Consider the following 71,896-nt stretch of genomic DNA (forward strand, 5'->3'; position numbering starts at 1 on the left):
CACTGACATTATCCTCAGCACCATTTCTTAAATTAGCCTGTTAAGTCAATTGCCAGGGATGGGAAGGTGCTGGTGCTATGACGAGCTGTGTGGGGAGCCCCACCGTGCCCCAGGGAGGTGGTGGATCACCCGCTTCTGGGGCACCCGTGCCAGGATGCTGCCCTCACATCCCTCCTGGTGCTCTGCCCACCAGTGCGTGGATAAGTCATGGGAGCAGCTGTTTCCAATGAGGAGGTGGTGCCGTAAACAAAGCAAACAGCTCTGAAAGTTTCTGGTATTAAGGAAGGTTGAGCGCTGATTTCGTTTTATGGGAAGGATTTTGAAGAGGGTCCTGATTGGTAATAATCAGCCACTAAAAACTGACGCGGTAGGGAAGAGGTGGATAAAGAAAAGGGTAATGGCAATGCAATAATTCCACGTGGACTAAGGAGAAACCCACATCCAATATAGCACAAAAGCAAATTTGTCAGGATTTGCTTTGGCTAACGCAGGCTTTATAAACAGGAATACAGCTCACTAGAGACAGGTCTAGCAGATGAAACCAGGCGCAGGAGTTTCTTTTTTATGGCTGAGCGAAAGGGCTGCACCACATAAGGCAAATGCTGCCTTGCCTTGCCTTTTCATGCCGTGCTGTGCCTGGCTGTGCCATAGATTCTTGTGTGACTGTCTCTGGCAGCATGTACCAGAGGGAGAAGGAAAGTCAGCACAGGCACAGGAGCCCGTAGTACTGCCAAGTATTTTCTTGGAGCCATGAATGTCTGGCTGCTCTTCCCTGCCCTTCCCACTTACGCTTTGTGAACCTTTTTGTTGTACCTGAGCCCAGCACCAGCTGAGCCTGCTCTCCACCCGGGGGTGTCCAGCCTGCCTCTCTCCCACTGGAGGTGGCAGGTCTTTAAGGTTGGCACTGACCAAGCACTGCTTGCCATAGAGTGACCACCTGCCGTTGATCTGTGCCTCTGGGACCACCGTGCTCCTCAGCACTGTGGCCACTGTGGGTGTGACAGGCATAAGGAAGGTGTAGCAGAGCAGACTGAGGTCTGGATTTTCATTTTGGTTTTTATTGGGAAGGATCTTGGATGGAAAGGGGACTGGAGCTTCTGGGGTGAGAGAGCCAGAAGCAGATTCATTGCCTCCATGGAGATGTTGCCAGCAGCAAGAGCAGGTTTGGGGCAACGCAAGAAAATGTTTACAATGTGAAGAGGGACAGGAGATGTGGAGAAGGTTAGGGGATCAGTGGGGATTGACATCATATTCTGTGAGAAGAAATTATGTTTCTTGGGTGTCTTATGGACAACCAGTGCACTGGGCTCCCACAGGATCTCACACGGGGATTGTGTGGAGCAGTGTCAGAGAGCACCTTCACTTGCCAGACACTCTGCTCACAAGCACATCTCCCAGAAGATACCGTCCTGAGCCTTGTTTCCAACTCAGGAAATGATTGCTTCAGTATTCGTTGTTGATAAAGAATAGTAATGCTTCTATTTCCTTTTCTTCCTTTTCTTTTTCTTGTTGTGAGAAAAGATGTCAGTAGGAGAAACTTGTTTTCCAGAGAGCTCACTTCCAAAACTTTTTTCTCAGAGTGGTTCAGCCTGTAATTTAAGAGTTTTTGTTTAATTACATTTTTAAACTTCCCTCTCTTAATTACTTTTATTTTTTTTATTAACACCTAAATATGCTGCTATTTGGAGCACAAACTGACAGAGAATACAATTAACAGAATAATTACACTCTTTTTGTCAGTGTAACCTCATGGTACAGAAAGTATTACAAATCCATTTTAAAACATATTAAATGTTCATATTAATGAGGATAATAGAGAACAAGTACCAGCAAACTAAATATTGTTAATGATTTTGAGCTATTAAATTCATTACCATTTCCTTTCATAATAAAGTGGTTACTTGCTAATTAGACCTTTTTTAACTCATCATTATTGAATTCATTACATTGTGTGCAGTTAACCCTCAAAGATCTGCCTGGGTATACAGATGCAATTAAAAAATAATTTCAACAGCATATGAAGCCAATATGCTGTTTGCAATCCTGCTTGTATTTTTGACAGTAGCTCCATGTACTTTTCTTCTGGTACATTTTCTTGACACATCATGCCTAGCAGCTTCTTAGCTGTCACAGCAGCTTCAGCAACATGTACGATGGAAACATGCTGTATTCATTTCATTTAATAGTGTTTAATGTGAAAACTAAAGTAGAATCCACTTGTTTGGCCAGGGAAAAAAATGTCCATCAGCACACTAAATGGTTGGTGTCAACGAGGCACTCTTCTCCGAGTTAAATCTGTTGAGAGTTGGGATAATTTACCTATGGAGACAGATATACTTGTGCCTACCTGGTTATCTGGCCTTTCTCTGCAACCCTAGATGGAAATGCTGTCCCTGCTGAAGTTCATGTCAAAGTTTCTCTTGATTTCAAGGTACCCCTGAACTCATCTCCCAGCAGCTCTGAGGGTTTGCCCCCATCTTGGGGCAGGGGGGTGCATGCCACTGTGCCTGTATCTTGTCCCACGTATCCTGTTGACAGAGAGGGCGCCCCTGGGGACTGAATCAAAGTGCTTCTTTGCTTCTTCCTTCTCCTTCCAGTTCTTCCTCCTTCGAAGGAATAAGAGAATGGAGCCTCCATCTCTCAACTTCTTTATTTTTTCTCTGTGCACACTTTTTTTCTTCTCACCCCCAAACCAACACCCCACCGCACACACTTTCAAGTTATAGGTATTTAAATAGCACAAAGATACTTATTCTGCGTATCGTTGGGACCTAACGGATAGCACTCGATGCCGTGCCTGCTTCTGGCACAGCAACGTGGAAGGAAAGGGGTGATAATCTCTGAATGGAAAATGCCATTTCTGGAGCAACTCTGCCGTCACAGCACTGGCTGGCGCAGCGCCGGCCACATCGGCAGCCGGGCGTGCGCCGCTCAGGTCGTTCGCTGTCAGCAACACCACCGAGGAATAATTTTACTTGGGTAGGAAAGGCTTCGTGACACTTATTGCTAGTGTACTTGATGGCTGGAAGCTGGGCTGATGGATACCCTGCAACTCCAATAGATAACAGATTAGATATGCACGTACTGTACGGCTCTGGAGAAATGCCGCTGTGCCGTTATTCAGATCAGGCCGTCCTCCTCCTGCCAATCCCAAGCCGTGTCTTTGCATACGTGAGATATGAGGGTACAGCTGTGGGCCCGCCAGTGGGGCAGCCGCAGCCCGGCGCTCTGCCTGGCTCCGGCGCTGCAGCTGCACTGCAATATATAATGACAATAACACTACATATTTGTAACCTCTGTTTTATTTAAAACCAGGTCCCTTTCACCTGTAAATAGCTAGGGTATAAATGTGCCTCACCAATCACATCGGACTATTGTATTATACAGTCTATTGAATGTTTTTGGCAGGCATGAGCCCCTATGCTACTGTGTCCTTATTTTATTATTGTTTTGAGGGTAGAGCTGTGTGATTATCCATTCTTGCTTCAGGCATAGCAAGCCATCTGGAATGCTTATTAAACCCACAGGCAGATCAGAAGGATATAACTCTGATGATGTACATGTACATGGGCTGTACTACATCATCAGAGCATTGCTCCTCTGATGATGTAGTACACATTAGTGGGCCTAGATAATGGATTAGAACTAGCAGAGTGAAAGTTAGACTTTTTGAAGGATGGATATGGTGTGTTGTGGGTTTTTTTTTTTCCCTCTGGGTAACTGCTGGCATAAGATGTGGAAAGGAAAATTTAAAGTAAGCCAAGGAGGCTTCAAAACTTGTAAGTGCTCAGCTTGTCAATGGGGAGGGACAAGTGGTGATCAAGAGGCTTAAGGAGACAGCTTTGAAACCCTGAATCATTGCAAAGAGGTCATATGTACTTGTCTGCTCTAGTGAAAAGGGACATGGAATGTGTCCAGAAATAATGCCACTTCTCCAATCCTGCTTTGTTCGGTCACCACTGAGTGGATTTTTGGTAGGACTTTGGCTTTTCGTCATACTTCAGTACCACATCAAAAACCCAACACCCTGTGTTATGACACATAAAACTAGTTTTTCAGCAGTTTCCAAATTTATGCTCATCACATATTTGCAAGTACTATTTAGAAATAAGCTTTTCAAATGAACGAGGGATCTGATCAGCTTTCAAACTAGCCATGTGTCTTCTCTTCTGACTAAGTATGAAAAAAAAAAATCAACATCAGTAAAAAAGAAAAACAATCTGGGCTCTATGTATGGGGTGTAGGTGAATGAAGGAATAACTATTTGCATGTCTGTGGAGTTATAAGTATAATTTCTATTTCTCTTTGCTCATAACCCTTCTTGCAGTGGTTTTCAGAGATAGCTGATATTTGTCTAATCATGGAAAGGTGTTTCGTGTCTAAACAAAACCTTTTCCTGTGGAAGCTGGAAAGGTTTATAAAAGTTAGGTCATTCAGTCGAGAAACTGAATGTGTGCTATGCAATTTAGATAACAAATTGCACACTTTAAATATCAGACTGTAAATATCAAGTACTCAAAAGAATATTGAAATTTTTGAGCAATTCCAAAGAGTAACAGAACTTTCCAAGAAGAGCCGTACATAGTGAACATATGCTCTAGAAATCATAGCTGTAAAGTAAGGCAAATGCCTGTTTTAACAATGGCAAATAGCAAGTACATAAAGGTATGGGTCACAGTTTATTAATGCTTGGCTTGTCTCAGGTTTAGCCACTTTAGTCAACATTCTAAATGTGGGCTGCGTGTATCTGCATGTATGAGCAAAGTCTGCAGTGTGGGGGGGTACGTGCACATTTGCCAAAGCAATAATTAATTATTTGGGGTGCAGAATAGCAGTACAGTAGCAGCAATTACTTTGCCAAAATCTTTACTTGAGGGCGGCCGTATGGCTTTCTAGTTTGATGGTGAGCAGGTTATCCTGGAGGTTGTAAAGGAGGGCTAATAAAAATTTGCAGCTGGAAGAGTGGAGTTCATCATTTGCATGACGGTAAAAAGGAAAATGGTCAGTTTACAGATTTTTAGGTTTTTCTTGGTACACGTAGTAAACCCCACTTGTGACTGTTTTGTGTTCCTCTTTACCCGAGCTTTATGACCACTAGGAGAGTTTGCTCTCTCTTTCTTAGCAAGTATCTGGAGAAGTTTCCATTTCATGCCTGTGCAGAATAGAAACTTGGAAAACTCTTCCCCCTCACTGCAAATTAGACTGCTCCTTTTTGGATAATCTGTGTTAGCACAGCTCCTAGGCAGCAATTTTGGCAGGAGGGGGGGTGGATGTATGCATGCAGTGGTACGCGTGTGTGTTGATTTCCAGATTTGCACCCCTCTTAGTGAAACATCCAGCTTTTGCCCTTTTTCCAGCTTTCCTTCTTTTCTTTCCCTTAGTGCCTTGCTGTGTTTCTGCTCACAGGCTTCCTTCTCTCCCCCATGAATTGCCCTCTGTCTTCTGGAGTTTGCTTTCTTGCAACCCACTGCAGGGCTGTTGCTTTCCTCAGGCGAAGCCTGCTGCGTCCCCCACTAACCTGCCCGTACCAGTTTGCTTCTTTTCCTATTACCACTTGGTCCCCAGCTCCAGCTCGCTAGGGAAGGAGATGACAAACTGTCACTTTCTCAAACACCCTCTCCTCCACTGACTACTCTTAAAGAGGCAGTGGGATAAATGAAACTCAGTATTCGAAAGTCTCAACTCCTCCATAAAATATTCCACCCACAAGTGGGGAGCTTCAAAATCCATTCCTAGCAGTTAATGCTCCATCCTAAATGACATAGCTTTTCAGTAGTGACATGTGCATTGATCTGCATTACAAAAATAAGAGAAATAGCACTTCTTTTCAGCAGCAGATAATTACCAGCATACATCAGGTTCCCTCCTGCTGATACTCACAGGGTGGAGGGGATGGGAGTGGGCATTAGGTGGAGGGGATGCGGCCAGCTTGCACATTCAGCCAGATAAATAATATTGATTAGGATTTGTGTAGAGCCCTGGCAACACCCCTCCTTGCTGGTTTGATTAACCACAGGGGTACATTCGCTACAGTTACAGGATTTCACCCCAATCATGTCTTCCACACAAAGGTGCTAGTTAGGCTACAAGCAGAAGCAAGCTGGGAGCTGAGAGGTTCTTCAGCACTTAACAGAAAAGCTCATAGCCAGGTGGCTGTGGCCCTGGTGGAAGAGCTGCTTGAATTATGGGACAGACACGTTTAAGAAACCCACCCACCCTCCATCTGGGGGTCACAGGCACCCTAGCATAAGTGCAAAACTCCCCTCTTTCCCTTCCCTGCCACCCCTCTGCACACAAGTAGTTTGGAGACTTAGGAGCTGGGGGAGGTAATTCCCGATGGCTAATTGATCATTTTTGTACTGTAAATTGGGAGGCTACGTGCACCACAGGGGCAGGAGTCTGCCTTAGGTGCTTGAAGGGTCCCCCTCTCCGGGGTTTGGCTCTGGGTCCCCTGTGAGCAGCCAACACCCTGTGCGGGTGAATTAAGCTTTGCAGAAACTTCTGAGCTCCTGTGCAATGAATCCCCCTTGGGCAAGAGACACGTCAAATTTTTGCGAGGGAAGGGGTGCCGCTCACCAGCTGCCAAATGCTTGCACTGCCCTCCGGCAGGACAAGGGCATTTACTTGACTCACTTCTCTTTGGGGCAGATGTCTAAAAAATTCACTGCTGTCACTTTCTGCCTGAACCATCAGAACACAAAAAACCCTTCATTTTCACAGGAGTGCTGGAAAAACTGCAGCTAGCAGGGAAAAGGTCTACTGCTGCCTACGTGGGACTTTCCCATTTCTCACTTCATAGTCTGTTGTTCTTTAGAGGCAAATAAAGCCCATTGGCAATGGGACTGAAAGTGCTCTCTGGGTCTAAGCACGCTTCACTGTGTTAGATCGACTGAATTTCTCCTCATCAGTGAATGCAATCTGCCGTGAGAAAGTTTTACTGTCTGAGTCCTTATGAAAACATTCTTAGATAATTGAGACATTCCCAAACAATTAAGATAACCAGATGTGTCTGTTATTTGTAATTACCTGAACATGAATTCTTTCTTCAAGAACAGTTCTGGTTTTTGTGCTTTTTGAATTACTCTAGATAATGGATAGCAAGATTAACTCCTCTGAAAAGTAATCTGTGGTTTGTACCTAGTATGTCTCATTCTGATGCAAAATCACCTCCTCCCGAATTAAGTACTGGGGCTGAAACAATATGTGAAATGAACTTTCCAGTTCTGCTGTACTTGTGATCCACAGCCTGCAGTGCCCTTTCAGGTGACACCATGGGGTGAACTCTGAGACTTAAAGTCTATGAACAACTCATGAAGAAGATGCTAAAATGATCTCTTCAAGCAGGGAAAATTGCTGAAGGCTCGAAAATGGTTTCACAAACCACTTCGTTAAGTAGCACAGTTTGAATAAAAGGGCTTTTGCACATGCTGCATTTGCACCTAGAGCTTCTGCAACATTTTTATTTTACAGAGCGCCTGGCTTTTGCTGCATCACAGCACACGAGGCGAAGGAAGCCAAGGCATCCCTGACAAATTCACGGTGTAGGAAAGACACCCTTATATCTGGCCACTCTTTCTTCTAGTGCTTCGCTATCAAGTGGGACTTAGCTTACACCTCAAAACTGTTATTTTCAGGGTGGTAGTCATGACTTTTTGTTTTAAAACACATGTCTTTGAAATCTTCCCCGTTCATCAAACAAAGTTTGAATCAGAACTGGCCTTTCACACCCACCGCTGGGGTATGCATTTGCCCATCCCCTTTCAGAGAAGCCTCCTTCTGGACTGCTTGCTGCCTGATGGGTTTCCCTCCTGCTGTGCCTGCAGGCCGTGCTTCAGACGAGTGTTTCACCTGGATGTTCAGTCCCATGTATTGCAGGCTTTTTGTTGGCAGCTCCCTAAATTCAGCTTCTTGGTCCCACAGGGGTCTGTATATCAGTGGTCCTTTCTGTGCCAAGGGCTGTAGCTTGCTTCTCTGTGCTAATTATTCCTGAGTCGGTATCATTACCCCTTGCAGTCCTCCACTGAGCTTTGCACTGCTGACTTCTTCCAAATCCCTTCTTCTGGTCCTTGTCCCGGTGTTGTCTCTAACTCTAGGCAAAGGGGAGCACTGTTGCAGCTCAGGACAGTTAAGCTCACTGCCTCCCCCTTCTCTGCAGCACTGTGTACCCACCATGCTGTTTGTCCAGCCATGCAGTAAGCTCGTACAACTCACTAGTCCAGCAGAAAATATAGACCCGTATTCTTCTCCATGGTACATTTCTGCTGGGCTGATGAGTTGCGTCGGCCTCCCATATGGTTAAGGAGGTCCCCGGGCTGGCACAAGGGAGCAGGACCAAGGGCCAGGAGATGCTAATGAGGATGAAGATGCATCAGTAGGGTTAAGGGAAAGCAGCCATGCCAGTAGATCTCCTTAAGTGTGTTGTGTAATTTTGCTCTTTGTCTCCAAAACAGAACTTCTCCTTATGTGTTTCGTTTTTTTTTTTTTTTTTTTTTTTAACAGCTGACAGCTCTACCAGTGTGCTCAATGTATTTTCTGGCTGGCTTTCAATTTTTCAATAGACTGAGGAAGTTCTATATCCTATTACTGATCACAGCTATTATCCTCATCTTTGGTACATATCTTACTGCTCATGCTTTCATCATCTGATACCTGGGCACTGTAAATAGGAAGGTGGGGAGCGTCCAAGTACCACGGTTCTTGTTTACTTTTTCTCTCCTGTTTATTCCACCTTTCCTATATGAATCAATAGCTTCATCTTTGTCTTCTCCCCTGACAAATTCCTCCCATTCTGTATGTTTACATGTGCTTATTAAGAGTGGTAAGACCAGTGGTGATGATGTCACCTTCAGTCGTTCCAAGAAAAGTGGTTTTTTTCAGTAAAAAAAGTAGCAGTGATTGTATGGTGCTATATGAATACTTGGTTACTGGTGAGTTCAGTATAGAGTTTTTTTTCTTGAAGCTCATTCAAACCTTCCCTCTTTCTCTTGACAGTTTTGCCCTGGGCACTGTTATCTTTGTTGTCCCAAAGGAATATCCTTGAATCTGTTAGTCATGTACATATCAACTGAGACTTCTGTCACCACTTTCCAGCCTGCTGAGGACTTAAAGATCACACTGTTGACTTGGTGCTGAAAATAAATGGGCCTTAGAGATGGTTTGGAAGACTAGTGAGAAATGCTTGTTTTCACTCCTGCTAACTGGTTAGGTCTACTCAATATGAGCTAAGCTTCATCCTCTCTACTGCATACAGTGAGTTATGACAACTTTGCCCAGGTATGAAGCATACGTGGTAGAGTACCTAGCTGTTAAACTGCCACCTCCCTCTCCTTCAAAAGTGGAAGGCATCATTTAGTTGGTACTTGGGAGCCAATGATGTTTTCAGGAAGCTCTGAGTATTTTTCATCCTTGGTAAATGTAAAGGAGGATTTTTGGTGGGGGGAGGCAGTGTACGACTGATTTCTTCACCAGGTTCCTTTATGCCTGGTTCTCCTCAATCAGACAGGTCCTTTTTAGGTCCATGGGAGCATTTGACATCTTCAGGATGGCCAAAAATACATTGGTAGCAGTGGGGAGCAGGGAATTAGGTACCTTTTCCAAGAGACATGTGTTTTATTGCTTCCTTGTCTCCTCACTTCCAGTAGCCTTCCCAGGTCTGTTTGACTCCTGCCTCTCCAAGCTCCATCTGTCCTTTAATGGCATGGTTTCTCCTATTGAAACATTTCTCAGAGGCCCCATTTACCACAAGCTGCTTGTGTCGTGACTACCTGTTAGTTAGGTAGCTAGGCCTAAATTTCTTGTGGCAGTGTATATATTGTATGTATTATGTGTTACAAGAAAGGAACACGCACCTTTCTTTTGTATGGTCATTTTGTGGGTAGTCTATAGCTTCATGTGGCAATTTTCTGAGCTGAACTATGTACTGGTGGGATAAGAAGGAGTCTTATCTGAAGCAAACCATGTGCTGAAGCTTGTCTTCATGTGAACTAAGACTTTACAAAGACTGGCTAGTAATTTCGGGAGTGGCTTCAAGACCTATAATGAAATAGAGTTACACAAAAGGGTTTAATTTTAATAGCGTTGTGTGTGAGAGCGAGAGAGAGAAGTCTGGAGTCTAGTCATATCGAGCCAAAATATAAGGGAAGGGAGGCAGAGGAAGATGAAAAAGGTCAAAAAGATTGCAAAAAAATATAATGAAGGAAAAAAAAAAGCGTGAAGCATAAAGCAGGCTAGTAGAAGTGTTTGTTCAGTTTGCAGATATTTGGTTCAGGGGCAAGAGTTAGACGAGAAGGGGAAGGAAAGGAAATAGAGCCTAAAACTATTGATCTAGCTACTGAAGAGTTAGTTTTCTTCCCTTTTCTTGAGGAAAGAGTTAGTTTTCTTCCCTTTTCATTAAAATGTGTGAATGCCCTTTTTTCCCAAGGGTTTCTAAGCGTCTCTTGGTACTAACAGTAAAGCGGACGCCGTGGTGGTATGGTGGGCAATGCAGAAGGTGTGGCTGAACGTGCCTAGAAAAAACACATCCAAGGAATTTGCTTCTTTATCAACATCCAAATGCTTTGTCAGATGCAAGTTGGTCTCAGGGAAATGCATTCCTCCCAGGAATGCTTCTAGGGAAGCACTTGGGAGTTTGGCAGGGCCATGAAAATGGTACAAGGTCGGGATTTCCCATTTCTGGGTCACTCTAGCCCTGCAGACTGCTTGCACAGCTCCTTCTCTTTCTCTGTCCAACAGTCCCCACAGATATAAAATGGTAGTTTACAGCCCCTGCCTCAAAAATGCACTGAGCAATTCATTGCCTGTTATTTCCCATCATGTAGAGGCACAAGGTGGAGAAGCATGACAGGGCTAAGCCAAGGATGGCTGAGGACAGCGCTGGCCTTGCCGGGTACTGCTGAGACCCCTGCACAAACAGTATTCAGACCTGTTTACCCAGCCTGCCCTCATCACAAATCTTGTATTTCCAAATGAATATTTTAAGGGAAGGGAATTGCGTAGATTGTTAGTGTAGCTTATTAGGTTTTAAAAATTCATGTTTCTAAATTCCCAGTATTATTTTCCCCTTGCTTTAAAGAGAAAAATAAGGGGGAAAAAAAAAATCTCTTTTCAATAACAGCTTAATTGTCTGTTTCATCTGGAAAGCCCTCTGAATTGAAACTCCCTTCTCCACAGTGCTACCTGAGTACTTTGCGATTTTCTTATTTTGAACTGTCTATTGTGCAGTTTGTCTCATTTTCAAGCTTTTATTTAGAACTGGACATTTGCAGAGGAATTTAAACCAAGTAGCACGATATAGAGTTGTCAGGCTCCAGTATTCATTAGGGGCTGTGCTGGTACCAAACACTCCTGACAATCAACATGAACCTAAGGGTGAGGTTGACCTCATGCCACTTCAGCCATCTAAAAGCTAAGGTTCTTTCATCACTTCGACATTGCCAAAGGGAGATCTATCAAAGGTGAAATCTATCTATCTCACCTATCTCGGGCATTTTTGGACAGGAAGAATCTCCCTGTGGGTTTGCTCAGCCCACTGTATTAATGGTGGACTGGATACTTCCCTTTGCACGCCTCAAGCCATGTGAGATGGAGCTTCAGCTGTTGGAGTAGCATGTTACTTTGACCAGCCTGGACTCTTATTTTGAAAAACAGTATCTGGAAGAAAGTTGGAAGCCAAATGAATGGAGGCTGTGCCAAGGTACCCAAAGTGAAGGTTAGCAACACTTGCTCTGAACTGATAAGCTCATTCAAAAAGCTATGTAATTGGAATATAAAAGGTCTGTGCTGAGACAGACATGCTGACTCTGCGAGGGGCAGCAGTTGAACCAGGCAGTCATATTTTTAATGTACTTTGTGTTTTAGCATACAAATTTCTGACTGTTTAAAAAAAATTTGCAACAAAAGTACTCTTTTTTTTAATTTTTAAAAGAAGGGCCCACTTCAGGTGAGTCTGCTTGTAGTATATCACTCTGATACTCTACCAGCTAAAGCAAAGGGCATGAATACCAGCCTACTGAATGTAGACGTGCAACTCAGATGAGAGAACTTCACTGAATTTCCCACTGCATCCTTCTAATGACCTTATCCTCGTGTTTCAGAGATGCCTGGACTATGGTCTAAGAGCAATCTTTTATCTTTTTTTTTTTTTTTTTTTTTTTTAAAAGTTCCTGGAGGAACATGTTTATCTATCAGGAAACTGTTAGGCATTGGAATGGGCTGCCCAGGGCAGGGGGGGGAGTCCCCATCCCTGGAGGGGTTGAAGAGTCGGGTTGACCCAGCGCTGAGGGATCTGGTGGAGTTGAGAACTGTCAGTGTGAGGTTCATGGTTGGACTGGATGATCTTCAAGGTCTTTTCCAACCTAGATGATTCTGTGATGCTGTGAAATGATATGCTTTACCTGGAGTACCTCGGGATATGGAAATTTTGTCTTCTGTCTCATTTCATTACCAGACTTGGAGCTTAAGTTTGCAAATGGCATACACTTAGTGGTGTTAATGGTATGCAGGTGGGGCTGCTTTGTAATATGTGGTACGGACAGACACGAGACTCTGGCAGAGTTTTGCAATAGGGCACAACAGTGACTATGAGTGGTAATTCAGTTAAATGACAGATAAATCACCTGCTCACCAAAAACTGAGAGCGCCACTGGGTAGGAGCTGCCATAGGTCTGTGAAAGAGTAGATGCCCCAGAAGCACCCTGTTGTGCTGGCAGACAGGAGTACCAGCATTAGAAGATAATTTAGGACATAAAACCCCTCTGGTGTTACTGTCAGTACTCAGGTACATTGCAGGAATGCCCCTTCCAATACTGCTTAGAAACTGTCCAGAAGGCATAAAATATGCTAAGCAGCTGTTAAAGGCAAAAAAATAACATGTGGCAGAGAAAGATGAAGGGTATGCATAAAAATATATTGAAGACACTTCTGATCGAAATGTGAAATATGACATTTTTCTATTTGGGATGCTGCAGAGCGCGGTAGCTGTGTTGGTGGCAGGGCTCTGGAAGGGTTGTTTTTCTATTAAGGGCAAACAAAATGAGGGTAAAATTTTAAGTTGAGGAATTTTTTGCTGCTAGAAGGCAAATTACTACACGCACCACTACAAAAGAGCAGGGGTAAACAATACAATATGCTGCGAATTGCAGATGCGTGTGCAGTAATGCCGTGAATACATTAACTTCCCGTGTTGTCAAGGCAAGTGACAGCGGCTGACTGAAATCCAGAAAGGAGCTACTGTCAGCGCAGCGCTTGCCCGGGCAAAGTCACATCGCTCCTAATAACAAAGTCTATTCCGTTTACATCTGACATGGTGATCGAGAGGCTCTCGTTTGGGGAATTTTATTTATTTTGACCCAAGGAAGTCCACTGAGCTGCTCGATCAGGCTCCAGCCTCCTGCCGTGGCAATTAGACAAACTCATCCACCCTGCTTCATCAGAAGGACTGAATTTTCTGCACCTCTCTTTCCTTCCAGTAACTTTTTTTTTCCTCCTGCCGGACTTTACTGTAGGAAGGACGAAAAGAAAAGCGCAGAAGTAAATAAAGCAAGCTCTTTTGGAGCTGTGCCTTGGATGTTCAGACCATTAGTGAGGAAACGGTTATTTCATGAGGGGCGGTGAGTCACGGAAGTCTGTAGTTTTGTGCCCACAACTGTGCGCTGATCTGTGCAGACAAGGGACTGCGCAGCCCCAAGTTTCTCTTTCCTTGCGCTGTGCACATGCCCAGGAAAACCCTTCAAAGGCTAAATCAGTAGATTTAGTCCGTGTCCCAGTTTGATTAAGGTAGGTCTGTATGTGACTTAGCCTGTGCTGAACATATATCCAAGACAGGAAGGTAAACATCCCATTGTGCTGGATCTGATGAAAGAAAATCCTGGAAAACGTTGCACTTGTCTAAGAAAACTGCCAGAGGCAGATTATTAGGTCTGAATTAAAATGCAGACGAGATTCATTAAATTGTTGACCCTGCCCCCTCCAAAAAAAAAGTCAGGTTGCCATCTTAAATTGACAGCATTAGAGACAAATTATGTGCACTGATTAATAAGTGGGGGCTAAATTACTGCTCAGAGAGCGGGTGGAGCACTGTGGGAATGGGAGCGAGGGAAGGAGTGGAGGAGACGAAAGCCATCCTGCCTGCCAGGGATAGGGCAGTGCCAAGGGGTGGGGGGTCCTGTGGCCCTGGGGAGACAAAGGACAATCGATGGGGGGGGCAGGAGGAAGGAGCTGAGCCTCCTCCAAGGATCCTGTTCCCTCCAGGAGGGAGATGGTGACACAGCACCCACTGTACAGCAGTTCGCCAACAAGCTCCCCTGGGACAGCAGTGGTGGGGATGAGTGTTGAGCTCAGGGACTATGTTACCCCTTTTTGTTGGGGTAGAGGGAACTTTTAATTTAAAAAAAAAGAAGGAAAAAGCCACCCAAACCTTGGAAGGGTCAGATTTAATAAGTTAAATAAGAAAGGTAGGGTAAATGAGAGACTTGAGAAGACAATTTCCATCACACTGGGGGAAAAAAATACTGACCATTTCAGACAAAAAGGATAAAGACAGGCATAACAGTATGTGTATTACTCACAAGACGTAATTCTCTGAAAATACTATGACCAGTACATAAATAGCAAAATGAATGTTATTAACATGTTAATTTTACTAACCCTTTAACCTATTGATTAGCCAAACAGAAGGAAACAGCATCTTCTCATGCTTCCCCCCCCCCCCCCCCCCCGGCTTTCATGTAATTGGATTCAAATTCACATCTGTAGCTACTAAACCAATGTTTTCAACCTTTCTTCTACACCTCCCCACCCCCAACTGTTTAACCTCCCATCTCCAGCTCTGGCATAAATGTAAGCCTTTATTTGTGAATATTCCGATAAGCACTTTGCCTCCAACTATATTGTTCAAGTACCAGCATCATTGTTACAGCTGTAATTGTTACTATCAAGACACAGTTCTTTGTAATTAGAAAGTCAAGATGGTATTCAGCAGTATGGCAGCACAGATTCTCATTTGTTAGGCTATTAGAAAAAAATGTTTACAGAGAAAACAGTGTCATTGTTTAGTGCTCTTAATTGACCATCTGCCTGGTAAAGAAATGTCCAAAGAAGGATAAATAAGACTATAGTACACTTATTTATTTATTTTCTTTGTGCAATGAGTAAATTAGGAAAAGCAACAGCAGATCCAAACTAGACAAGACATTGCTAAATCAGGCTGCAAGTGAAATCATGTCATGAATACATTAACTTTTATTTCTCTCAGTGTCAAGACTCGTGTCTGCATCTTCCTCAAAGTTTGTTGGGAAGAAAAAGGAGGCCAGATCTTGGTGGGCACTGTGGAGTTGACAGCATTCATCTTTTAACAAAGTCAAGCATATGCTGCTTTGAGTGCAGCATCTTTGCATGCTCAATGACGTGTTTAATGTCACCTTTCCCACTGTAAATCATCCCTGAGTAAATTCACAAGGGAGAGTGGTACTAGGAATTAAGCAGGAGAGAAATAAAATTCATGACCATGTGGTTCTATCTCAGGGAATTTGGTACGTATTGACAAGAGAGATTCACACCTGACGGGGCCGAGAGCTAATTTGTAGTAGGGCTGTTTATCTTCTGCCTGAAAGGAATGCTTTTTCATATTTAATGTGCATTTTCCTCATCTCTGTGTGTGTATGTGTTTGTGATTTAATGTGGCTAAGGGTACAGCTGGTTTTGCTGCTTGACAAAAATGTAGTTTCAAATTTTGGGCTAATTCAAGATTCATTTTTTTTTCCTATGAAAAAGTAAAGGAGGGGCATTTGGTCAAATTTGGTTCAAAATTTGGTTCAAAAACCAGATTTGATATTTCATTGCACAAGGCACTGTCTTAGGTAGGGAGCATTTGATGTGTTCTTGCAACATTGGTTTACAGTTTTGAAATGAGAAATGAAAAAAACCCAGCAGTATTACCACGCTAAACCAATATGGTAAATGACCAAGCTGATCTTTTGTCCTATTTGTCTTCCAACATTCCAGGTGGAAATAATCCAGTACATTTATATGTTGATTTATTGCAGCGTGGAGTAAAAAAAAAAATAAAAATAGAAGCAATAGGAAAAAAGAAGGAAAAAGAGGAATGAACTAAAAAAGTAAGTATTACATTTAAAAATAGTAATAATCTCTCAAAACATTACCTTCCAGTTTCGAAAGGCACCGGGACGCCGGTAAGGGGAGCCCCAGTTGTGCCTCCTCCACGGCCATTGCAACGTCCCTAGAGAGGTGCAGCCACTCAGACGGTGACAGGGGGACAGCAGCCAGCGCCCTCACAACAATTAGCGGCATGACGATGGTGATGATGCTGGTAGGTAAAATTTCTCAGTACTTAAAAAGCTGAAACTCTTTTAGCCATCAGTTCCCACAATGATAAATGCACTAACGGCTCAAAGTGAATTTTCTTTCCCTAAAGCAGCTCCTTTGGTGCCTTCACCTAATTCCTCAGGTGCATTGTCCCTTGTCCGTCTGTTCTTACCGAAACCTTCCTTTTTGCCATCTCCCCTCATTCCAGCTCTGAATACTGACCTCAATAATCTTTGTTTCTGTTTCTTCCCCGGGTACTTACTCTTGTGCACAGATTCTTTCTGAGTTTTGAGGGAGTACCTCGAAATCTTGGTTTTCTGCCCGATAGCTTTTGAGAAGAGGTGATAGCTAATGGAATCTAGCCATCATTTGTCTTAAAAACACCAACTTGTAATATATTGCTTCTAAATTTAAAATTTTCTTTCTCTCCCATTTCTGGAGATCTTTCATTAGTGCCATGACCAACCTTTTTACTAATTTTTTTCCTTCCAGTAGGGAATATAACTTATATAATAACTTCCATCAGCAGGTGCAGGAAGGTGAGAGGTGCGCAGGGCTTTCAGGGTACTGCACCTTTTTCCTGACCTACAGACACTCCAATTTATGAGGTCCAAAGTCTTGCTTTTATATTTTCTGAACTGGACCTGAGGGAAGTCGATTCTGACCCTACTGAGACCGAAAAGCCTGCTTCGATAGCCTCCTGCTCGCACGTGCTGACGTCCCCGTACACACTGCCCGTTTCACTTAACTGCTGATTCAGTTTTGATAGTGGTATCATAATGATTTCTTGAAGGTGTTTTTATAAACTGCATCTGTACCTGTTTCCCCAGCACTAGGTGTATGTGCTAGCACCCATCTGTCAGCATGTACCTCGCTAGGGTGGGTGCTTCTCCGTGGAGCCTGTGCCTGCGTTTTGTCTGCATGTGATTTGGAGTACCGAGCAGAATAAGTGGCTCAGAAAAATCTGATTGACACCAGTAGTTTTAAGCTCATGCATGTCTCGCTACTTGTTCAATTTGTTTAGTCCAGTGGTCTCCTTTATTAGGAGCCTTAGGGTTTTTCTTTTGATTTGGCAGGATGATTATAATGAGAGCTCCTTAGTGCTGCTACACCAGGGTATCTGCCCACTTGCTCTCAGCCTCTGCTGTATAGCTTGTGATTAATGTAAAACAGTCAGATGCCCTTCAGATCAGTCGAATTTGGGGATTCTATTATAAACACGGAGAGTGCTGACCGCACAAAGCCCTTGGTGGTACCAATTAAAGACAGCGTCATTCAGAGTTGGCACTTCTCATGCCGCTGCTGGTTTTTTTTTCTTTTTCTTTTTTCTTTCCATGGCAAATCTTTTCCACGGCAGTGGTGGCCCCTCTGCCGCCATGCACCTGTGCCATGCTCCAGCCTCAGGGTGTGACTTCCTTGGATAGTGGGGAAACACCTTGCTTTCCGCTCCTGCTGCCCAATTTCTGTGCCCCTTAGCTAGCCCTCCATCTGCCCAGGCGTGAGCAATGGGATTTGAGTACAATATCTCTTCGTGTCGTCATGCAGGGATGGGGCGTGTTGCCTGGACTGCCCCTAGCAGAAAGCCCCGTGGTGTCCCTTCCCCGCTGGTGCGGTGTCTTCAGGCTGCCACCGCAGATCATTTGGCAAATTTCACGGTAAGACCCCAGCTTCTCAACAGTATCTTTTTATTCCACTCAGTATTCCAAGTATTCCTTGAATGTCGCAAGTGAAGAGCTGGATTATTCACAAAGTGTCCGGTGTTAAATCCTATTTACATGCAAAAGTTGTGCCAGCTTACCCTGAGGTTAAATCAGTGCAAACCCCTTCTGTGAGGACTCTTCTAAACTAATGAGAATGACCTCCCATAATTTCTTTAATTAAAGAACAACAACCACCTAAATCAAGATAAAACATGCTTCATATTAAATAAGGTTGGCCAACCCAATGGTTTTGCGTTGCTTGAAATGCTGACTGCGGGTTTTACGCTGACCGAATTACGCGAGTGCTTTGGGCAGAGCCAGTCCCAGCTCTGGTTTCTGACTTCTGGTCGAGCAGCTGCAGCAGTGAGAGGGTGTTACACCTGCCCCCACCAAAGTCAACAGAGGTTTTGCCTCTGCCTGTGAGGCGGCCAAGTCTCTCTCTCCAACATACACATTTTCTGTTAAATCCCATGCACCACTTAGGATATTTCACAAATTCATATAAAGTGTCTGGATCAAGACAAAGTGTTATTTTTCATGAAAGTTACTCCCCGCCTCCCCGTCCCACTCTGTGTTTGTCAGAAAGGAATAAAACTGCACCATACAAGAGCGGAGAGAAAAATCCTTTATTTCTGAAATTTTATCTTCCAGAGTCAGGCTTTTTCTTGCATAAGGCTCTCCATAAATCCTAGGTCTTGTAACTTTGATCTATTTACTCTCTGTCTACAACATATACTTCAATCGCACTTCTTACTTAATGGACTATAAGGAATTGAGGAACCCTCACGTAAGGAAAAAAACCAGTACTGGTTTCCTATTTCTCTGCTCATTTCTTAAAAAAATGACCTTTAAAAGCTACTTAGATGACACTTTCAGTCGTGAAGGCAATGGCTATCCTCCTTCCTTTCATTGCTGATTCAGGAAACCGCTGAGCACAGTAGTGGTGGTGTTTTCCATCCAAGAACAACAATCTCATCACAAATCTTGCGACCGTCTAAGAAGATCATCTTGATTATCTTGAGATAACCCCTTGTAATCCAGCTGTTGTCGAAGTCTGTCCTGAGAGATGATTATTCAGCTGCTTTTCACAGACCTAAACCCTTCACTTGCTCGAATCACCCGTTCATGTAGGGGTTGGTGTCTCCCCGTAGGACTCTCCCCATCGGTGCTCAGACCCTCCTGGAAGGGGCTCTATGCCCAGTGAACCCAACCAGAAAAGTTGCCCCGTGAGGCTACGGGATGTCAGTGGTGTTCACTGTGTCTTACTGTAACGAGAACCTTACGAACAAAACCACTGTGATTAATCCTAGCGGAAAATGTGGGCAAAACTGGAATGTGATTTTCTTCTCAATCAATATTATGGAGCTCCCACCAGTCTTTTAATAATGTTTTATTCATGGATGAAAAGATACTGGGGTCCCAATATATTATAGTCATTCATGTTTAGACCTGTAAATGAACCCAAAAATAATCGTAATGTTTTGTTGCCTGCTACACGTAGAGTCTACGCTCAGCTTACTAGTATATAAATTAAAGATAAACTGCATTTAATCCCATTAAGCATTAAAAAGTAAGCAAACAAATAGACTAACAAAATATAGCGGGATGGCAGAAAAAGAAAATAAGCTCAGAAAATAATTGGTTCTCAGGAAGTTAATGAAAGTTTGTAGTATGCTTTTTATATGAATAGAGTTCAGAAGAGATTATTTTTTTGAAGTGTTACTCACAAATCTCCCGTATCCACAATAGATCTTTTGTTAACTGTACCTGCACATTTATTGTGTATGACAGCCTAATAAAATGAAGTCATTTTAATAAACATTGTATCAGAATATCCTATCTTCTATGTGGCAATGCGAATTTCCACTACTGAAGGAAACATTTAACATTCTTACCATTTTAATACTTTTAATAAATATTTGCAATTCCTGTGATAACGCATAATGGCAGAAAAATGCATTGCCTCCAAAATTTATGTGGCTGCTGGCAGGTGGCCATTTTCCAATTTTCTGTCTCGCTAATATACATTTATTATGTATTTCGAAGGGCTTTTTTTTTCAGTGTTTGGCTTGCCATAAAATTGCTATTTCTTTTACAAGAGAAAGCGCTTGTGACAGAGAAATTCCAATTGAACCTAAAACTGACAAATGGACATCTGCTGGCCAAGCTGGAGAAGAAAAGCATTTGCCCGATGTAGCTCTCGGTTTGATCCCTTCCCATCAGCCGAAGCCACAGTAAGTTTGGGTCAGAGACTCATATTCCAAACTGATAACAAGAATCAGTTCTCACTTAGTAATATTTTCTGAAGTGTGACATTGCATTGCATCATGTTACGTGTGACAGGACATGAAATAACATAACATTACATGATAGGTTGTGACACAGGGAAGTAAGATGCAAGTTAATATTGTGCATTACATCTTTTTTTCTTTCTAAATTGTTGGATCAGAGCGCATGAAGAGCTGCGAGTGGTCCCTTCTATGCTGGCTTTATACAACAGCCATCGTTGTGGTATCTGAGCATCCACCAGCAGATAATTAAGCCTCTATTGACAGCTGAAATCCTTGAATCTTTCAATAAGCACATATCGTTCTCTATATTTAAGTAGTAGTATTCATTTGAAGAGCAAGGGAGCAGTGACTCTCTAAGTATGAAGCATAAACAGACAGGCAATAAGAAGTCATAAAACTACTAAAATGATACATACTTATCCTCTAAATGGAAGGAAGCTAATTTTGTAAAACTCTCTATTGCATTCATAACAAAGCGGGGGATATCCGATATCACAGTGCATGTGCTTCTTGAAGATCCTTTCTGGTAGCAAATGATGTTCAGAGAGCGCGATTTGTTATCGGAGAGCTATTTACGATGGCCGAGATAGAAGGGCACTGAATAAATATCTATAGCTCTCAGGAACTGAAACATGATGGTGCAATAGATGGAAAGAAATATCTCAAATAAGCAGAGGAACAGAACCTCCCTACCAAAGGTGACAGCAAATTCAATGGCCTTTTCTTATTTTTTTATTTCAAAGCTGAAGCAACAGGATAATCTGAATTAATAATGTACTGGAACAGAAAGGAAAAGATTGCTACGTGCCTAAGCAGGAAGTGTGGTATGTTGGGGTTTTTTTTTTCCTTAATGCACATGAGAGGGACTTTTTATTAATAAGAACTGTATAAAACAAGACCAACTAGAAGGCTTTTTCAGACTTCCGTGCCACTGAAACCTGGGGCAGATTGGTATTATTACTTCTTACCATTGCTCATAGGTAAAGCACGGGCATGTAGCCACTAGTAGACTCCGATTCTATTGAGAGGACCTGATATATGCAGGATTGTGAAAATGGAACTCGAGCTACTTACACATGTTATTAGTGGTGCGAACGCCCTCCCTCGCCCCCACCCTCTGACTGAATGAAATTTTCTCTGTTTGTGATGCACACTGAAAAATATAGGGATAGTATGAGAAGAAATAATTGCACAAAACATCAATGTGGTCGTGGGTGCCCCGTCGTCAGATTTTCAGAAGTGCTGAGCACCTGCTGTTTCCAACAACTTCTGAAAGAAAATGCATATTTAGTGCCCTGGCGACAGGAAGTTACTGTTTCGGGGCCCGCTAGCCAAAGCTTTGCTGGTGTCTTGGTGGCCTGGAATTCCTTTCTGCAATAGGATACAGCTTGGCTTACTGACCATGCGGGTGACATGCGCAGAAATTAAAAATGGATGGCTGACTTGTAATGAATTAGGAGTTAAAGGTACAGAGTGTTTTTCTTATATATAATTTATATTTATCTGCTGACAGACTGCTTTTCACTTATCCTGGCCCTGTTCCAATAATGCATTAGCATTACTGCAATTAGTGTGAGAAAAATTACGTTTCTTCAACCTGTATTTCACTAGGACTTTAGGACCTCTGCAGCAGGTGACAGGACTTCTTGCCAAGATGCTCAAATAGATGGACCATTATTAAAGCTGATTTCTGATGCTGGTTTGTGCTCTTCCTCTTCTCCATCTATTATTTTTCTTTGATTAAATTAACTCCTGGAATGATAAATACAGTTTCCCTAGCAAAGGAGAAAGACTGCCTTGCATCTGTGCACGCAACATCAGGAGAGGTAGATTTGCCGCATCGGATACTGTTAAATATGCTCAAAAAGAACTTCTTGGGCATAAAGAAGTAAGTAACAAAAATACGGTTCATGTTGGCACCTTCCACGCACTTCCGAACATCAGGGAGCACAATCCCACCTCGCTGCAGTTGCAGCCTGGGCAGTAGAAGAGGTGCAAGCGAGGAACACGGTGCCTGGCCGCAGCAGCGACCGCTGAGTCTTTCTGCAAAGGATCACTGCATCTTCAGCCTCAGCTTTGAAAAAAGGGGCCAGGCCCCACCAATTCGTTGTTTTTTCCCTGGTGCCGGCCTTACCGAGAAATATATTGATGTCAGTGGCAGGTATAGACAGGCTGGCATTTGCTGAACCGACACTGGCTCAGTGAAGCTTGGCAGGCTCAATTAGGTGGTGGTATAAAAAAAGACTAGGACCGTTTGCTTTGATGAAAGCAAGGCATAACTGCTGTGGCTAAACCCTCAGATTTTCACTGTCATGCCCGACAGAGTGTATTTGCTCAGGAAAAGTTGCAATTCCTGTTAGATCACTAGTTGGCATGTGACTGTAATTCATAGAGCAATAAAGGGTCTAGTTAGGAAAAATGCAGCTGAGCAGTATGTAATAGCTGCTGGGGCACACGGGCTGTGTTTGAGTTAATCCAGTGCCATCTTTCTTTATCTTGGTCAGACACCTCATTCATGTTTTCCCCAAAGCAGCAAAGTGACTTTTCATTATGCAAACTGCTGTTGCTTCTTGGTCTGGGAAGCCCTCGAAGAGGGTAGTGAGAGGGTGTCTTTCTCTTTCCCTGAACTAAAAAAGGACAAGAAGACAGATGGTTAACTGAGAAACAGGACTGGCTACTGTACAAGAGGTTAAATCTCTAATTTGCTGGGGAATTACGGGCACATTGCTTCACTGTCTGCATTTTTGTTTTTCCCTTTACTTGACCTACGTTGGCCCCAGTTCAGGAAAGAATCGCTGTTTGGAAAAGCGCTTACTGGACTTACTGTGAATGTTTCAGGGCTTTCCTGAACCAGTCCCGGAGATACCGCAGCACTGGACGTGTACAAGACAAAGGTGCATTTTTCACTGGTGATCATGGGCTTGTGCCAGGAATCGCAGTTTGGAAGTGAACAGGTAGACATTTTCTGTTTGTTGTTTGTTTTTTTGTTTTTTGAACTGAAAATGAATGGTGTCTAAATCTTTTTCATGAAAAATCATCTGTCTGTTTTGAAACTAATTCGTCTGAAAACCGTGAGAATTGGGTGCAAACTTTTCAATTTTCCACCAGACTTTCTCAGCTGTCTGAAAAATCATGGAAGTCTTGAGTACCTGTCCAAAAAGATAATTACTTTTTATATAAATAGTATTATATAATTATGTAAACTATCTTTTATGTATTTGTACATATGTATTTTAGATGATTTAGATAATAATTGATAAAATTTATTAATATATGTTTGTATAAATTAGTATTACAGGGTGATGCTAGAAATATATAATTAATATTAGGGATTCAGGAGAAAAAAAGGTCATTATTTTTCTTTGCAATGGACATTATTCAAATATTTGGGTGAACAGGTAAAGGCCCCTTCGAACTCCTCCTTCTGCCACTTACGTCAGTGGCAAAGTGCAGCTCAGAAATTTGCTTATGGATTCTCTGTTACTAAACAGTAGACTATTCTACATAATTTTTTTGTCTAATTGATTTCTTCTTCCTGAATTTACAGCCATGCTGCCTTTTTAGAACTGCTAGGTGGACTTGCTCTCATGTAATATTTTCTTGTGATGAACCCATGTCACACTAGAGAACTGTGTTTTGTTTCCATTTGTTTTATTAAGTGGAGGATACGTCATTAAGTTTTTGTGTTGCTCATGTTCAATGCAAGTTGATAGGAAGCAGATATTTGAAGAAATGGAGAAAAGTAGATTAAAGATTTCCTGTCGTCTCATGGGTAGCTTTCTCTTAGATGAAATGAAGAGTTTGTGAGCGGACACGAGCAGGTGATACAATCGTTCCTGTACCAGTAAGCTGACTGTATCAGTGGTCTGAATCTTAGCATCTTCTGATAATGATTTCCTTGCGAGAAGAATTCGCATATATGTATTTCTGACTCTGGTGTGTGCATGCTGTTTCCTTAGCAATGGGCTGTGGATTGTGGTCCAACTCTGCTGGGTCAGTTGTCGAAGTACAATAATTCACCTAAACATTTTTCTGGGGGGTGCACTAGTACTTTCAGATCAGGACGCTCTCTGAAAGGGGGCGCGCGCTAAGTTTTAATCTCGGAGCACAAAGGTTGCCTCAGGTAGGAACAGCAGGTAGACAAACGGGAAACCAAGAGATTGCAAAAAAAAAAAAAAAAAAAAGACTAACTGCACTTTACACAAACAGTGCACTTGAGCAGTGAACCTGATCATCACACACAGATTTAAACCTGTGCTGATGCTGCATTGTAGCAGCTCGGCTCTTTGGAACCTCAACCCCCCGAAGGTGCAGGGGAACATGTGCCCTCTCCCCAGCAGCCTGTGTGTTGCTGCTGATTTCATCCATGCCCGTGAGTTGCTTGTGAAAGAGTTCTCAGAAGTAACTACTCATTACAAAGGGCAGCCGTTAAAAAAAAAAGAACCAAACCCTACAAAAACAAGCAAAGCAGAACACCTGACAAGAGGGAAAACTGTGGCACTTCTCCGTGAGTCTCCTTAAGCTCATACATTTTATAAGTATTTAATGTGATGCCTTGTAGGAGGAGAGAGCAGCAGGTGACTGCGACACCTTTAAAGAACAGCTTTTTTCTGTCACTTCTTTTACAGTGTGGCCCAATAGTGTTCCTAAACAGATATCGCTTGCACAGTATCACCATTTCTCTTAGGATAATCAGTATAGGTTGGTAATAACGCATAGCAACATACAATTAAATATTAATAGCGAAATGATTACATTATTCTCTTCCAGCAGAAAAAAACTCTTATCTTACCACAAAGGCCTTTAAAGCATTTTGGCTGTTTTCCAAAATAGCTAATTAATACTCCACCTAGCACCACTACTGTGAAGCAGGCGTGCTATTGCCAGGCAGGAATTGCTAACTGTCCGCCGAGGAAGCGTGCAGGTGGCAGGGCAGGCTCCGCTCAGCGTCCCTCCGCACTCGGCAGGGCCAGTCGTACCACGCCAGGAAAACCTGCTCAAACGGCAACAGCGTGGCAAGTCGGGCTTTTGTATTATTGGAATAATTGGTGACATTCAAAACTGAGAGACAATGCGTTGGGAAGTCTGGAGAGACTAGAGGTTTGCTTTCCTCAACACCAAAACAAAGGCTTTGCAGTGTTACATATATTATTCTGATCACAAAAGTATCTTGCATTAGGGCTTTCAGTGTGAGATAATTGACCTTGACATTGCTTTCAGCTAAGGGCACATAACTCTTATCGCAGTGACTTATCTTGAAGAAAAGCGTGCAACTGCAAAGAATATTTACTTACTATCTTCTCTCTCTCTTTTTTTTTTTTTTTTTTTTAAATCTTGAAAACTGTGCACTGCAAGGACAAGTAGGCAGAAGTATAGTGAGGGATAGAAGGTATTTTATGTGGATGAACACATGAAGAGGTGATTATGTATTGCTAAAAGTCTAATCCTTGGATAAACTACAGTTTGCTATTAATTCTTTGGACTTGCTTAGCTGCTACTTAACATTTCCATGACTTAACAATTATATTCTTGAGCTAAGAGTAACTTTTCAACAAAATGTGTAGGGATTAGAAACATTGATAATTATATTAATTAATATTAATGGGAGTGACAATATTTGTAGTCATATGACAAACATGAGGAAAGCAGGGCTTTAATTTAATCAATTAATTCTGTTTCTAATTGCTTTCACTATTCAATTGTCAGAACGTGTTCCACTTGCAACAAGGAATGTGTTAAGCAGGAAATGCAAACCAAAATTAAGGGGAAGCAGAGAGAGGTGTGTTTGTATATGGTATGTTATCCAGAAACATATTTGGCCTTGTCTGTGGGCTTTGCATTTTCTCCTCTCTGTCTATCTATTATAAATGCCAATCATCTGGAGTAACAGGCTCGGTCTCAGTTGAGATGGGTTGGCAGGTAGAGAGGCAGTCAGGAGCAGAAAATGCCCCTTCCTGAAGAGCTCTCCAAATTATCAAACATCCCTCTTCGCACACCTTCCCGTAGGTGCAGGACGAGCGCAGGACAGCAAGACAAGCAGACCTTGGGAAAGAGAGCTCAGTGTGTATATCTACGCTGACTACTCAGATTTGTTTAATACGTGTGATTGGATGGAAGCTGTCTCTAGAGGAAGGCAGAGAGCTGCAGTCCATTGGCCTTAATCCTTCCCTGTGCTCCTGTATCTTTATACTGCTCCACCAGCTCAACACCGCCGTAAAACCAACATAAGCCACCCTCAGCGCTCCCTGGCGTGAGGGAAATCCCTCACCAGATCGCTCGCTGAGCATCGCAGCTGCCACGAAGGCTGCTTGGCACCAGGAGGAAGGCAAAACCCTCCCTGCAGATGTGGCCAGTGCAGGGCAAGTGCCGTGAGATGATGCTCTTGCTTGGTGTCCCAGCAGAACCCCAGCCGTAAGGGTGGAGGCATCCAGGGGGGGCGGGGGGGGGCGGAAATCATATCCATAGTTTTCCGCATGAAAATCTTCATGTCCCGAAACTGCTCTCCTCAGAGAGATTTCAGCCCATAAAGAAATCTTAATGCGTTGAAGTCTCCCTCCGCACAGAGCCTTCACCACATAACAATCCACGAGGCCAATAAAACAAATAATGACTATCTCCTGGGGCAACCGCAATAAAAAAAAATACCGCCAGCTAAGAATTGTGCCTTTGATGGCTCTACAGGCAAGATATCAACAATCTCTACAACTGCTAATCCCCTCGTGTGGTTTTATACTCGCTGCCCTCTCGGTCTGTGCCCGGATGGTATATGCAGCGTTCCAGGGTCTGCTTTCCTTAGCTCATCCCTCCTCTGGTCCTCCTTAGGATTAACAACCCTGTAAGACCAAATAAGTATCTCGCCAAGGAGATGCAGGAAGCTTTCACCCGGTAAATGCTGGTTTAGTTGCCTTCTGGCTTTTGCCAGGAAAAGCTGCTGTCTGCTCCCCTTAGCTGTGTGGATGGTGGGCGCCGGTGCGGGAGGGAAAGAGGCCTGGGGAGTTCGTCAGCAAGACCCCAGTGAATCTGGGGGGGGACTCGCTGATCAGGACGAGGGAATACCCCCAAATTTTGGCTTCTTGTGGGCTGGACGCTCTGCCCATCCCATCCCATCCCATCCCATCCCATCCCATCCCATCCCATCCCATCCCCCCTCCTTGTTGACAGCCAACGCTGATCCCTAGCATATTTGCATCTCTGCATATTTTTAGGATAAAATCAGGAAGCATAATTTTATCTTGTTGTGCAAGCCACATTGTCAAAAGGCATTCAGGACAGATTCAGATCTTTTGTGCTGCTATAAATGTTGCTTCTTCGCCATATCCCCATCAGGGGACAGAGCTCAGAATTAGTCCTTTTGTGTTTGTTTCCACTACACCGGGATGGACCTGTGAGCCTTTGCTTTTCCCCATCAGGAAGCATAGATTTAACGTATCGAACGCAGCAGAATTGCTTAATGAGTGCTCAGTGAATATTAATAAAAGTTTGGACGTGACTCAGGCTACAATGGATGAGAAGTTTGAAAGCTTTGGTTCAAGATTACAGGAGGCTGTGAGAAAATATGGTATCCAGCAGCTAGCATATAGTGCAGATATTTCACTATCCAGGGATCTCTAATTACTAATAATGTACAGGAACAGTATGATATGTCCTTACAATTGCAGAATCCTTTTCAAAGATAATCTTTAATAGTTTATTTGACAACCTGTAAAATTATAGAAAATTATTAGTCTTGGGAATTACAAAAATCCCCATAGTACAGTCAAACAATAAAATTATAATTACCTGTGGGTAATTGAAATTTAACTGTTTTTTTATTGTATATTACACATCAATAGCAACATAAGTTCAAGAGTGTCCCCCTCCCCTCCCTTTTCTTTTCCTTACAGAAGCGGGGAAAATGGACAACCCTGCTGGTAGCTCGTGAGCCCTTGTCACAGAACAGAGCTTGAACAATTTCGATTAAAGCAGTACGTTCGAGACTGTCATTAGACCTGCATTAAATTACATATCTGGAATGTTAAAAATAAAGAGTACTGAAGCTTATTCACAGCTGCCTGTGGTAAAGTATGTAGTCAAGGTTTTGATTATCTTTAAAGTTCTTATTTTTCTCTTTTCTAAAACTTATTGTTTCGTCAAACAAATATCTAGCACATTTAAGAACAGTATGAGCACACGAGCAGAATTGCTTAAGATGGATAAAGCATTAGCGCGCTTCCATTCTGCGCTCGGTAGCATTGTTTAGTACTAACAATGGTAATTTATCAATTATACAAGAGGGAACAAAGCTCTTCCCGTCTCTGAGCTCCAGAACTACCTATTAGAAGGTCCAAAGCTTGAGACCCCGTCCAGACCTCGGGAGGCATCATTTAACGGTAGCGTTTGCATCGCCGGGGTTTGCCTTGTCCTCTCTTAGTGACCCCATGGAGGCTGCTCAGTATTCAGCACCATGGAACTTCAAGACTTCCATGGCTTTTTTTTTTCTAAATCAGGAAAATTATAACCTTTTTTCTTTTTTCCTTCTGAACCAGGGCTCTTGATAATGAGGCACGACTGCTCGCTAGCCCTGCTGGCTGCAGCCTGATCTTCCCATCTGGTAGGCGAGACCGTCCAGTCCCTTCTTGCCGTGTTGCTTGTGATGGCATCAGAGGTTTTTAGAACAAGCTTAAGAGAAGCCCAAGCTTTTTGGATGCTGTTTGGCCAGTATAAACCCTAAAATACGGTACGTTTGACAATTAATTGTCTTTATGACAGCTTTGTTATATACTACTAAGATGCACAGTAACGGTGTTTGCTTCTGTACAGGGATCAGGCTGGCTACTTTTATTTGATTCTATAAAGTGCTTTGTGATCATTGTGTGACTAGAACTGCACGCATGAAAATATCTCCTTTATTAAGAGTTTCAATTAAAGTGTTTAATACACAGATTTTATCGTGAGAGATGCCTCACAAAGACTGAGTACAACATAATGGCAAGACAGGTATTTTTAGGATTATTATTGCTATTATTTATGTATAGTCATTGAAGTATTAACTGACAACTGGGAAATGGAGTTTCTGAGCCTCAAAGAACTCATAGTAGCAGCTTTTTTTGGAGGAGGCAACGGTAGCATACCATCTCTGCTTTGTGGCACAGCTAACGCCGCATACAGCCCAGTCTGGAAATCCGTGATCCTGAATGGGTTTTCCCATTTCCAGACATCAAAGAAGGCAAAAAAAGCAGCTGGATCCGTCATAGCCTGCTTTTTTTGTTTAGGTGCCTTTTACTCTTCCCACCGCCTCTTTTTTCTCTGTTGGTGTGAAGGGCATCCCTGCACATTAGAGCTGTGATGCATCTGTTTACCCAGCAAAGCAGCTGGAAAGTTCTCATCAAAGCGATATTTGAACGCCTTTACAAGGGACCCGAGAAGAGATATTTTGCCTTCCTCGCTTGTCCTGCCCATCTGAGATTTTTAAGTCTCTCTGCCTCCTAAGAGCTAAAGTGGAGCATTCGTATTACATTTGAACGAAGTATAAATCTTGCAGAAGGAGAAGCCCCGAGAGGCACTGTATCATCAAAGCAGTTAATGGTCTAAGCTACAGTGGAGGAGAGACAGGGCTGACCCCAAACCATGTTCCTTGTGCCAAATAGCCATGACCTCATGTAACACAGCGAGGAGACGTAGCTGAGACAGTTTTGTTTTGCTTTGACTGTTTCCTAATCCCGACCCTTGACCAACACCTGAAGGCTACAGGAAAGGTCTTCTCCATCCTTATCTCAACCCTCGTTCCCTGGCAGATTCCAGCTGCTGAGCTCAACCCCCTAAGAAAGAAGGTGGCGAGCTGTTGCCCACTAGGATTTTTTTTTATATATATATATATGGGATGCTTGGAAGCTGAATCTTCCAACCACTAAAAAGCACCACACTGTAAGACAAAGAGCAGGAGATAAATTTTCCTGCCTTTGAAATTTCTGCTCGTGTCATTCACTGAGGCTAATTTTTACCATTTTGACTCCAGTGAAAAGAGCTATTCCGACATGAGTGTCTTACTCTGCTCCGTGATGCAGGGATGAAGTGAGAGGTAAGGATGAGCAATTGTAGCGCTGTCAGGATTAAAGCCAGGTCAAATGTTTAGTTTTGCTAAAAGTCACTTTTTTGACGTAGGAGTCGGGGAAAATACACGGATGCAACATGTTGAAAAGGACCAAAAGGTTATTATTTGCTCCCACAACTATGATTCAAACACAGGGAGACCCAAGCCTCATGGCACTGGGAAAATACTGTCAAGTGAAAACACAAGCTTTTAGGGAGAGCCACTGACATGGAGTACATCATCATGGGAGGGTCCAAAAGGGGCTTCAGGGAGCTCTTCATGGAAAGCACCATTAATGGTCCTTGTTTTGCTCCCATCTGTAGGGTGTTTGAGCTCAGAAATGTTTAGGTAAAGAAGGCTGCAAGCTTCCAAATTAAAAAAAAAAAAAAAGGGGCCTAGGCTATTCTTCTTTCTCGTGGATGAGGTTAGAAGGTTAATAAAAGAGTTAATCCTGGCCCGCCCTGCAGGAGGAAACCGCTCACATTTGTGAGATTTCAAAAGCCTTTGGAGTGTGTGTGTGTGTATGGACATTGTTATTTCCCACCAGAGTTGTCCCAAGAAGATGGAGGCAGGGGGTTGTTTTTTGGAAGAGGAGTTTGGCCTTTAACTAAATCAGCTGAAATGAAAATAAAAAGCTTAGTGTAAAATGGTTTTGAGAGTAAACCCCAATTCAGTAAAGGTGTGGGTATTTTTTTTGTTTTTTTCCTGTGAGAACCTACAATTAAAACTTACCACAGAGCAATGGAGGCCAACCACAGCATTTCAATGAAATGGCCCAGAGACTCTGGTTGGTTCATTGTTAGAAATTTCATTAAGTTGACTTAAATTTTTAAATACATTAACAGTTTGAAAGGAAAAAAGAAATAGTTTAGGAAGCATTCAACAAAACCATCTCTCCTCAAAACAAAAAAAGTATAGCAGTGAGAAATACTATATAAATTTACTAAATGATTTGGTGGACCTCAACATGTGAAAGACCGAGAGGCCATTCTGTCTGAAAAAGAAATTACACACCCGACTCACCCGCACTGAACGCTTCTTTGCGAACACCGCAGCTTGCTGGATCACCAGCTCGAGAAAAGCCTCGCTGCTGTGCGACAAGCTGCCCGCTCCTTAGAGAACCAGAACTCGCTCTTAAGCAGCACCTTGTAGTCGGGTAAGGGAAAACGTGCCCAAAGCTTTGTTGACAAACACGAACTTTGCTGCTGGTTTTCTGCACTCAGCAAAGGGGTTTAGAAGTGCAGCTTTTTGGGCGTGTAGTTTTCAGGGTTTCGGTCCCTCTGCCGCATGATGGCTGCATGCATGGTAGCAGGCTGGGACAAAGTCATCTTAGAGCAGGTGATTAAATACACCACAGGCTTTTCTGAGCCGCTTCTCATTTTTGTGTCATTTTCCTTCTTGCCATTTGTAACCACAGAAGGGTTTGAGACCCTGGGCGGAGGACATGCCTGCATTGTGGCCCTGTGGGCATGCAGAGAGGGGCTGGACGCTCCCGTTTCTTGCCTGCGGGCGGCTCTACACATTATGCCCTGCCGATGACAGCACCGGGCAGTTATTTATAAAGAGAGCTGGGTGTCCATTTGCTTTCCAGCATTGAGGGAAGGCTCACTGCACAGCATAGAAAATTACCTCAGGCCTTGTTAGGTTCTTCTGGAAAAATATATACTACAGTCAGGGTTACTTATATGCCTCCATGAGTTGGTGTCCCCCTGCACAGATGAGGGTCCGTACTGAGAAACATCATAAATGTTATAGTCGATATCCTTTGGCAGAGAAACTGCACAGCAATTTCTTCTTCTTTTCTTCCTTTTGCGCGAGGCTCCTGTGCTACCAGCTAACCACTTCCTATAAGGAAATGGCATTGTGTTAAAGTTATATAGTGTATCATATTAAATTTTATAACAGTGCTTTGTGTTTTGAAAAGACTTGGGGGGGAAACAGCATCAATCAGGGAACCACATTTGATAGACTTGGAAGGGGCCTCCTGGGTCATTTTGTCCAAGACCTCTATGAAACAGGAAGGCTTCTGCAAAATACCGTTCCCATAAATGTATCTAACCTTTCCTTAAAGACACTGAGTGATTGTGCCATAAAGACCTCAAGCAGGTAAACTAGTCTGATTGACCTTACGATCAAAAAGTGTCTCCTAATACTGTATATAAGGTACAATTTTCCATTCTTTCAGCTGTAGCTAAGCAAGAAAAAAGGGCAAATACACAGTAATGGGCAACAATACAGACTGTGCAAACAGTTTTGCTTTCACTTTACTGCCATCGCCTACCATAAATCTGGATGTACCATTGATACTTGGTTTCCCAGTGTAGTGTCTGTGATCCTTGTAGTATCCATCTCACTTTGTCTCTGACTTTTGGAGAGCCAGCATTAGAGAGTGTAGAAATAACGAAGACGTACGAGCAGCACTTTCCGATTCAGAAAGCCATTCAAAACCCTATGCCATATAGTTAAAGTATTTATTTCTATTTTCTATTTATTAGAATTTGTGAGTTGTTTCTTGTCAGGACCATGGGAGCTAGGGGAAGCACAGGGCTTTCTACATCTCCGTCAGTGTCAAAGAATAATTTTCATTCTCCTCCAACAATTGTGCATACTGAAAAATAAATACCTGGTAGTTTAGCTGTTTGTTGTTGCAATAGTAATGCATTGTGTGCTGGTTATGGCCCCATACTGCTCTGCCTTCTTTCTCTCAGTGAATATTAGGAGAGGTGTCGTTTTGTGTAGATGTGTTATTAAATCACAGACACATTCATTTCTGAGAGCTTCCTGAGCTGCACATAAACTATCATCTTTGCCTTGCCTTTTTTTTCCTTTTTTTTTTTTTTTTTCCTGCAAGTGCTGGAAGATGGTGAGAAAGCTGAAGGCCGGTTGCTCTCCCACCTATTTCTGTCAGGCCTGTGTTACTTATGGAGAGGAGTCGTCTCATGGTGCCCATCTCGCCTAGCTGACCATCACCCAATTCATTCTGGACGCAGGAGGTTAGACACCCTTCCGTGTATCCTTGCAGCTCCTCGGGAGAAGCACGTCTTTAAAAGCTAAATCTGCCACCTTGGTGGCAGCGAGGCGTTGTGGGCAGAGGTAAGAATGAACAGCCATCTTACAGTCATACATCAGGTTTTGTTGTTGTCACCAGCCACTTCCTGAACACCCGGCGTCACGCCCAAATGAGACAGTGAAAAGGTCCAGTAAAAGCTTGTGAAAAGGTTTGGGACAAATGTTATTTTAACTGATCCCCAGGAGGCCCAGCTGCACAGCCTGGCTTTACTAGACAATCCCATAAGAATACTATCCACCACCTGACCCAGAGAAGCGCATTTCAGACTAGCGGAGGAAGAGTCTAGAGGAATTTCTTCTTCAGAAGATCCGAGAAAGAAGTTTTACGAGGTTGAGGTATCCTGAGTTCAGTTTTAATGTCCATTTGTTGTTCAGGGGTAGATCAGGCTGTCCTCATTTTTTTTTTCTTTTTTTCATTTTTGTTTCTTTCACAGTTGTAATTGTCATACACAGAAGACTGCTGCGTAACGGGCCAGGAAAACTGGAGTTAAGTCCTAAAAGCAAAAGACACAGAAAAGGTAAGATAATTTAGAAAGAATACGGTGGTCGTGGGTTTGAAGACATGTTGGTGACTTTGCACGTCCCTGCCGACACTTTCATGGCGTGTCTCCTTTATGCCTCATGCCTTTGTGGCCATCCGGACCGGCACTCGCTTGTCCTTCTCAGCTCAGCGCTACGCGTTTCACAATGACCTTAAATAAGCCCTGAACGTACAGCTTTTTTTTTTTTTTTAAATGCCTTCTCTATACGATTAACTAAATGCCATCCTTTCTCTGATGTGCAGAGTTTTAAACTATTTGTTTAGTATTTAATCACATAGAAATACAGGCCAATATACACCTCATCCAGTTGTTTAAGGGCAGAGGCTGGTGAGATCTTGACAATTCAATCTGATATTATAAAATCACAAAGGAACGTAAAATACCTGTGCCAAGAAAAAGAACACAAATACTAATAGACCTGCTGGTTATTGCTTATATTCTTTTCAGCCATTATTTTTTTCTTATCGAATCACCAGACCAAGCTTCCATCCTAAGAGCGATGAGGCAGTCCCAGGCCCAGCTCAGCCCCACCTCCCTGCCTTCAGCCCCAGCTGTAAGAGCAGCCGTTCTCTGCTGGGGTGACGTGAAGCCCACACAGCATTGGCTTACGTAGGATCCTGGGTACTTGACCCACATGGCAAAATCAGGGTCCCTCCCTTCACGATGACCTGCTGCAGTCCCACGTAGCCCCCATTTTCCTCCTGGCGCCCCTCCACTCCCCAGACTGTAAATGGTGGGGGGCACAGAAACATATTTTTATTCTCTTTTGTTAGGAGGGGGAATCACGGCAAAGAGGGCTTTGTTTTGTTCTTTTAGGAATGCTACTATTTTTGGGGGAGGGTTTTTTTTTTGTCAGAGAATTCTGACCTGTAACTACACTGTTAGGTACTCCTGGAAACAAAAAAGGCATTTGCATCAGGTGCTTCTCAAAAAGGGTATATGATTGAGATTTTTTGATCCTGTTCAGTGCACAAATGCCAATCAGAAGCAAATACGGGGCTGTATCTTGCAATCCATTTTGATATTTACAACAGAACGTGGCATATCATTTAATTTAAATTTGCAGCATGCTCAGTGTAATTAATGCTGTGCAGTGCCTAGAAAATCCTGATTTCTTAATGTGATACAATGCATGCATGCTGAGACCATTTTTTTTAAACTACTGTATCATTTTGGAACATTAACGGGGAGGCACTACCATTAAACTGGAAAAAGAGCCTTGCTCACTTTCTCTTTATGAAACTTCCATGCAGCTCCCCCAAATATGATGCAAACTACAGGTTTGTTTTAAAAGAGGGGGGGGAGTCAGAGATTTAATTTTCCCTTGACACAGCATGATGCCTGAATAGCCAGGCAGCTATTCCTAAATTATGTGCATTTCATTCCTAGGAGCTGTGAGCATTTTGAATGGGCTGCCGTTAAATACAGTACACAAGCATAAATACTCGAGGGAACAGCTAGCTGAAATTTTGGCATGAGCAGAAATCTGATATCTATCGTGGTAGTATCTGAGCACGTAATAATAATGCATATTGATTTGTCAGGAGTGCTAAGAGAGGGGGTTTGGTATTCTGGGATGAGAACTGTTAAACTTGGGAACATCTTGTGTGATTATAATAAGCCGCGGTATTTGCGTGCTGTGGTTTTGGCAGGGACAGAAGCGTTCTCGTAATCTTTAGACCTGGGTCTCATTTCTGGAACGGAACCCAAGAGACTGAATGCATGATAAAGATACGTATATTTTATAGATCAATGAAGCATGGAGTATTTACACCTGTACTTAGAAAATCAGGTAACAAAGAGGCAACGCGCTTGGCAAGACGGGTCAGGACCGAAAACCCTTCGAGGTCGGGAGCTTCACTGCCACGACTTTGGTGGGCTTGGGTGTTAGTTTACCTACTCTATCAGGCAGCTTCTATGATTTGATTTGTGCAAAAAGAAGAGAAAAAAAAAAAATAAAGCAACAACACAGCCCCTATCATTTTGCAAGGTATCGGTTTCTACCAGAACATACTATAAAAGCTCTGTTTATAGACCTGTTGATAGGAAAGCAAATTCTGCAGGTCCTCTGAATAAATCTGTTCCTAAATATAATGCTTCAACTTCTATATTCTCATCTGACACCTGACAATTCAGCCTTAAGAGTAATCGGTCCTGTCTTGGAACCTCTGCAAATACTGTATGAGGAGGGTGGACAATTTATTGATTTAGATTGATTTTTGTAAGAAGCATAGGAGACAGATACAGTATCAGGTGTCACACACTGTATATATTAGACTCCTCGAAAACGTCCATCGGCGACGAGGCAGGGTTCAAGAGTATGCGGAGGTGGTGTTGAGCGAGCACCTGCGAACGAAGGGTCCTGCTGCTGCTACCTCGCTGGGTAATTACCGAAGAGGGACACCAGCCAGGAACAACTTAATTGGCCAAGTTTGAATTTCAGGGGGGTGATGAGATGGCTTTTCTGTCGGGAAGCCAGCCCGCGCTGCGTGCTGCCTCCGCAGGCAGGAACCCAAAGGGTTGGTGTAGTGCAGGTCGCACAACCCGTTGGCCTGTTCCTGTTTTCGGTGTCAAGCCTCCAGAAGGGGCTGGAGGAACAGACAGGTAGTGAAACAAACCATCGGGCGTTTCCACGCCTGCAACTGTATTTTTTAGTGCCGTGGTTTTTCGAGAACGCTGCAGGCAGGGCAGTGGATTTGTCAGGAATGAAAGCATTTGTGAACTGGCTGTTTAGTTTGTGTCAGAAATTGTCATTGATATTAATAACTCTGACCTAAAAAACCTAGGGAAATAGCAGACCAGAAGAAGACAGAAACCAGATGGCACTGAGGGTCTCATCGCTGGGGAGGATGATGAAGATGTGAGAGGGAGGGCTGTCCCACTTGTGTACGAGTTTGGCTGGGGACATCGCCCTCCTCCCGCTGTCTCGCTTCCCTCATCTATAATGAGGGAAAGAATAACTTTGCCGCATACTTTACACTGGCATTGCATGCTAACTTCATTACTGTTTGCAACAGCCTGTGCAATCCTCAGAGGAAAGGAATAATAACAAAGAAAAAAATGATAATTACCAAGCGCATAGTTTTCATCTATAATCTTCATTTCAGGATTCACTGTTTCTGATGTCAGTATTTTATAATGGAAGAATGAGATATGCTAAGTTTCTGTTTGATGGAAGTAAATTCAGATTTAATATTGCCGAGGAGCTGAATTTTTAATCCACCAGAGCAGTATGCAGACATTGCCCCTGTTTGCTGCTCCTGCCTCTCCTTTGTACCAGTTCAGCGATGTTCCCGCGACCGGGCGGAAAAATGGAAAGACGCTGCTCTGAATTTTCAGTGGGGTGACAGTACTTTGTCATTTAGCTCTGTCACGATAATTGGGAGTGTCACACAATGAAACAACATGACACACACACACGCACCCCCCCGGTAAATGAAGAGTTTTCAACGTGATGTACAGCCCCTGTCAACGGCCAAAGCTTTTGTTTGTTCACGGAGTGAGGCAGCATTTTGCCTCACACTCGTAAGTGGCAGCTTATAAAGTTTGTTGTAAATTGATTTCCTCTGTGTTTTTATAAAATTGGATATATCGTATGAACAGTAGGAAAATATCCTCTTTTATCACACGCTCCCAGCTTCCAACCTGCTGAGGACTTTCCACAAACTCTTTAGGAATTTACCTCTTTTCGTTAAATTGGGTTGGATCTCATTAATAAAAGAATGGTATAATGGAAAAGAGTTTCTAAAATTATACTGTAACCTAGAATTGCAGGATTCAGCTTTCTCTGCCTGAAGAAAAAAATTCTGAAGCATTAAACTTACTTTATCAAGCATTGCACCTGACATGCTCTCATAAATTTTACATACATTTTAACTTATTTTAATATCATGCAGGCTTGGTTTAAAATATTCCCATGAAGTAACTAAAATGAAGCTGCTCAGCCATAAATTAGAGCTAAAAAAATACTTGTTCCCCCCGCCCCATCAATATTTCTTTACTTAAAATCATGTGTTGTATGTAAGTTAAATTTTCCCTTGCCGAGATACTTTGTATGTCTTAATAGGAGTACCACAGAACCAGCGAGCCATATTTCTGTCGGGTTAAATGCACTCTCTGCTTTTGTAGAGGTATCTTGTTTAAAAGCGGCCATTAGTAACCCCTTGCGCGCCATACTTCAGCTAGGCCCGGGGCCCACGGCTAAACATGTGGCTATATATGTATATATATATATTTTTTTTTTAACAGGAGCAGCCCAATAGCAGCCCCACGCGTCAGCTGGGCAACGAAGGGACAGGCGGAGGCTTCGTGGCGACGGCTGTCGCGGCACGGTCGCGGCGCCCCGAGGACGCCCCTTCGGCCAGTATCGTCACCCGGCAGGTACGACATCATTGACAACTAATCACAAGGCTCCATTTGTCTCCCGATTTCTTACGCTATTTCAAAGTCAGAGCTAAATTACACAAACATTTGCCTATCTAGACATAACAGGACTGTTATGAAATACTGTCAGCTTGTTGCCATTTAGCCTGAACACACACTGTATGTGTCTGTCAGGCCATACTTGGGCAGCTCTGCAGCGTGCAACGTGTCCCAGACACTGGAGTGATTATGTCTGAATACGCCTTATCTGATGTAAGAGCCGACAATGCTACACATCTGTGCTTGCGAGGCTCCGCTGTTACACTGCCACGCCAGTATTTATTTTGCTTCTGCAAGTTAGTTTTCCTTGAGAAGCAGCAGGGGCCTTCTTCAATGAACTGAAAAATGTGTATTGTATGAAGGTCTGTGGAGGGTTTGTACTGTAGTTCAGTGGGCAAATCCGAACCCAGGGGATGACATTTCATTTAAACATTTGGTTTACATCTTTACATGCCAAAAATATTAATGTCTTGACTTTAGCAAAGTGAATTCAGCACTTTTTTTTTTTTTTTTTTCTTCCTTAAATGAAGTAATTATAGCCAAAACATTCTGTGGATATTTGTTCTTCCTTCTCAAAGGTGGAGTTTCGCACTCCAACATTTGGTTTCGGGGCTCAATTGTCAGTACCTGCTCACTTGACACTTCCCCATTAGTTTGTATTGGAAACCACCGGTAGTTTCTTTTCTTGTGTTGACTGTGTTACTCTCAGAGCTTTGATCCAAGACATCCTGGATAACAGCAAAGTCTAGCTTACTGCCTATTTGCTATTTTGAAACAAAGTGAAGAATATGGTTTCTGTCAAAGGATCTATGAAGACAGTTAACGTAATTGAGAAGCAGAAGGGCATTTATGGAAGTGCATCTGAACGTCCTCTTCACATGTAATTGCATCAGGAATTCTACATTAATATGCAAGTCCTGTCCAAAGGGGGGGGGGGGGCGGGGGGGGGAAGCTTATTTTTAGGTAGAAGCCCTCAGTGGGCAGTAAATTACCCATAATATCCCTCAAACTAGCAATTAGCCCTGTTTGCTGACTACCTGAATTGTTTCACAGTAGTTCAGCACAGTCTTCCCAGTCATCACCGTACTTATCATCAGAGATTCAGCGTGCGGTTCCCGCAGCTTCACATACTGTATGCCTAAGGTCAGTCCTAATAACAAATACATTTTTGGCCCTTCGGAACTGTTTTCTCAGGCTTCAATAAGTGAGGATAGCTGATGCCGCCGTGCTGCTGCAACGGCAAGAAATTTGAAAACAGGAAGCAATTCAGAAGGGTGGGTATACTTTGGCAGCAGTTAATAGGAGTGTTTTGTATTTGTTCCTGTATTAGCAGATAGTCCTAAGCATCTGCTCTGACAGAGTGAGCTTTCCACCAATTCCTAGGGTTTTCTCCTCAAGAAGTTCTGACACAGGAAGACATTTTTCAACACAGGGCTGTAACTGAGGAGCGTAAAACTGGAAAATACGGGAAGGAAAACCTATGGAAGTGTTTTCCTTCAGGCTGCTGAGCAGTTTTCACATCTTGAAAAATGAATGCTTTGCCCAAATAGTGACTCAGTTTTGAAAACAAGCTCTGTATTGCCTGCTTTAGCAGCAGAAACAATCAGGGGCGTACACATGCACGCAAATACAAGCCCGCACATCCGACCGGCATTATTTTCACTGAACGGGCCCAGGTTTTACAGAAAGAATACCGAGTGAAAAAGAGCCCGATTAACCATTTGAAATAGAATACAGAAATGCTTGGCCCCTGAGCATTAAAGTTCATTTTTAAGCACTGTGCATACCTTTCTGAATAGTGCTTTAATTTACACACAATTTCTCAGGCAAAATCCAACTGAATTCACATACACCCTATTACCACGATTTAAATCCCATTTTCAGTGCTGGTTCTGCATCACATTATACTGACGTGGACCCGTATGCCCACCTGTGACCTGATGGACAGGTCAGGTAATGAAGAAGATGGAACGGGAATTCATGCTGAAGAGGAACATTTGAAGCTGCTTCTGGTTTGCAAATGCACTCTGAGAAGTAGCGAATGGGAACATTGCCTTTGTCTGGCTCCAGCTAAAGCGCCTCAGCTTCTTGTTTCACGATCAGGAACATCAGCTCTGTGAATAGATAAACTGCCTACTCCATATATCCAAGAGAGGCTCTCAAAAGAGCAAAGCATCTGTTAAAGGGTAAGCTATGAGTCTGATTTTTTTTTTTGCTCTTGTAGGGACAGATGTAAAGCTCACTGCATGGCTACAGGTTGGTAGAAGGAAACAGCCCAGAGCTGCCCTGCCATCTTACACCTAGTTATGCTGCTGGAAAACAAAGGCAAATGGCACGGAGAAGACTGCAGGTGAAACAATGATTTCCTTCTCAGTTAGGGTTTAAGGCAGGACACTGAGACGAGTCATATGACCAAGTTTACTACCCTGAGAATCCCCCAGAACGGCTCCAGAGCTCTCCGATTTGAGCAGTACATCCTCAGGTAGGGAGGCCTTAGGCAAGGAGCTCGCAGTTAAAGGCTTAGCGAGGCAGTGAGCGCAGCGAGCCCTGAGCTGTTTGGCCATCCTCACGTGGCGCTCAAGGGGGGGAAAAGGAAGACTCGGTGGGGACAGCGCCAGCAGGCTCGTTGTTCAAAAGAAGAACTTCTTTCCCAGGGGAAAAAAAAAAAAAGTCTTTGGGCTGAACGTTGTTTGCACCCTTAATAAACCAGGCATTGACTAAGAAAAAGACCAATAAGCTGATCATAAATTAACAGTCATCCCTGTTGTGAGCATGAACATGCATACCTGGCCAAGGCAGGCCAAAGCAGATTGATTAAACAACAAAGTTCACCTTGTTTTCTGAGTTGAAAGCTCATGCTGTTTCTTGGCAGAACAGGCATGTCAGGCCTGTAATAACCACTTGCTACCCTGCTTCAATCAGCGTTAAAACCAGCACAATATTAACATCTTGGGGAAAATCCATCTGGAAACTGCTTTCGGGGGGAAAAAATGAAAGGGAGGAAACTGAATACCACACCCAGTGTGTGTTTATTTATTGATTTCATATAGTAACTTTAAGGAACTTGCAATTTCTCTCTCCTCTCACCTGAAAATTTTGTATTTCAAACATTTTCTGTTAAAATGCAGAGCTGAGTGCTTGCTCACAGAGACGAGGCAAAGAGCGGCAGTTGTTCAGCAGAAGGTAAGTTGCTTGCTGCGGCAGAGGGTTGTGTTTGTATTTGGTGTTAGTCTGGAGGAGGCTTTTGTGCACACAGCCGAGCTTGAGTGCACATGCCCCGTCCAGCAGGGCAGCGGCACCAGGGACAAAGCCACCCCGCCAGAGGCATCGCTGCCGTAATGACCAGAGCATCCCCGAATTGCGATGCAGACGTGGGAGAGCCGCCGCGATTCCAAACCTTAGGGGCTTGAGGCCTGAACGCAAGAGCTGAACTTCACAAAGACTCTGTGAAAAACATGGTTACTTTTTGCTGACATGGTAATACTAAAATTGGCTTTTTCTTTGTCCTCTTGATGTCCTGTTCCAAATACAGACCTGACATTATTTTGCAGCACCTCTTCTTTCTGTTGAATGAACTAACGTGATAGCTTCAGGATTCAGAGGACGCTTGTGCTTGGCATGAAAAGTTTTATGTAAATCGTGTTGTGGGAAAGTTAATGCAAAGCTAACTGGGTAAATGAGCCAAAGAAAGCCTTTAATTTATAGGTTGCTGTGATTTTTTTTTTTTCCCCTTAATTTTTTTTTCCCCCCAAAGCCTTGTACTCCAGCATTGATAAAGTTTGAAGACTACACTGATGATGTACAGCACACATGCTCTAAAATCCATTTACTCTATGTGAATGCTACCGTGTACTGCTGGTTCAGCTGAATGTTTTGGAGACTTTCAGCATCTCCAAAGTATTTTTGGAAGGCAAGCAAAGGATTCACGGTCTGGACACTGCAATTTTAAAGTAGCAAAATATTTATCGCTTACTCTGACAAAAAAACTTTGTCATGGAGAGGTGGGCTATGAAGAGGGCAGTTGGCTCTGGATTAATTTTAGATGAAGTTTTAGGACCAGGCTAGGCTGCAGGTTTGTGTTCAATGGTGCTTAAATGTAATGCCCTGGCCTTCCTGCATCCTGGCCTGAAACGGCATGGGATCATGCTCTGCCAAATTTCTGTCACCTTGGGCTTCATTAGCATGAGAAAACAGAGTACTTCTGGCTTTGTGTCTCACTGCAAAATAAACCATTGGGGCTGCTTTGCCAGTCATCTCTTCTGGCCAGTTGTGTAAAGGTGCCTCATGCACTCAACTTTAAAGGGATTTGGACAGGATTTATTCAGGTTCAGTTTTTTATTTACAGCTCTTAAGTAGGGACCAGAGTGACGGTTCCTGTTTACAATGGTGACCATTTACTCAGGTAACTACTCCAAAAGGACCCAAGAGGATTGGCTAAGTACTCAGCAGAATGAGTAAATATTTTATAATTAAGCCCTTAATTGAGAATGCTGTATTTTAAAAAAAATCCTGCAGTTTCCATATGAAATATTACCTGTGCATTTAAGGGGGCTCAGGGTTGCATTCACTTTCTATTTCTATTCTAACAGCTATTTTAATAGATGGAGGTAAAATAAGTACGATGCTTGATACGGTGAGTGAAGCAGAACACTTAGAAATATTTGCGGAAAGAAATTTTGAATGAAGAACACAGATAACTAGCAGGTAATTTTTCTTTTGTAAGAAGAAACTTTGGTAAGTCATATTGAATCAGGGAAAGAAACGGTGCCATGAACCAGCACATGCACGAGCACGCCTTCTGTCTGCAGCGCAAATCCTGTGTTTTACCTTTGAACTCGCTACGTAGGGAAGAAAAAATTAACTGCCCTCCATAAATGATTTTGGGAATTACTGTGTCTAAAGAAAAAAAAATTCAAAGCACCGTCTGTTCATGGAGAACGTGAACAGAAAGGGGTGTGAAATTAGTGAAGGTACTAATTCATTATAAATTATTCCCATTTTTGGTTGGCAACAGGCACTGAACACAAATACAATTCTATTAAGGGCAGTACAAGTCCAGCCTAGAAAAGATGAAGGCCATCAGACTTTTGGAAAGACAACTAGAGCTAGGGGTACGGATCGTGCTGTGACCTAGTCAGCACTGGTGAAATGAGCACTGTAAATGTTTATTTAGTTTTTGCGCTCATTGGCTTGTCAAAGAAGAGAACCGATATTATTTAAAAGCTCTGTCTGTGACACGCTGTTCCCCTCCTCTCCTCAGAGTGCTGACGCTGAAGGCCTGTCCCATGTTTTCTGCATTGTTGTGGAACGCACCGGAGGTGGGTCAGCGCTGCAGCCGGCAAGAGCAGGACAGGAAGAGTTAGCGTCGTGCAGGGGGAAACCCTCTGCTGGGCAGCGACCTGGCGTGATGCCCGCGGACACATCGGTACAAGCCCCTTCTTTCCAGGCCAAGGTGACGGACAGGATTTTACACCGGCATCATTTGATAAGGTACTTTTAATTTTTTTCAAGCTAGATAATAATTAATACATGTGTTTTTTAAATTTGTGAATCGCATGCCAATGAGAATCCATGTTAATACGATTGAGTTCAGTGGAGTAATGCTAGGAGAAAAATGGGTTCAGGTGAGATCAGAGGCTGAGGGCATTTAAAGGCTCCAGGAAGGATTTTTAAAATCACCCCAGTTTTATATATGCAAACAAGCCTTACTCCTTTGGCAAGAAGAAGGAGGTTTTCATCTCCTTTGAAAATGTGGGGTAAACTGTCCTTGTACAAAATTTGTTCAGGGTCAAGTTTTAGGCAATATTTTGTGGTGCAATAACCACACCGTGACAGACAACCTTTTTATCAGGTAAGAAAAAAAATGCTCTTCTTCAGGTCAGTACAAGAAAGGAACATGACAGAGCTATAGATATAGAGCTCAGAGGTGCAAATTATTGTGCATTAAACGTCGTCGTTGGGTGTGTTTGAATTTTTATCCAAACATTTCAGGTGTGTAGACAGAGGAGCGAATATATACGTATGGGAATCTCAGCAACGAAAGCAGCTTTTCATTGTTAAATGATTGTCTCTGATAACAGATGTCAAATTTTTCAGACAAATATTAGAAAAATATATAAGTTATTAGAGGGAGTTGAATTGGGTAAATCTGTTACACGTGCAATCTCAGCTTTAGAGGCAGAAGGAGCTGGAAAGCGAGGGGGAAGGCTGATCACATTTGCCAGGTACGGGCTGAAGAGACTTGGCAGGGCTAAGTAAAGATTTTCAGGTAACGATTTGAACATTTTAATCTGTGATAGTAATAGATAAACCACGGTCACTTTGCAACTGAAGTTAGACATTTCAATTATGCTACTGATTTCCAGAGGTGTGCGAGTACAGTACCGTGCCCAATAAAGTCAGAGAGAGCTGAGGAATGCTCAGAGCATAGGCGAGGAGGGGAGAAAAAAAAGGAAAAAGTAAACCTGTGTCATGATCTCAGGTGTGTAAGGCTAAGTTTAATCACTTAGGTAGTAATGTGTTTAAGTTCTGTCTCTGAAGGTGCCTTGGAGAAGCTTTGCTGTTAGGCTGGTGGTGGTGAGATGTATATGCTCATGATGGTGGGGTGAAAAAATTTTAAAGAGACGGCAGAAATTGCAGTGTGGATTTAAAAAAAAAACTAATTAAGAGCCTGCACTTTGAAATCACAAGGATTTCATGTTGCCAAAGGTTGGCTAGGAAGAGTTTTTGAGACTCTATCATAAAAGCAGTGTTTAAATCCAGGTATTTTTAGAGGGTGGAGCTGGCTGTTTGCGTGAATGTGAGTGGCAAGTTTCTCGAGGCTCATGCAGTGCTGGATTAGATGAAGTCGTGCCCAGGTCAGTGCAGCCAGAAGGATGATCCTGATAAGGCAAGAAAGGAATGAATATGAAAAGGGAGGGGAAATAGTGGTGATGCATTGGTAATCCTAAGAGTTTGCTTACTCACCTTGCCAGGAAAAAAAACAGAGTAGAAGCAGCAGAATAATTTATCAAAGAAATATTAACAAAAAATCTTCTCGTAAAGAAAAAGAAGTAAAACTAATGTTAACGGGTTTTTTTTTCAAGTCAAGAAAGAAAATTACTTAAAGGCTTTTTGGGAGCAGAGAAGAAAGTCCCTCCATTCTGGAGGGTACCCCACGGCTTTCACTCGGTTTTGATACTCTAAAGGTCAGCGATGCTGGGTGTGCCGTGGAGGTGTTGGCGATCCTCACAAGCAGCGTTGCAAGTAGCCACATGGTTGCAGAGTGGTCGCCCAGTAGAACTGCTTGTGTTAAATGAGCTTCGAGGCTGGGCAGTTCCCATGAAAACAATGGTACTACCACAGTGGTAAGATGATAGTGCTATGGCAAAGCTGTCATCACATGTCTGAGTTATGAGGAGAAGCAGTAGATTTAGAGTATTATGAAAATATATGCATTCTGAAGTGCTGTGAATTATACCAAATAATTCTGAATATGTCTTTTACTGTACTAATGAATCAAAGCAGAGCTTACCACATTATCTGCAATCACCATGGAGAAAATGGATGTCAGTGTACATAGTTACTGTATAAATAGTGTATCTGCACCACGTTCTTTAAGTAAGTACTGTCTGATTGCATAATAATAGCAATAACAAAGAGAGAGATGTCCAGCTTGCGCAAGGCCAATTAAAGTATCAAGTGCATGAGGCTAAAGCACTCCTGACCGGGGAGAAGTCAGCAGGGAGGTGTCCGGCTCACACCGTGCTCAGCTCTGTGCCTTTGCCTTGCAGCAGCCCGGAGAATGTCCATGGCAGGAGGTCGTGGGGACAGCACAGTGTCCATCGTGTGACGGGCTCCTGGCAGAACGCAAGGAAATTGTGACTGCAGCATGAAGGTACAACTGAAGTGTTCTGGGGGAAGCTTTGGTGGTTGAGGATTTGTGTTGTGCCTTACAGCTTTGCTGGGCAGGATTGTAGTTCAGGGGGTGGTTGGATTGTGTATTTGTGTCCTGAAACAGGAGATGCCAACTCAAAGCACTTGGTTTGTAATGGTGAGAGTTAGAATGTGAGGATGACGTAATTCATGGTGGGGTGTAGATATGAAAAGAGAATGTGGGCAAAACCTGGGACAGCCTGCAGAATCAGTGGCTGTCTTGATAGTAGCAGTAATAAACACCCTGCCATGGAATACTGTCCACAATGTAGAAGCAAATGATGAAAAAAGTAGGATGGTAAAAGGAATGTTGTGGAGATGATTGATAGCTTAACACAGAAAATGAACCTCTCATGTAATTTATAAAATGGTTTTTTTTTCAGGAGGAGAGATATGGTGCTGTAGGACCTGCTGAACTTCTGTTGTTCTTTCAACAGGTCAAGGAGAAGTGGGCATGTCAGAAAGGTATGGCTCTGTCATGGTAGCAGGAGAGGGAAGGAGAGCAAAAGAGGGAAGGGAAAAGGAGAAAGGGAAGGGGAGGAAAGGAAAAAAAGGAAAGAGGAAAGGAAAGGAGAGGAAAGGAAAAAAAGGAAAGGAAAGGAGAGGAAAAAAAGGAAAGGGAAGGAAAGGAAAAAGGAAAAGAAAAAGGAAAAAGGAAAAAGGAAAGAAAGGAAGGAAAGGAGAGGAGAGGAAAGGAAAAAGGAAAGGAAAGGAAAAAGGAAAGGGAAAGGAAAGGGAAAGGAAAGAAGAAAGGAAAGAGGAAAGGAAAAAGGAAAGGAAAAAGGAAAGGAGAGGAGAGGAAGAAAGGAAAGGAAAGGGAAAGGAAAGGGAAAGGAAAGGAAAGGGAAGGGAAGGAAAGGGAAGGGAAAGGAAAGGAAGGGAAAGGAAAGGGAAGGAAAGGGGAAAGAGGAAAGGAAAGGAAAGGGAAGGGGAAAGGAAAGGGAAGGGGAAAGGGAAGGAGAGGAGAGGGAAGGAGAGGAGAGGGGAGGAGAGGAGAGGAAAGGAAAGGAAAGGAAAGGGGAAAGGAAAGGGAAGGGGAAAGGGAAGGGGAAAGGAAAGGAGAGGAAAGGAAAGGAAAGGAAAGGGGAAAGGAAAGGGAAGGGGAAAGGAAAGGGAAGGGGAAAGGAAAGGGAAGGGGAAAGGAAAGGAGAGGAGAGGGAAGGAGAGGAGAGGAAAGGAAGGAAAGGAAAGGAAAAAGGAAAGGAAAGGAAAGGAAAGGAAAAAGGAAAGGAAAAAGGAAAGGAAAAAGGAAAGGAAAAAGGAAAGGAAAGGAAAAAGGAAAGGAAAGGAAAAAGGAAAGGAAAGGAAAAAGGAAAGGAAAAAGGAAAGGAAAGGAAAAAGGAAAGGAAAGGAAAAAGGAAAGGAAAAAGGAAAGGAAAGGAAAAAGGAAAGAAAAGGAAAAAGGAAAGGAAAAAGGAAAGGAAAGGAAAAAGGAAAGGAAAGGAAAGGAAAGGAAAAAGGAAAGGAAAAAGGAAAGGAAAAAGGAAAGGAAAGGAAAAAGGAAAGGAGAGGAAAAAGGAAAGGAAAGGAAAAAGGAAAAAGGAAAAAGGAAAGGAAAGGAAAGGAAAGGAAAGGAAAGGAAAGGAAAGGAAAGGAAAGGAAGGGAAAGGAAGGGAAGGGAAAGGAAAGGAAAGGAAGGGAAAGGAAGGGAAAGGAAAGGAAAACGACCGTGAGAGATCCTGGTTGGCCGGTACTCTCACTGCTGCAACAAACTATCACTGACATCTCGGAATGCATGTCTCCACCCTTGTGTCCCCACCCCCGACTTCTCCAAATACGGTTATAACAGCCATTTCTTTATTCGAAATTCAAGTGTATAAACTTTAAACTGCATTTGTACCATACATGGATAGACTGATGAAGTAGACTTCATCACACTGCTTCAGCTCTCTCCACAAAAAAGGCTTTCCATTCTGTGCTGCTGTTTCTGAAGTCACTCCAGTGATTAATGTTGCTTTTCTGTGTAGATGTATGTTTATAACCACGTCTGTATTTATTGCAGTAGTCTCTTGAGTGATGATATGCTGAAGGTTCTCATCAAGGTACTTGGAGAAAATAATGAAGGAGGAACCGCTGTGAAGAGTGGCAAAACAGTTCATTTGGACTTTTGGTGGTGGAGCTGTGAATTGCATATGAATATGTTATGTGGAAATACGGCTTATGGTGAGTGTACTCTTAAGATCAAACCCACTCTGCTTTCATCATACCATCTTGGTCCACTAACAGCAGTCCTGACTATCTGCATCGTGGCTTGACCTTGCACTGCACAGATACCCATGTTCAGGGCCATTTCCTCTGCAAATACTTTCTAATTGGCTGTTTAAGATAGGATTTCTCTATATTAAAGCATCTAACAGAACACCCAGTTCAAAATGTTGAGGTTAATCAACGGCCTCATTCATGTGCTTGAGATGAAGCATGCGTGAAGGATGGCGCTGAACCGAGGGTTGTCTTACTGGCATCCAGAAATGCTGAGTGCCTGGGCACTGCTGGGTAGACAGACAGGTCTTTATTTTGGAAGCCCAAATATACAACTGGGGCCCAACTTCAGATATTCACCATTTTATCCTCTCTAATAAGACCTTGCAAAACACAACTTATCACCATGAAACTAATAGTTGCTTCTTACATTTTACCCTAACTTTTCTGAATCCACACTCAAAAGTTTCTCAGTACCTTTGCCATTAATTAAAGAACATAAAAATCTTTTGAGCCTTTTATAAGGAAAAATACAGGCGATGCAGCTCCCGTGCCCCGGAGACACTTACATTTAGCTTGGTTCACTTCCAAAGGCCATGATCCAGCAAGATATTCAAACACCTGTTTAACTTAAACACACTTTTAAGAAAGAACAGTACTGAACTTTGGAAAAAGTAGGGAAAAATAAATTCTGTTAAAACACCACATTATTTCTTTCAAATCTGATTTTTTGAGAACCTTGAATGCAATGCATCGCTTAAAATATTTCCTTCCGCATGTAGAATATTTTAATATTAAGCCAGATATTTTTATATTTCCACAAATTACATGCACCATGGCTGAGGGTTTGACAGAAGCTTTAATTTGCACATAAAAAGGTAGAACGATTTCAGTTTTGACAGTGTAAGCTTTTGATTTGTTAATAAAGGCAATTCTTTTGCAATTGTGAACATATTCCCCAAATAAGACAATGCAGTTTGTAACAAAAAATCCTCTTCCTGGACTGCAGAATAAACTTTTGATCCAAAGTTATTCAATTCAGATCTTAGGAAAATAAAAGAATGAAACTTTCACATTCAAGCTTTAGAAGTAACAGAACAAGAATCAGAGCAAGATACGTGTTCGTGCCACATTCTCTGTACCTGTTGTTACTAACATAGTCTACCTTCAGTACATTTGGATGAATTTCATTGCTAGAAAGTACCTGTGAAAAAATTGAACTTCTGGGGGTTGAGGGTGAGAAAGCTGCCTGTCTGGAAATGGTTTTCATTAAAAATTAGAACACGTTTTCCGTGCAGTGTTCTAATCAAACTGCAATCTAAGAACACTAAGATTTCAGACTCGCGTGATGAAACCCAAGCGCCGCAAAGTTTGTAAACCGAGATATAACCGAGGGAACCAGAGGCCAGGCTTTGCGAGTGACCTCCTCTGTGCCCATGACAGTGTTCTCCTTTTCTTCTGAGAGACCGACCGCAGAGGAGGAAAGAGTGTGGAGCTGTGAAACAGTTTGAGAAGGAAAATAGCCGGTAGTGTTGTTGCAAGTCCACCATTTCAGCTCTGGGAGTAGACAGAGGGGATGTCACCCGTGTGGGCACAGGCAAAGCAAGGAGCAAGCTACGTGAGTGTACCCGGTGTAAGATACAGCCCCCATCTGCCGCACTTACTAGAAAACTCCTCCTGGACATCTGCAGCCATGGCACGGAGCTGTTGACTGTCTGTGTCGCTGGAGAGAGCGGTTCCTTACGGATGATTGGCAGCAGCATATCCTGCTATAATGCTAACTAAGCCCGTGACACAGCCTGCTATCAATATTTTAACTCTATCGCACGTGGCATTTTGCAGTGACACTAGATACGGTGCTCTGAGGCTTACTGGTTCACAGTCCTTCCATTTAATAACAAAGTCTCTTGATTTTTTGTAAACTTGTACGCTTTTGCTGGGCAAAGTCAAGCAGTTCATTACTGAAAGACATTTTTGTTTTCTAAACAGTATCCCCCCATGCTTTTCTTTGCTTGCATCTCACTACAGTTGCCTCCTAATCCAGTGTTGGTGAAACAAGGCTGAAGGTATTTTGATCATGTTTTCACACTTCTGATGTACAGTTGCCTTGTCTCCTTCCACTTTCCTTCTGACTACACTCTGCTTCACAAATGCAGCCATCTGGCACAACATCTCTTTTTTTTTTATCGACACCTGAGTAATCATAGCCCTTTTTTTCTCTCTCTCTTTTTTTTTTTTTAAATAAAGCAAGTGTTTGCAGCTCCAATCCATAGGTTTATAATAGGCGAGCCACATCCCATTTAGGAAAAGCAGCACAAGTGAGAGGTCACTGGTATTAAAGCTAGAAAAAGAAAACATTTGGGGTGAGATGAGAGAAAAAATAAAAGCATCCAGCATATTCACTGAGATTATCACAAGTCATCTCCATCACTTTTTTCCCCTTCACATTGGTTTAAAGCCTCAGGAATAGTTATTTTAAAACTTATTCTGCTTCAGGTTTGCACAGTAAAGAGGCGAGGCTCGATCGCCCCGGCAGAAAGACCTATGGGGCACGAGGGACAGCACGTGGGACAGAGCAGCGTCACGCGCCAGAGCAAATCCATCTTGGTGCGGTTGGAGCGGCACTTAAAGAGCGCTCATTTCATCTCTGCATCCTATTGGTGAACAATGAAAATAATTTGTGTCACGGACGGTTGGGTGGTGCAGCCACCTCTGGGAGTAGGAATGAACTCCACAGTTTAATCCTCTGTATTTATGACAATCAGCTGTAATTCCACTAACTCCAGTGGGTTCACGCTGGGAAGGGGTTTCCCTTCCCTTCCCTTCCACGGGGTTCAGTGCGTTGGTCACGTCTGAACAACAGCTCTTTAAGATCACAACTCACGATACTATTAAGTCAGTCAGTCAAGCATCAATCAAGCCCTGTCTTTTTTTTTTTTTTTTATTTGGGAAATGAAGTATTTCCATATATTGTCTGCATGAAATATACTTACAAAAACATGGATAGCAAAGCTGTGGCCCCAAAAATTCACAAGAGTCTTACCACACCTTGTTGTGTGGCCAGAGTTGCATCCCGAGAGGTTTTTTCCTGGCCTTGTCTCAAAGGCCATCTTTCAGACTGACTCTCTCTTGCTACCACTCACCTTTCCCATGCCAGAAATAAATTTGACAACGCTAACTTGATCTCCACCTGGCTGCCATCTCCTCCACACATCTGATCCTACCCCTGAACTCTCTCCCTCTTGAAATAAAAGATGGCCACCACCCCGCAGACCAAGTGACCTGGAAACACTGCACACAGATATATGAGCAACGGAGCAACTGTGCCAAAGGAAACTCACAAATCACATACTCCGGGCAATGGGACAACTGGCAGAAAGACAAAATAAAAACGACTGCCTCTCTACCTTTCACAGACTCCCTCAGCCGACACCACTACAGGCTGCTGCTGGAGCATATCTGCATCAACCAAACCTCCTGTTTCTCTAACAAACCTCTTGCTGCAGTCCTTCAAAGCAGGGGAATTGAGGCAGCCAAGGTTGGGACGGTGCTGGGAGCCAGAAAAGACATTTCCTACCAGCTCAACAAGTACCCACGGACAGAGGAGCAGAGGCAGGCGTGGGGGATAAGGGACAGATTTCGAGCGGTTGCCCTGTATGCACCTACCTGGCCGGTCCCTGAGTAGTGTGGCAAGTCTGGATAAAAGCAATCACAACAGCACCTGAAATAAAAACACAAATTCTCAGGTGCAAGAGCTGATGCCCCGTCATTCAACTTGTCACAAACCACAGATGTCAACATGATGATTTTTGCTGTCAATACCAATTTGGACGGTGCCATTGATAATGTGCCAGTACAGTTCAATAATGTTTGACTCCACAGACTGAACCTGCGCTGGAATCCTTGCGCTTTTTCCCATTTGTTTTAAACGGGCTTTTCCAATAGACTCTATCTCTAGGTGCGGGCCAGGCAAGCGCACTGGGCATCTGCGTCACGTCAGCTCAGTGTCTCTTTGCTTTGCTGGGTTAGCAAAGAAGATTTTTTTGATGCTGCGAGCAGCTTCCTCCCTCTGCGAGCGGTCAGCTGGGGCGACAGCGTTCCTGTTGGGTGGATTTACATCTCACGGAGATGCCGAAGAGGAGGGAAGAAGTTTGACGTAAAAAGCTCAATCTAGACCCCATCAGGACCTGAATGCGGACTCAGAACCAAGCTAGGACAATCTGGACCCGGTTTTGTGAGACATACCTGATTTTCAAGATGCAGCCACCTGGAAGATTCCCTTCTTCACTTTCAATCTGAAAAGAGAAATGGAGCAGTTAATGGGGGAAGAGAAAGGCCATGAAAATTACAAGCTTTGTAAAAAGTTTCTTGGCAAGTAATGGTTTAACGCTAAGAAGTTAGGTTAAAATGGTTTCAAAGTCTAAAATTAGTTACATTTTAAACTAACAGCATATGCTTTTATTGTCTCTGATCTAAAATATAATCCCAGGAGGCTGTAAAAAGCATGCAAATCACAGAAAGCTAATTTGCTCCTACAGCGACACCTCCCATGTAGTTGGGAGGTCTATTAGACCTAGTGTACTCTCCATTATTTGCATATTAATAGCACCTGCTGAAATACTTTGGGATTTACTTTTCCTGCCAGCAGAGGGACAAAACAAACAAAAATTTATATAAAAGTCCTTTCATACAGATCTGATGAACAATAAACTATTTAGACAGTGCTAAGAATGCCAAATTAGTGAGAGGCAATGGCATAGGATTGCAGATGCCATCTGTGATTTTCAGAGAAACCGGACTGCAAGTTCGCTTCAAAAAGACCAAACAAAAAAATCCCAAACCAAAAACCCAAACAACAAGAAAGCCCTCTCTGGAAAGTGCTGGGTAATTTGAAATCAGTCACTTGGCTCAAGTCTGAAGAATGGAAAAGTTTAACTAAAGAAATCCAGACACTGCAGCAAGAAAAAAAGAAAAACACAACAAAAAACCCTACACACCCACAACCACCGAAAGCAGAACCCCCCAAAGTGGACCTTGATTAAAAATCTACAAAACCCCAGGCTTTGATATTAGCCAGGCCTGCAAGGCCTCGTCTCCTGCACATAAAACAAAAAATAAATTAAAACCAGCTACAGCCTGAGATTTACTTAACGAGCCAACTTCCAATCTCTGCTTATGACCACCGCTTCCCCTTCTGGCCCCCTAACTATAAAAAAAGCCCCTTGTATATTCCTGTAGCTCATCTTCTTCAGGGTAAGGGTGAAAGCAGCTTCCTTTCCACGGTAGCAAATGGAAAAAGCTCACTTTTCAGTGCAGAGCTGAGCCAGACCCGGCAGGCTGGATGTATAACACGTGCCTCTCTCTGCAGAGCGGATTTGGGATCTGACCAGGGAGGCCAGGGCATTCCCCAGTACCTCTTTTTCCAAACAGGCAATTGGTATTCCTAAAGAAGCTCTAGCCATGTACTCATATTCCCTTCAAGAGTTACAAGGGGCCTATATTTCTCCCCGCTTTTTAAACCCACTGCTTTAATTCTGATTATGCACCCTTTTTAAAATAGGCACTGAAAGGCCCACTAGAGTTATTTACTGCTGGTGTGCTGAATTTCTGTAGCATTTTAACTACCTTCATATTCCCAAACGAAGAAGGCAATTTAACTTTAAGTTAAAAATGACTAAATTGTTCTCCACATATTAAAAAAGCAGTGAAAGAGCATTTCATGTAGGACGATGAAGCACGGAAAAGTGATTTTTTGAGCAGCCTGGCCAGTGCTCTGCTGGGAGGGTGAATTGAGAGTCTGTCCTGAGCAAGGGCAGCCTTCAGCTGCCGGCCCGGCGAAACCCTGCGGCCGCCTTCCTCTGCGGCAGCAGAGCCCCCGACTCTGTCCCTTTGCATGGTGTGGCTCTCATGGTGGGGGGCGGGGGGGGGGGAGAAGAAGGGACTGTTGCTGGGAAATATATTATTATTGGCCTCTCTTCACCACAGACAGAGCTCAATATGTCTTTTGGCTCTGCACAGCCAAATGAGACCTATGAAAAACTTGCTCAGTGTCAATTATAATTACCGAAGGAGGCAATCAGACCTTACAGCGATGGGGACCCCTGAAATGCTATAGACAGGCAACTCCCACCATGGCTGTCAACAAATGCTAATTCTCATTAATGTGTACGTAACTCTTAAACGCTGAAACAGTGGTAGCTATTAGGATTAGCTGGTAGCTAATTAGTAATAAGTAGTAGAACTAGTTAAAGTTGCAGGATGGCAAGCAGATGCAGAGTGGAGGACTCGGCTCTGAGCTTATGATCACTCTTGGTGATAATTTTCAGCATATTTTTGCATAGTCAAGAACCTCTAAATTGCTGGAAGGAAAGAGGCTTACCAGAATGGTTCCTGGGAGGCTTCAGTGGTTCGGGGCATTGAGAAGCAAAGCTATCTCTGTGCCCTACAAAAATGAGTTTGCACCCCAAGTCGAGAAGAATAGGGCAGGCTCCATCTCCTCTAACTTGTCTGTGATGTCCAGCAGTCAGTCACCCGCTGTGGGCTGGTCACGGATGCTGCGCCTGAGGGTGGCACCAGCAGGCACGACGCCTCGGTCGGGGAAGTGTCTCCACCGACCCGGAGAAAGCCCAGTCCCAACAAGCAGGATGGGGTAAGCCAAAGCGTCTGCCTCAGCACAGCCTTCCCTGCTGGCACGTTGTGTTTTGGAGAGGGGAAGGCACGGAGCGTTGGGAGGGACGTGTCCCCCTGCGGTCAGGAACACGTCCTGCCCTGGGGCACGGCACGGCAGGGAGACGTGGACTCTTACTGCCTGCCACGGACGTGGCTAAAAACTTCCCGTGCTGCCACGCAGCGCTGCCCCAGCCTTTCTGCAAAGTGTTCTTCCAGTCACAGAGAGCCATGTATTTGTAATGACAGCAATAAAAACAATAATAAAAAAGCCCACCCTGAAAAGCAAAACCCAGGCCATTACCTATTATAACAAATTGAATTGGATGTTCCTTACCTGAAATTTCATGAGCAATTAGCAAACAGAATTATCCACAAATGCAAGCGTGCCCTATTATCCTCGTAGTGATTTCAGCAGCCACAACGTTACAAGCTTGCAGTTTGCTATCTAGCAGCCTCCAAACCACAGTTTTTTCTTCTTTTTTTAAACATGAAGTTCATGGCAGCCAGTGTTTTACCACCTGCACACTGAGGGAGAAAAAAAAGCAAGGGGGAGAGGATCAATATATACAGTATGTTTATATTCAGCAAAAACATGTTGCAGAGTAGGGAGCTGTGATGTGTGTGTTTCCATTGTCTGTGAAAGGATCCTTAGTGGCACTGCAGCTGGAAAAATAATGGAAGATCAGGGGACTGTCTTCAGTGACAAACTTTCATCTGGTAAGTTACAATAATATTGCAGGAAATGATACCTTAGACCGCAACTAATTTGTGAATCCCAGGAAAGGCAGATCACTGATTCTTCATCAGGGCTGCAGAACCTGATCTATAAAAATTTAGGCCTCAGCAGGAGGTTGGGTGTAAGTGTGATTTGCATCTCAATTCTTAGTCCATCACAACCTTTAAATCTTCCTGCAGCACTATCACAGTGGAAATTTTTGTTCTCGGTGCGCTCAAAATATACATGAAAAAATAAAAAAGTCCCTGTACAATGGAAGTCGGCCACTCATAGGAAAGAACGTAGCGTTTATGCTCAAGTTGTTTCACAAAACACCATTACATCAGAGTCTTTCATCATTTTATGGGGGATCGAGTCCCCTGACACCATCTTTGGGGACTTCACGTGGTGCTTGTCACTATCATTCCACTTGCACAAACACCACAGCCCTTTCAATTTTTATCTGCCGAGAACCCGGCATACGTTACACTATTTAGTTTTTGTAAGAGGCTGTATTCTCCGTATGAAGAACTCATAACAAATAAAAGGCATTTCCCTGAAAAAACGAGATTGAGAGTGACGGTTAAGGGAATTTCGGGCGGGCCCCCTTTACAGGAGACGGCAGCAGCCCTGCCATCCTTCCCGCTGACTGATGGCACCGGTCCAACCGATCCTACGTCGAGCAGCCACCAGCACTGGCAATGATGGCACGACGCTCACATATTTCCCAAAAAAACTTTATGGGACAGACTACGACCCCCGTATACATGCTGGAGAGGAGTTATTCATAGTAACAGGAGGGCTTCCCTGCGCCGCCACCGAATCAGGGAGACGAGTTTTCGGAGCGAGGTAAGAAAATCTACTCTTAACTCCTTTAGCCAAGGAAATGTTCCACGTCAGACGCTCACAGCCTCTTAACCCAGCGTCAACAAAGACAGGTCTTCGTGCCCTTCCTGTGTGTTTATGAAGCCAACTGAGCCAAACTCTTTGAGAGGAAGCCAGCGTGCAGAGCCGCCCGCGAGCCATAGAAGATGATTATTAATGTTCTGGCAGAGCTCAGATGCCTCTCCTTTCTGCATATGGAGCCAGGTTTTGTCCTGAAGAGCTCCATACGACCATGAATTCAAATTCACATTTATTTTGGCAATTTGATACCTGTTTTCCTACGTGTAGAACTTTATTGCCACTTACGCAGATACGGCTAAACTCGGCAACCCTTTCCAGGGACACGTTCTCCAGCTGATTGAATTTCCAGGCTCCAAACCTCAAAGTCCAAGTAAAGGGTGCAGGAGTTCATCCACCAGCAATAGGACAACATCAAACAGGTATCATAAATGCGCTTCCGAGTTTCTCTCTGCTTTTGCTGTTACTGGAGGCGATAGGAGCTTTCTATTGACTTCAGCAGACACAGGCTTAATGAAGGACATTTTTTCTACCCATCTCATAATGGCACATTCATTCCCTCACTCTAATTTGCCATGTTGGGACCCAGCGATTTGTTTTATTGCATAGTGATACATGCTGGCATTTACAACATTGCAGCACTTTCACTGTGAACTTTCATACAAGCTGCTCCCCTATGACAAATGGAAAGCCAGTCTCCACACGGAAGGTTACGGCTCTTCTTGAAATGCACCGAGTGAAGTCTGTTGTTCCCTAAGGAGGAGGCCAAGCTTTGGAAAAGTTACTCCCATACCGGAGAACCTGTATTCACAGACATTTATGGGGTGCTGATTCCAACTCTCTGATGTTTTTGACCTGGGACATCCCAAACAATCAGAATGTTTGCTTGCACTCCACTGAGTGTCTGAGAGCCCAATCAGAATATTTCAGACTGAAAAGAAGCATGGTCCTGAACGTCCTGCTAAAAATAAATAAATAAAAGCCTTCATAGAAATGCAGGGTACATAATTTTTCTTTTCTTTAAGGACACTTCCTTGTTAAGAGCACAGAAAGCAGTCAGAAGTATAGGTCTTACCAACTACTCTCCAGCATAACATCACTGGCATTCAAAACATACAACTCCTGTGTTTGTACTACATTTCCCTAACAGCTTACATCGAGGCCAAACAGACAGCATTCTGCAAAGGTCTTCTAAAATAAGCTTATTTAAAAGAGCAAGGTCAATGCCCAACATATGTCTGATTCTGTGAATAGAAATCAAAGAGTTAGGAGCAAATGGAATATGTCAGAACTCAGTGGTTTTCCATGCCAGGCGCTTTCTACCAAGTTCACATTTCTGCTGCCAAAACCAGTAACAATCCCGTCGTATGGACTTCGGCTTTGGAAAAGTTTCTAAAAAAACCCCCGGTGTCTGTGCATAGGCTACTTAGCTCAATAAATAAAACTAATGCATAGATAAATGTGTTTATCTGGACATGCTATTTATTGTCTCTATAACTGTATTTTTCTTTTAATGGGACACATGCTGATTCCATGCTTCAGCCCTAGGCTCTATTAAAATCAGATTAAAAGCATTAGTAATGTAGTTAATTCCATTTATAATATGCCCATCAAGAGAAAAGAGAACATGAAAATAGGGAAATATATATATAGACGGGATTTAAGAATTTTTTAAAAAAACATTCTACTCCATTTTGATCTTTGCAAAAAAGAGCATTTTTGTAAAATAAAAAGGGAAAACTTTTTCCTCTCTTCACGTAAAGTAACTCTGCCTGGTCTTTTAAACCATATCTTGCAGAATGATATTTGTGATTTCAATTAAAATATGCTATTGTCACTTTTGCCTCCCTCTTTGGTGTTTTAAATTGATCCTAATGGCTTTGCCTTAAGTGATTTGCGTCACATGGTGAATCCCTGTCACTGACAGCACCTCCCACTATTGCCCTCCCGAATAATCACTACCAGATAATCACTTCTTCCTCCTTCTCCCAACATTATTGCTCGCTTCCCCTCTGACTCTGCATGCTGGTACAGTCTGCAAAGTATTTGCTCTTTAACATCTTTAACATATGGCTTGTTGCTCTGGCACACAACAGTCAGGGATTTAAAAGAAGGATAAAAGCTGCATGAAAAAGGACAAACCGATGGCTCTACAGGTAGGCTTGTATCTCTCCGTGGTCTGTTTTCGAGGCTGCAAACCAGAGGGTGAGGAAAGGAAGAGCAAGAGAGAAAGAGCGGGTTGGGATTAAAATCTCTCCGGCACCGTACTCACAGTTTAGGGCCTGGCAGCTGCTTATACGCAGCCCGAGTCCCCTTGCCGCTCGCTGCTTTCTAAGAGCCCTGCGAGATGGAGACCGACCGAGGTGAACCTCTTTAGGACTGCAAAATTTCCACTGGAGACTTCCCACCGAAAAGATGCCATCAGCAGAGGCCCTAAAAGGCTTTGGCTGAAAGCCGAGCACCTGAGCTGCCCTCTGTCCCCTGCCCTGTCCTTCAGCATTGCATCCCTCACGCCCCCTGCTATACGCACACGAGGGTGCACAGGGAACCACGAGCTTTCGCCTTCTGAGAGGAGGATCCTTTCTCCTTTGCCTTTCATGGATCTCATTATTAATTGAAGAATCATTTAGTTTGCATAATTGTCCTCTGCCATACATAATTCCAACCCTTCTCTTTAAATTGGCTTATTAAACTAAATACAGTCTTTTGTTTTTGTGACTCCATCTATCAAAGCTTCTAGATGGACAGTCAGTGTGATGTGAAGAAAAAAGAACAAACTAATAGTATTAGGAAGCATCTCTTTATGTACATTTATGAGATCTACCACCAGGTGACTCCATTCTAAAATATCTGTATTTTCATAAAACGAAATGCTTGCTTTCCTACACCCTGAACATCATCATAATGCCCCCCTCCATCAGATTTAGCACTCTGAAAGAAACAGTGATGGATAAATAAATAGCGCTCTTACTTAAGACAGGAACTATTCCTTTTTGAATAGCACATGAAATTGTATTAGAGAGATTCAGGGATTTCCACAACAGCCTGATCTGTTCCTATCTAATCAGACCTGATTAATTCAAATCAAACCGCAAGCCTCAGTTTTATTTTGCTTTAAAAACTCAAGATCAACAACAAATCAGCAGTATGTAGATATCTCAGAGGCAGTTAACACGGAAAGCCTACAGACACGGAGTCTCACAGAGTCAAATGGATATGATTAAACATTTGGAGTCATTTATTAATATTTTATATATTCAAATATATACAGAGCAGATAGGACCAGTTAGAGGGATGCTCTTCACAGGGGACTTTATTATATTTATGCCTAAGAACAGGAGATCCAGCTCAGGTGTCAAAGGGTGTTTCTTCGAAATAGAAAAACTATTAACAAATAATAGGGTTACGTGGGAGGGTTTGTAACACAGAACTGCACTAAACCATGCAACGATCTACACAGATAATCAAGGCGTTCGTGCGATACTGAGCACAGAAGAATAACTAAAATAAGAAAATACTCCCGCAAATGCAAGACTGCAAATGCAAAATAGGTAGCCACGCAAGAAGTATTTTGGAGGTTTACCGAGCCATTATTTCCGCGGAATACGTACTCGGATAGGCACTCAGACCTGACCAGTTTAATCCACATCAGACCAGGGAGACGCAGGGTCAGGAGGCTGAATGTGCATTTGGGCACTTGGCACAGCTGTTTTCCTTAGGTGCAATACACTTGTCACTAGTGGTGGCACTTTGCATTTGCTGTATGGCAGCATATGTGCTTGCCACATTTGGGACCCATTATATCTCTTTACCCTCCAGCCACTTCCCTTCCCTTCTTGTTAGCTACGTGTCCATATCTTCTTCCATACTCTTTCGCTACATTGCAGTGCCAGCTCTTTGCCCCCTCTGCTTACTCTGCTGACTAGAAATATTGTCCGTACTCTTTATAAGCTTTAGATTGTCTGTACTCTCTACAAGCTTCCCATATTACAACCATCTGTAGGTGGGGCGGAATTCATATAAATATTACTGAATTTATAACACATATGCACATGTACATATATACACGTTCTGTAAGAAATGATAGCTATTCCATCACTGAAACACTTACCTGGTTCAGAAAGATTTTTGCTACCAGGGAGAGCACACACAGACAAAGAAAAGTTGAATAGCCGAGGAAATCTTTCAAAGCATAGTGTAAACCCCAACTAAAAGCTAAGCTGAAAAAAAAGGGAGGGGATGGACTATATGTTCACATTTCAGCCTCTGCAATTAAAACCACAGCTACTGCAACAGCACAAACCAATTGGTGTATGTTGATGTATTGGCTCGCAGATAAAACGGTATCTGACTGCATGTCCAAAAGAGGTAGTTAAATCTTTCCGCTTGCTTTGTACACGCAGTTGCACAGACGGGACTGACTGCAGGACTCATTTTTGCTCAGTGTTGGGTCATTGCATACGACGACAACGGTTAAGAAGAAATTGGGTTGACGTCTCGTTTTGAGGGGCTGTACTGCCAGCCTCCCAACTCCAAATACACAATGTTTCCTACCAGGATGCTGGGACACCGGTTCAGCGGAAAAAGTCTCCGGTCTGGAGAGATCTGCTTGCCCAGGCAAGTTCCCAGCTAAGCAGTGCCCGAGCCCAGCAGAGGCTCTTCCTTGGGCTCCCCGGAGGTGTGGGTGTGCAGCCAAGAAAGGAACGTTGAGCTGCAGATAAAAAAGCTTTGTGCTCTTTTAAAAAAGAACATTAAAAACATAGCGGCCTCTGATTCTCGTTTTCGTAGCTACAGCTATGTCCTTGATGACCAGCGTTCAGATAAAGCCAGATCTCCCTCCAAACCAGAGCAAGCCAGGGTTTGGGAGCTTCACGCCTGGATGCAGATGTAAGCCAGTGCAGTGGAGAGGCTCCCTGGGAAATGCAGATCCATATTCAGCTTTTTCTTTCCACAAATATGAGCAAGTTGAAAATCAAAATTTCCACTCATAATAAACCAAACTCCAAACGCTAATTAAAGGGGATTTTTTAAAAAAAAAAAAAAAAAAAAAAAAAAAAACACCTGCTCAGCTTTGGTCTGCTTCTGTTTTCATTAAATTTATCTTTAAGTATTTTCTAAAAATCTCTTCCCAAGGAAGCAATCACAAAAACCCATTAGGGTTATTTTTATACAATGGTGAGGACACCAAATTACCTTCCTGATGTAGCTCCTGTCTAGGTAAGCGACACAGCCAAACCTTGATCTGCATGTCCTATATGCCAGGCCTGCTGTTTTTAAATGCTACTGAAAGGCAGCAGTTGGGAAAATGATGTTACAGCCATGGCCTATGTGGGCTGTCATCTCGGGGAGCACCGTTTCTCTCGGCAGCTGCTCTCAGCAGCTATATCCCTCACCTGACAATTGCCTCGTTCAGCAACAGGTCAGGCCAGCAAAATCCCTCGCTTGCTTTCCGGCTCCCTAAGTATCAGTGACGGAGTGCGAATCGCCTCTGGCTTTCTCTGCAGCCCCCATTACATTAATGAATGGCATTACATAAAGAATTGCTGCTGACAACTGAGTCCTTTCGTAAGTCCTGATGCTTTTGGACATGTCCCTCCATTCTCCCACCCTCCCTTTCATACACACACAGGGAGAAGACTTAGGAAGAAGGCCAGAAAAGCAGGGAAATTTTGGTCTTCTCTTCGAGGCGACCATTTGTGAATCAGCGTGGGAAATTAGTTTGCTCACATTTCGATACAGAGTTTTGAGGCAGTTGACTGGAGAGAGAGAGCTCACCCGCAGATCAACAAGAGACAGGTTTTTCATTGGTACCTGTTGCTGCAGAGGGGGAGGTCGACCCACCCTCTGACGCAAGTGACACGATGGAAAATTCATAGGTGGGGCAGGCGAGGTGAGAGACTGGACAAAGCCCGTCCGTTTTAATGTAACTAGTTACAATATGCACATACATTTCATGCCATCTCCCTGCCCTTATAAATGTCAGGAATGCTAAGTAGGCAGGAGGCCCCTCTAAGCACGGAGATGCTCGTAACTTACAGCAACGCTCCCGAAGTGCAACCCGTGGGCCTGAGAAGCTTTTGTAAGGACCATGTGACGGCCTTTTTACTCGTGGCCATCCTTGACAAAGCAGCCGATCGTCAGCATTACGGTGGTGACAAGGTACTCGGTGGCTGTGCGGGTCCCACGCGAGGGGGAATTAGGTGAGGATGCTGAGCTCTCCTCTTTGTGCTTTGCACATGTGAAGCATGTTGTGTTCCATCTTCTGAGCAGAAAGATTCTGCATTTTGGGCGAGTTCTGTTCAGTAGCCCCCCAGCCATGTCATTAGGCAGTCCTTCAGGAACAACATTTTGAAAACTCCTTGCTGAGGAGCTCGGTACTAAAGCTACAACCTGTAATCTGGGTCGAGGTTTTATCAGTCATCAAGATCAGAAGGGAAAAAGCACTTGTAGTTCGTGAATGGCCAACTCAACTGCTTGGAGAACGAGTTGATTCAGGCTGCCAATATTGGCTCTTACACAGATAATAAACTAGACTGGCCTTTCTCCTGACATCACACTTCAATCAAAAACTTTCTCACAAAATGTCACTTTCAAAGTTGCAGCTTTAAAAAAAAAAAATGTCTTTATAAAAAATTCATGGCCACAATGATCTGATAATGCAGCTTTCTGATACCAGCAGATGTTTTGTCTAACATGTTCCCTGAAGCTGTACTCTGTGCCTTCATATCTTTCATTTCCAGTTGCTATCTGCTGACTGTGGGATGTCATGTACGTACCCTATAGCGATGCGCAGCAATTCGCATCTAACACCGCCGTGCGTAATGAGCTTCACAAGATGCTTGTCGCAATAACTCCGCACTTCCCCAACCATATGGAACACAACACTCCAAAGCCCACAGACACTTTTTTTTATTACAGTTCAGATCCTTAAAACATAATCTGTGTGATGTCTAGTGAATGTACGTGAAGAGCTGCTGAAAACAAAGTTAACACTTGTTCACATCATCTGTTACAAATGTCCAATTTGGGACAATAAATTTCCTCGGAACCTGTTCTTTTGCTGACTCGTTGCTTTATCTTTTTTCTCTTTCTCTCACGTCGTTTTTTTTATGAACTATGCATATGTATTAAATGGGATTTGTTGTCCCTAGATACCAATTTGCATAAAGTGCAAGCCATCATTGGTTGGAGAGAAGCAAATTACTTCTCCAGCAAGATCACACTTCTTTTTTTTTCTTTTTCTTTTTTTTTTTAATTTTAACAAACCGCAGGCAGAGGCTGTTAACAGCACTTAGCCAGATATGCAAAGTATCACTTTTCTCAAAAGCAGCTTGATCAATGAGAAAAAAAAAAAGAAGAAAGGGAAGGTATTATCCAGTTAAGTACAATGCAGAAATGACCCAAGACTGAAGGAGCTAACCCAGCCATTCACCTGTAAGTCGAGCTGCCCGATTCCCAGTAAAATCCAATTCAAGCCTGGCTTAGCACTCAGGACACAAAGCAAAACACTTCGACTGAGCAGAGCCTCCCAGAGACACCGTTCCCTTTTCCAGGTGTCCTCAGTGTGTTTCCAGAAATCCCAAGTGTGCTTTTCACTTTCACATGTTGCTCAGCTCCCTCGCAAAAGCCTTGCTTGCTCGCTCACCTCTCCACACATTTACTCACGCTGGGCACCTTCTGAAGAACTGTGTAAATACTAGCTTGAAATATCTTTACAAGTGCAGGGAGGCTCTCCTCCGCCCGCACCCCCCCTAAATTTTACTGGCTCCCTGGCACCAGAGGTACTGCGCAGGATGGCAGCTGCCATCCTAGCAGGCTCTGGACAATTACAGTCTCCCTTTTTTCCTTATGCTCCTCATTGTGCACACCTGTGACACGTTGGCAAGAGCCTCAGCTATAACAACATGACAGATTCCTCGGTTCAGAGCTAGCCCTGGATGAGCCCTCTACTTTTTGGGGAGGAGGAGAGACAGAGGAGGGAAAAATTACCATGAGGGGATTTTACAAATACTTCAAGAAACAGATTATCTAAGCAAACCTCTGATGAACCAGATGATGTACAAACTCACCAGCCCACTATTGAAAGGATTTGCAAGCCATGAGCCAGGCTCAGTTAAAAAGTGTGGGATATTAAATTCACTAACGGGAACAAAGTAGCGGAGATGCTGAGCTGCAGTTTCCAGCTAGGTCTGAATTTCCCACGAATTTCGTGCTGGGACATCGCTTGGGGTGTTGGGGAGAAGGGGTCCTCTCTAAATGTAATCTTTTATTCTGTTGTGCTCTCTAAAAATGACTGCAGGATCTGTCTCTCACTAAATGTTCACTCAGAATTTAATCCCAAATCCATCAGTATCATGTGCTTGGATTGCTTTACCTCTGAATTTAATGGACAGAAGATGCTCTCTTAAGAATGGTTCACTCTTAAGAATGAGATCACACAGAACATTAGTAATTGGTTGCAGACATAGGACAATTAATCTGGGCAATGGTGATGACTAGATGCTGAGGTGCTTTTCAGGGAGTTTTGGGTGCCAAAGGAACAAGCTAGGACCCAGGGTGTGTAAATTCGCAAGAGGTAGCCTGTATTTCCTTGTTACCTTTAGCATCTAGCCAAAGATACACGCTCACAGATTTTATGCTGTGTGATGATACGAAGGTGGAAAAAATAGTTTCCGTCTGCAGAAATATTGGCAACTTCTTGCGGCTTTTGCAAAAAGGCAACAATCCCACAATTTCACACATCGCTACTATTAATGCATCCTGCTTTGTTTCCATATTTATATTCCTCACATTTAAAACGAATAAAATAGAATTTAAAAGAAGATCCTCGCTCCCAAATAATCACAAAAGCACAAATAAGTCAGTCATGCAAAGATTATGAGAAAAACTCACAAGAGGGAATAAAGTGACGGCTTTGAAAATGGGGCTTTTTTGTAACCAAGGGCACTGTCACTGTTAACCAACAGAATCACTGTGGGACCAGGTGCAACCATGTTTGGGGCACTTACCCTCAGATGGACCTCGTCTCTCTAAATCTGCTGTCTTAAAGGGCAGGAAGGATCAACAACTTCCAGGCTTCTCTCGCTTGAAAACCCTGGCAGTTCAAAAAGGCTGCGTGTAGGTGCCTCTGTACAGGTGCATCTGCAGCCTGATTCCTCTGGAGACAGACGTAGCCAAAGAAATATATTGCTAAAGCTTAGCTGAACGCAGCGTATGAGCCCCAACTGTACAGTAGGCGCTAGATAACATGCAATCATGGCCTCCTACTGCAGCAAATTCTACATAAACCCAGGCCTTTGAAAGAGAAGTAGTAAAAAAAAATGTGTTTTTCTCATTTCTTATCTGTACCTACTCCATTTTACCTAAGGCTGACTATTAGCTCAGCTGGTGATGTCACTTACTTCACTGGAACCTGTTATCATGAAAGATTTCTCACAGGATTTTCTATTTTGTTAGCTTTGCGCTTTGTGCAATGTTGTATTTCATTCCTTTAGATAAAGGGTTAAGTAATTCATGTTTTACCCATATAGACCAAGTTATACTCCCTGTGGGTAGCTGGCTTCCTATTGGCTAGAACGATGACCTTGGAAACAGACAAAAATGATGCATTGTTGCAATAAATATTATAGCTTGCACCTGTTTCTAATTAAGTCTGCCAAACAATTTCAGAGATACTGAAAAGAGAAATGTGTTGGCTTCTAATCGGGTGTTCTTTGCTGTTTGATCTGGATTATTCAGCCCCCAACATGACCTCGCCTTCTCGGTTCTTGTTTTTCTCTCTCTTTTCGGACTTGTAGAAAGCACTAGATTGAAAGAAGTCTTCTCAAAGAGGAACATCTCTGCCTAAAATCACTTGTAACTAAAATCCAGAAAATTGATGGATTTACACCAAGGCTCAAAGTAGTTTATGGCAGGATACCTCAGAAATCTCCACTACAACTTCTTGTTTTCAAAGGTCCGTTGTGGTCTTCTCCTTCACCTCCTCCTCCTCCTTCTCCTTTTCCTTCCCTCTTCTCTCTTTTAAACAAACTCCAGTGTTCATAACAATCTCTAGCATTAGGTGAGATTAGGGTGACTGGGAAGTTGGAGGTTTTTGTAACTGGACTTCAACATGTCAGGGAAACAGTTCAGGAAGGATTTTCCTGCTAACACTCACCAAAGAAATGTAAATGGAGCAGTGGTCACCTTCGTTATTTTAGAGTTAACAATACCTTGGGAAGATCCTGGTGGTCGTTGCCTATCAGAGCAAATGCTTTAGGGCAGGTATAGATTCAGGAAAAGAACACAAGAGGGGTTGTGATTTGCAGTTCAGCGTCACGTTTTTCACTCACTATATTGACTCTCAAGTTCATCTCCCACTGAAAGTGCTTCTTGGTGAAATGAGCGTTTTGGTTTTTGCACATCTGTCTACCTGAGTTGTGCGAGTCTTGCATAGATTTAATGCCTGCTCTATGATCTAGCTCTACGGACAACGTGTGGCAAAAGTTGACAATGTTTTCCTTAACATAACAAGTAAAGAAATAAGGAATTACTATTATCTCCATTTTTTAAATGGGGACCGGAAGCCACAGCTCAGCCAACACTTTTTGGCTGTCAATGACAGAAGCAGTCCAGTCCCTTCGGTCCCTACGGGGTCCCTTTTCTCACGCTGGGATAAGCATTTGTGCATCTGTATTTTGGAACCGATTGAGGAACTTACCCATCTGAAAACTAATCCAGCGATTAAAAAAAAAAAAAAAAAAAAAAAAAAGTTTGTTTCAGCCACATCAACTTCCCGATTTTGGTTTGCGCACGGCCTGGCAGGACAGGACTTAACAGCTAGGACAGAGGGAGTGCAAGGCAATATTTTTGGAAGAAACTGCATGAAATCACTGAAGAAACACACAGTGACATCAAGAAGACAATGCAGGCCTCCAGAGTCCACAGATGCCTTTCTCTGCTGTTAATGTCATCAACCTCGCAGTCTAGTAAAGATTTGCTGGTTGTGTACCAACCCTCTAAGCCACCCAAAGTTTCTCATGTGTGGACAATGTATCTCAGAAAGATCATGTTTGGTGGATTTAAACAACCCTCTGCTCGGTTAAAAATTAATTATTTGGAGGCGGAGATGTCAAGGGGATTATTTTAGTAGCCCTACTAATGAAGGTAGGATCAGACAGGTTGAAAATAAGCCTAGACACAAAGAAGATATGGCAAGGGAAGAGAGTAGCTCAGCCTGTGTGGTGTGATGAAGCCTTGCATCAGTATTATGGCAAGAGTCTTGTTCAGGAGGAGAGACAGAACTACAGAGATATTTTGCAGGGTTAGCACATCTTCCTCTGTCTGATACACTCTCTCTTTTCCACTTTTCCCTCGATGGCACGTAATAAACTGCCTGCTGGTACCCCCCATGACTGGAGGTACCCAGAGTGGTTCAGCCCATCGTGAGTGCTGTGCCAATCATTTAACAATTCCCACAGCTGCCTTTGTGAGAAGCCTCTCTCTTAAGCCTCTGGTTTAAGAATTTAGAGTAATCATGTAAAAATGATACCCCTGTGCTCTATGATCCGCTGAATCTCACTAATGCCGGATCCCAGAAGAGGGCTTATTAATGAAAAGATGCAATGCCTCTCTCTCTGCTCATGTTTCACATGAATATCTCTCATGGATTCGGCAGTAAACCTTACTGCTGATAAAGTAAGTATAATGAACCTCCGTGCTCCACAAGAATGAAATCTCGGACTGATGAAGTAGTTACCTGCTCTACTTTCCAGCACAATGGCAGGATTGAGAGGTACAAGGAGAAGTACTCGGCTGCTATGGGAATAGTGGTGCGGTATCGTAACCTCCTAAATCTTGGGTCTGATTTGCTAGCGATGCCTTTGGCTGTGTGAAAAGATCAAGAGTTTGGAAGAGAGCAGTTTGTAATTAGCTGAGAGAAATGAAATTATGCTTTATTGTAAATCACTGAGTCAACAGAAGAAAGGAGGTTTTTAAAGGGACAGCAACACCTTGAGGCTACTCTGTGTCCTTTCAACATTACACAGTAGTCAGAAACCCAGTCAACCCTTGCCAGTTGGCTAGCTGTTCAGAAAGGACGAGCCCTAAGTGTTCTGCAAACAGCAGGATCCTGCTGCTTCCAGCCCGACATCCAACCAATTTTTGAGAAGGCACTGAAAATACTTTCAAGTACTGCCTCTGAAGCTCCTTTGCTAATGGCAGCAGATTTTGCCATCAAGAGTTTCAAATTGTTATAAATCCTTTTTTTGCTGTAGCTGTTTGAAAACAAACAAACAAACAAAATCCCACACTAACAAGAAGCAAGGCTGATTCCATGTCTGTCCATGGAAAAAGAAAGCAAGTGACTACCCAGAAAGCACTGTGAGGCTAAGGAAAGGAGCAGGTAAAACATGGTAGGCAGCAGTGCAATCAGTCTCTATACTTATCTGAGGCCCTTTGCGATTTATGTTTTCCCTTAAAAGGAACACCTGCCTTACGAATTACCCCTAATCTTAGCATCAGTAGGATGGTACAGGACAAGCAACAAGAGTCTGGAAGGCGTCACTCTGGAGTACCCTGAAATGATCACAGAGACCAGCTTTAAGTCCAACAACCAGACTGTATCTGTTCCGTGCATCTGATACCTGGATCATGACTCATCTTTACAGAGCCAGCCCCACGGAACCAAATCCAAACTTCTCAAACCTCCGTGAGGCGCAAGTCTGAATATGGAAAAGTATCGCAGAGATCGCAGTGCTGAAGAGTGAATATAATCCCATCTCAAACACTGGTTATTATCCTCCGCAGGTCTATTCAATGACTTAAACAACCCATGAAAGTGTTAGCATCATCCCTCACTTCAAGGGGATTCTCTGGTTAGAGGGAATTCAAACAGCCTGAAACTCGATGGAACCTTAAACCAGGGGCTGCATTTCATATTAGCAGCTTGGGTATAACTCCCGGTATTATTAATACCTAAATGCCCCATATGTTGTCTTCAGAGAGGAGGGCAGTCACACCACCTTTATATGTGTGCTTTCTTCCCTTTACTTTTACATTTCTACAACACGCAAAATGTACTTAACTCACTGCTTATTGAAGGAAGGATTAGTATTATTTTCCTTCCTCCAGTGAACTTTGTTTCACTTCATCCTGCATATATTTTGCTAGGCTGTGTTTTCCTGCCAGCACACCACTGTTCAGCAAACTACCGTACTTAAGGCCAGCCAGCTAATACAGTGATACCTTTTTACTCACAAGGAGTGTTTCTGTAATCATGGTTGTGCTTGTGGTATGAATGACAGCTTACACCAAGAAGCACAAAATGCACTTCCAGAAGCTTTGTCGAGCTGGGACACAAGTAAAGCAGCTTCAAACTGCCAAGACATTTGAAACATCTAGGGAAAGACGTATTTTGAAATGTAGCCTGCTACCTAGCTACTCTGCTAGCATAAATGTTGACCGGGGACTGTAAAGGGAGCTACTTCCCCATCTTCCCTTTACCGTGCTGCTGTATCTCGTGCTTTAGCAAGACTGGGAGCACTTGGAAAAATGCCCTGCTTTGGGTCCTGTAAAAATTAGTATAAAACAAACAGGTAACAAATTTGCAATGGCTCTGTATAAGGTTTACAGCCTCTTTTTTTGGTTGTTAAGCTTAGTTGTGTTGCCCAGTAGGAAAGCAAGTAGAAAAGAAGGATATCTTTACAACTCACTATGCTCTTGGAAGACCAGATTGGAAGTTCCTGTTCACATCACTGCAGCAACGCAGACCTCTCTGGTGGAACTATTTTCTTTTTCTTGTAGAATTACAGCTCAAGTCCTGCTAGGTAGTTACTCTCTTTGTTCCTGTGAGCCAAGCTAGTTGCAAGATCATGCTATGCCATGCTTATAACCTCACGCTAAAAAGGAGATTACAAAGGGGGCAAAATACCCTAGAGGGTTCCCCTTTATCAGAACCTTCCCTGTCAGTTTGCCTTCTCATTTCCTGAGCTCTTGTCTGATTATTAGTGTACTGACAGAATAAAAATAACCTCATATTCCTACATGAATCATAAATAAAACCCTTTTATTTCATCAAAGAGGTTGGCAGGTTTATAGTCCTTTGCAATGCATGCACGATGTGAATGACATACCTTTAATTTTGCTGACAAGCTTGTCGGGGTCCTAATGAAAAAGAGTGAAAAGTGGGTGACTTCTCTAAAGGTTTAGCAGTTGCTTTTTGGTGAGGATATATATTTCACCTTGCCACTGTAATCAAGGAGCCAACTGATCTTGGTAATGAACTCTTCAATTACAGTCCACTTCTGACTCTTCAAGAATGCCTAGGCAACAATACCACAGTGATTATTGCTGATATTACAGATTAAAGTAACCTGAGGGGGGAAAAAAAAAAAAAGAGGGGGAAAAGAAAAAAGAAAACCCGAGCAGCGTCCTTTCTAGAGCTTCAGGTATCAGGGTGCATCAGCAATGAACCAAAATGAGTGATTAAATTCCAGGTTTTGGACAGCTAGATTTTATATTGCTGTTGTACACCAGAAAATAATAAAATCACTACTCTCACCTCTGTTTTAACTTTACATATTTCTCCACATTTGTTCAACTAGCCGGTTTGCTTTCAGAAACCAGTATCAAGTGTGGTAGAGGTTATCCTGGGACGGCCCCATAAAAAAGAACAGGATAGTGCAAAGCATTTCTTTTGGTGTCTCTGGCAAGCAAGTTCCCTGGTAAAGGTTGCACAAAGAAAGAAGAGTCCAGGAACACAGAAAATGGACACAGTATGAACTATCAGAAAATCTTTCCTATTTCCAGTCTTTCATAGAGTGAAAAGTGTAATTGCTCGCAAAGAGGGAGGCAAACAGTTAAAAATACATATTTTTAGCAGTGATGAAAGTGCTTTCCCCTTCTTCAACACATCCTTTCTTATTTCTACCTTCCTTTTACCGTCTCCTATTTTGCTCATGTAAAAGTCATGAAGAACACTGTCCCCTAGGTTTGCTTTCTGACCACAAACAAATTGTCAAAGCCACAAGCCTTCTCCCTTTCATAAAAGAAGTCCTGGTTTTTTGGAAATGTCCCAAGTCTTCACTTAATAATTCGGAAAGAGA

General features: G+C 43.1%; 3 long non-coding RNA genes across 6 annotated transcripts in view; 2 read left to right on the top strand and 1 right to left on the bottom strand.

Moving 5' to 3' along the window:
- Nucleotides 1-23,103: 23,103 nt before the first annotated feature.
- Nucleotides 23,104-43,246, top strand: LOC141941561 (uncharacterized). Of its 2 annotated transcripts, XR_012628380.1 has the most exons (9): nt 23,104-23,265; nt 28,195-28,372; nt 28,837-29,027; nt 33,232-33,373; nt 33,633-33,967; nt 38,240-38,371; nt 40,638-40,763; nt 41,542-41,596; nt 43,003-43,246. It is a non-coding gene; the product is annotated as an uncharacterized LOC141941561 (long non-coding RNA). The 2 variants fall into 2 exon arrangements; XR_012628379.1 differs by having other exon boundaries at nt 33,232-33,967.
- Nucleotides 43,247-45,532: 2,286 nt separating this feature from the next.
- On the top strand, nt 45,533-51,157 carry LOC141941562 (uncharacterized). The gene is made up of 4 exons (XR_012628381.1): nt 45,533-46,289; nt 46,711-46,792; nt 48,330-48,490; nt 51,023-51,157. It is a non-coding gene; the product is annotated as an uncharacterized LOC141941562 (long non-coding RNA).
- LOC141941560 (uncharacterized) overlaps nt 48,108-71,896 on the bottom strand; it is a 185,755-nt gene continuing 161,966 nt past the window's right edge. Inside the window, exons 4-8 of one of the 3 annotated variants that reach the window (XR_012628378.1) lie at nt 55,530-55,720; nt 52,772-52,821; nt 52,193-52,247; nt 49,096-51,180; nt 48,108-48,400 (exon numbers count right to left, since the gene is read on the bottom strand). This is a non-coding gene — a long non-coding RNA (uncharacterized LOC141941560). Of the gene's footprint in view, nt 48,817-49,095; nt 51,181-52,192; nt 52,248-52,771; nt 52,822-55,529; nt 55,721-71,896 lie in introns of all 3 variants that reach the window. The other 2 variants (XR_012628377.1, XR_012628376.1) reach the window with 2 other exon arrangements.

Source organism: Strix uralensis, chromosome 3 (genome assembly GCF_047716275.1).
Source record: "Strix uralensis isolate ZFMK-TIS-50842 chromosome 3, bStrUra1, whole genome shotgun sequence".
Taxonomy (NCBI): Eukaryota; Metazoa; Chordata; class Aves; order Strigiformes; family Strigidae; genus Strix; species Strix uralensis.